This window comes from Pinus tabuliformis, chromosome X, assembly GCF_031772625.1.
Source record: "Pinus tabuliformis cultivar Carrire ecotype Pingquan chromosome X, CPIR1, whole genome shotgun sequence".
Classification (NCBI taxonomy): Eukaryota; Viridiplantae; Streptophyta; class Pinopsida; order Pinales; family Pinaceae; genus Pinus; species Pinus tabuliformis.
Genome location: NC_142308.1, coordinates 1,685,783,734 through 1,685,855,822, shown reverse-complemented (window position 1 = coordinate 1,685,855,822; position 72,089 = coordinate 1,685,783,734). Strand labels below are relative to the sequence as shown.

Genomic DNA, 72,089 nt, shown 5'->3' with positions numbered 1-72,089 from the left:
GTTAGGTAGATTGTAGAAAGTAGTTATGAGCATAGTTCCTTGTCTTGTGTCAAGCTCACTAAAAAATGAAACAACTCCCACGAGTCTTTCCAAGATTTTGAAAGTAAAGCTTCATTCCATCCACCTCATTGAATGCAATGAAGCTTGGGGGGCATGTACCTTGATTTGCATCATTATGCCGGGGGCATGTGAACTTGTAACAAGCATAGTTTTTCGTTTCAAGCTTGTGTAAACATGAAACCGAATCCGAGCATAGTTATTTTCCTGTGTCAAGCTCGTTTAAAAAATGAGACAAATCCTCCTCTACTTGAGTCGAGAGATTGACTAGATCTCGTAAATGTTAAGTTGTATATTTAGGTTAGTTATTTCAGTGTTTTGCATAATTTTCTTACAGTTTAGGTCGAGTCTTTCAAATGATCTCGTAACTCAACCTTCATTTCATCCAACTGGTTGAATGAAATGAAGCTGGGGGGGCATGCGCTCTAGCAGTTATGCTTAGGGGGCATCAAGCACAGTTTTCTTTCTGTTTCAAGCTTGTGTAAAAATGAAACTACTTTGAAGCATAGTTTTTATCTGTTTCAAGCTTTTGTAAAAATGAAACCTATCTTGAGTCAATTTCAGTTATTTTCAAGACTCGTTAAACTCATGAAAATCTCGAGATTATTTTGCTATTTTTCATTCTCGTAAAACAAATGAAAATGCCGAGTTCTTTCCGTCTTTTCCTGCTCGTAAATTAAATTGAAAGTCGGCCATATGAGTACATTTTTATCCCTTTTTCGAACTCATTAAAACTTATGAAAAAGTGAAAACCATGAGTATATTTTTGTCATTTTTTCGAACTCTTTAAAACTTACGAAAAAGTGAAACATTAGAGTCATCTTTTAAGCCCTTTTCTGACTCCTAAAATATGAAAAGATTGTCGAGCGTTTCTTTTACACTCGTTAAAACGGAATTAAAAGACGGTCCCCTTATAGCTCTTTTCTGACCGTAAAATCAGGAAAAGATTGCCGGGTTTTTGTCGTTTCAAACTCGATACGGAAATAAAACGACGTGTCCTTGATCGCTTTTTACTTTTCAGGTCAGTGGCACTAATTATGAAAGTACTCCTTGGTCGCAAGGTCAAGCGGTTCCCCCAGGTATTATTTTATACTTTTTCGGACTTGAGGGACACAAATCTACGAAAAAGTTCAACTTGGAGTCTTCTTAAGTTTTTCAGACTCTCTAAAATTGAAAAACACCGAGTTTCTCCTATACTGGGCTCGTTAAACATTTCACAGTAAAGGACCTGTTCAATTACAAACAGGAACGAACCACTCCTTCCTAGGGTTCAAATCAAAACTAGGTTGGACTCATCCGAAGGATGAGCTTATAATCAAGCATATGTTATCCTCCTCAAGCTTGTTAAAAATAAAGAGGTACTTGCCAGAAATGGTGGGGGAAAAGAGAGAAGAATGAACCTGTTTGTTACCTTTTGTCTCAGAAGAAACTTTATTACCACTCTTGAACACGACACTTTTCATTCACCTGGGTTGGGAAATCTTTTACCTCACAGTTGATCAAACCACTTTGAAAGTCTTTAACCGGGTTCCGGGGATTAACTTTGAGTTATTCGTCACCAAGCCATCTGTCGTGTCGTTATGTGTTCAAGAGGTCTACAAGCAAAACTTTCATCTGCAAAATACTTGTCATCCATTTGACCATCCCTGAGTCAGTCCTTACAGCAACATTTCTTCAACTTGAACAATGATTTCGTGTTGCGGGCTTGCCTGCAACGGGTCGCTTTCTATCGACATCAGCACATTATCTAGAAAGATGACTTAGGAATCGACAGTACCTTGAAGTCTGCATGCATCAATGGCAGGTTTCTCGCCTTTGACGTCAGTTTACATCATTGACTTTCGATCAAAGGATTCCGTGAAGTGTTCGACATCAAAACATCTATTCACATTTCACGGGTTGTGCTTGGTACTTTGAGAACCATTGACATTACTGGTGGTCTCTCTCACGCTTGTTAACAGTTTACATCATCGACTGGTAATCAAGTGGTTTCTAACATGTTCGACATCAAATCATTTAATCACATGGCTAGAATCGTACCAATTCGGGAAGTAGAAGTGAAGACCCTGGATCTAGTTTCTACCATCCAGGCTGCGAGGAGTTTTGTATTCATTATCTATGTAGACTAATCATAAACAGATGGCTGCGTCCATACTGTGTCTACAAAAGTCTATAAAAATGATGTACTGCAAGATCATTCCTGTATCAGAGTAGTTAGTCCATTAGTTAAAGTTTTGAATCTGAGTATGGGAATGCCTACCTCAGTGATGATATAATCTTATACATGTATTTTGTGTTGAAAATTGCAGGTTCCAACCAGGTCATCCACAAGACAATCCTTGAAATGATAAAGCGCTTCACCCTTCCTAGAATTACAAAACCCTAATCTATTCCAGGCTTCGCACTTTAGGGGGCAATCTGTTACACTAAAAAATGTCACCATGACTATTTACAGTTAGTATGGCTCAATCAACAGTCATGCTACCCTCTTAGGCAAGTCTTATGCCTCTGCTATCCATCTCAAACTCAAAGAAGAGAGAAAGTCTTGTAAAAAATGTGTTTATCTCTGGGGACGCAGGTTCTCTCAAGCCTTACCTGCGGGGACGCTCACAATGTTCACAAAGGCTGCGTCCTTGGACGCTCTGTATGTTAAGGGACAGGTGCGTCCTTCTGTAAAAGGCAAAATGCGCAAGTTTCATCTTAAAAAAGTTACTTGTGGTTACTTCTAGAACTTTCTAGAGGTCGGTTTGATGAAATGGATGCACCTCCAGTTGGTTCATGTATCCCTATTAAGGAGGAACTTATCCCATCAATAAGGGAGCTATCCCACCCAAAGAGGGGGATTATCCCATTGATGGTAAGATGAATGTTTTGCGTTGTTTTGTTCCTAATCTTACAGAGCACCCTAGAGAAATTACAAACATGCTTAAGAAGGATAGCCAAGTGTCATGGACGGAAGAAGCGGTGAAATCATTCAATTTAGTTAAATTGATTCTTTCTTCAGTATCGGTTCTAATCAGCCTAGATTATACTCAGGATTTTATATTGTTTTCTTTTGCTTCGGAGCATACTATGGCAGCTGTGTTAATGCAGAAAAAAGAAGAGCATGAAATACCCATTGCTTTCTTCAGCCGAACCATAAGAGATGCTGCTTTGAAATACAACATTATCGAGAAACAAGCCCTTGCACTTGTAAAAGCACTAAAAGATTTCCGTGTGTATATTCTGCATTCTCATATTTTAGCTTATGTTCCTAATGCTGCTGTCAAAGATGTTTTGGTTCAGACCGACCCGGAAGGAAGACGTGGCAAATGGATAGCGGCCTTGTTGGAGTATGATGTGGAGGTAAGGCCTACCAAGCTGGTTAAAGGTCATCGATTGGAAAAATTGATGGCTGAATCAAATCTGCGTCTCTTAGACATCAATTTGATGGCTGCCTTGTCCGATGAAAATGATGAAAGCTCTTCACTTCAGGTATCAGAAATGTTTGTTCTTTCTCCATGGTATTTGGATATCATATATGTTCTTCAAAATTTGTCTGCACCACCAGGGATGCCTAGAAACAAAGCAAGAACTCTTAAGTTGAAGGCTACTAAGTTTTTTGTTTTAGATTCTGCACTTTATCGGAAGGATCCCGGTGGCGTTTTGTTAAATTGTTTGGTGGAAGAAGAAGCAAAACAGGGCATAGAAGATTTCCATAAAGGCAATTGTGGCGGTCACCTTTTCTGGAAAACAGCGGCAAATAAAATTTTGAGGGCTGGATATTATTGACCGACATTATTTGCTGATGTGTTTAAGGCTGTCAAGAGCTGCCACAATTACTATATTTTTGAAGGGAAACAAAAGATTACAGCCGTTGCCGCTTAAGCCCATTGAGGTGAGTGCCCCTTTTCAGCAGTGGGGGCTGAATTTTATTGGTGAAATTCATCCTTCTTCCTCAGGTCAACATAGATGGATCCTCACAGGTACTGATTACTTCACAAAATGGATTGAAGCAATTCCCACCAGGCAAGCTACGGATGCGGTAATAGTTTCATTTCTTGAGAATAATATTTTGTCTCGTTTTGGTTGCCCGAGTAAGTTAATCACTGATAATGCAGAAGCTTTTAAGTAAAAAAAAATGTTTGAGTTTTGTAATAAATATCATATTACTTTGGGACACTCAACTGCCTATCATCCGCAAGGAAATGGATTGGTTGAGTCTTCAAATAAATCTTTCGTTAATATCATTAAGAAAGTGCTGGAAATGAACAAGAAAATTTGGCATAAGAAGTTGGTCCTTGCACTCTGGGCGGATCGAGTGAGTCAAAAGAAATCCATTGGCATGTCCCCTTTGAATTAGTTTATGGAGTCGATACATTGTTCCCTACTTCTCTTGCAGCTCCAGTAGTGAAACTTCTTCAAGAGGCTGGTAGTGAAGAGGATCCAATGCAGCGAAGGCTAAATCAAATGATCCACTTGCAACAAACATGGGAAGATGTTTTTCAGAACACCTGTAAGTTGCAAGAGCGTATTGAAAGGATGTTTGATAGAAAAGTAAAGGCGGATACATTTCAGTTGGATGATAAGGTGCTAAAGTGGGATGCAAGAAATGAAGAAAAGGGCAAACACGGCAAGTTTGAAAATCTATGGAAAGGTCCTTTTAAGATTGCAGCATTTCGAGGTCAGAACGCTTTTCTTCTTAAGGAAATGAACGGGGATGATTGTCTAGGAGGGCTGGTCAATGGTCGGCTGCTCAAGCGGTACATTTTCTGACTTTTTCTGCTGTCCTATTAGCATTGTAAATACCATTTCATTTCAGTTTCAATGCAAGTGTGTGCTATGATCATTTCTTCAATCTGGGGCCCGAAGTGAAGGCTATAATTCTGAGGAAATATTTCAGTTTGAGTTCAGTTTGTCGAGTCGGTTAGTTAGTCATATTCTTGAGTCATTTGCAAGTTAATTTTTAGTCAAATAAATTGGGTCAACATATTGAATTGTTTGTCGAAGTCATGACTCCATAGCCCAATGGATGAAGGCACTGTCTGGCTCTTTCAGAGATCTGCTGTTCTTGGCACCTCTAAGGAGCTACCATCCCCATTGGAGCCAATGTTAGAGTTGGTCTGGTTATCCCTCCGTCTGAGATCAAAACTCTTTTTTTCTATTTAATGTTTAGGTGTCTCATTAGTTTCAATCAGTTTCATTTCTTTAGAAGCATGCCATAAATCTGACGGAGAGGTTTGTGTCACTCATTCCCCTCGTGCTTGGCACTGCTGGCTCAGGTCTATTCTTAAAAATCAAGTCTTGAACAGTCATTTGCAGTCCTGTTTCAGTCTCTGGGTCATAATAGTTTTTTAAGTCATTAGGTCTAGGGTTCAGTCGATAGGTCTTTGACAAAGTTTAAATAAAGCCAGCAGGCCAGAGGGAGGTCCTTGTTAGATTGGTATCTCAGAGTTTTTTATCATTATACGGATAGATTATGACTTCTCTTCAAAACTCTGTTTTGAAGATAAGTCAATATTTCATTTTTGTAATAGATTTTCAAAAATTTCAGTTCTTGAAATGTCCCGTCACAGCCCTGGTCTCCTTTGCCAGATCATATCATAGCTATCCCTACAAAAATTTGTCAAAGAAAATCATTATTTCAACCAAATTTAAGGAGGAAACAAAAAGGTCAAAATTCTATTAATCCTGAAAAAGTGTCAATTGCAAAACATAACAAAGTGGGTTATGAAAGAGGAAAAAATCAAATTGGTGTCTATATAAGGGGTTTTTAATGAAGTTTCAAGTCATTGTGCATGCCAAAGGAGGCAAAAACCATTGCAATTCGTGTTTGAGCATTTTGGAGCGGATTGGTCCTCATTTCACCTGCACGGCGCATATAACAGTCTGCGCGGCGCACATAACTTGCGCGGCGCACACAGACATTCAGGCCAGTGCAAATTATAACTAGCACGACGCATATAACTTGTGCGTCGCACTAGGTAAGGAGCACGGCGCTTACAGTTTGGAGCCCGTAACTTGTTTTCAACCTCATCAAATCGCCTCCTCTTCAGATCGATTTGTCAGGTAAGCTCGCATCCATTGCCTTGGCTTTGTTTTTAGTGGTGAATGTGATGGGTTCATGGATGATTTCCGTGGGGATTTGATTTTGAAAGCCTCCCTTTGTCAATATAAAAGTGTTGTAGGGTTTGAAAACAGTTTTGTTACCAAGGTTGTGTTTTTTCCCCATTTCCCTTTGTTCCTCATTCCCAAATCCACTCATCATACTTCCTCATTAATTCCCTCCATTAATTCCCTCATTAATCCTACACTACAATCCCTAAAATCCTAATCCCCCACCTCTATAAAAAACTCCTTAATCCTATTTAATATCCCAAACCCTAAAACCCTAATCTCATATTTACATTTCCCCTCCTATCCCTAAATACATTTCATTTCAAAATTCCCTAATTCCCTGATGTTTTCCCTTTCCTAATATCCCTTGTATATTGTTTTCCCTTGGTCATAGCATTGTTTAAATCAAAGGAACAATGCATATTCAGTTGCACACAGTAGTTTCACTTATCAGCATTCATTTGATGCAGTTTGTATATCAACAGTGATGTCATCTGGTCACTCATCGGAATATGAGGTAGAAACCCAAAGTGATTCTCCCGTAGGTGAACAAGAACCCCGGAGGCCTCGTAAAAATGGCAAACATGTCACGGAAGAACCAATCACCCTTACAGAACTGCATGCCTGTCCTCTTGCTATGCAGTGCTTTGAGCATCAGTCATGCTATGAGTTTTGTCAAAAGGTAGCTGAGGTCCAATTTCATTATGAGTTGGCTCATCTTTTTGTCTTGCATTTGCATGGAGACCAAGCTACCTTGGTTGTTCTCACCTTTACACTTACACCAGAAACTGTTTCGCTAGCAACAGGTATACCAAATATTGGTGAACTATGGCATAAAAAACAGTAGATTGATAAGCAACATTATGAGCCATATATCAAACCCAATTGCTTGAGGCAGCTCAAAAGAGTGTTCCCGTTCAGGTACCTGAAAGATGAGTATGCTCCTCTCATGAGATTGATCATGAAATACTTCAGCTATGAGGGACGATTCTCTCGTCTTTATGCTTATCACATCAGGTTACTTATGCATTTCACCAGGGTGCAGATGATGAACATTCCATATTTCGTCTACCGGAATATGGAGATGATGACAACATTTATACAGCATAGAACCCCTCAACAGCAACTCAACAGCGTATATCATTTTGCGCTTATAAATATTTTGGTGGTTCATCAGCTTGGTTCGCAGGGCATCACTTGGGATGACTTTATCTCACATGATTTCTTCAGAGCTTCACAAGAAGTATCAGAGGTGAAACATGAGGGTGAACCTTCTCAGCAGTATGAGCGTCATGAGACCAGGCCTATTTTCATTACATATCAGAGAGGCTATCCGAAAGGTACCAGACCTTTGTTTGCGGCAACAAAGCGAGTGTTATCTCCACCTGGAGTGGAAGGGGCCTCACTTCTGACATCAGCACCACAGGCATAGGTACAGGACAAGGGCAAGAAGCCCATGCTTGAGAAAGGGCTTTCAAGTGAGCCATCAGGTTTCGTTCTCATTCCTGATGTTGAGACAGCTACAGATTTAGAAAAGTCTAGATATATAATGATGATTAAGGGGCAGGAAACAGACATTCAAGCCTTGGAAATCTAGTTGGAGATGGCCAAATGGAACATCAGGTATCTAGAATAGAGAAATAAGCAGCTTGAAGATCAGCATGCGATCATGGAGCTACAGAACATTCGTGAGAATCACCAAGCTACCCGACATAGGAGGATTCAGTTCACTTCTCTAGAGCGACAAGTCAATGAGGATCGAGAGTCTAATATCGAAAGGGTCAACATTTACTTGGAGAAGCGGCTGAGCAAGGCTAATAGAGATAATGCATTGTTGAGACATATGGTTGTTCATTACAGGGCACGAAACCAAGTTTGCAAGGCTCGGATAAGAAATCTAAAGGCAAAATTGAAGAAGGCAATCCGCAAGCAAAAGAAACAAAGGGAGGTCGATTATCTTCAGATTTTGGTTGAGGCCTCTTTAGCTCAACATCACACTTGATCAAGGAACTCCAGCCCAAATTTCAAGAGATTTGGGGTATTTTTGGTCATTTTGAAATTTTTGCATTTAAAAAACAGGTTTTTTTCCTATATGCGCTGCGCACCTTGCGCGACCCATAGGATTGGGAGCTCCAAATCACAAATGGCTTGCAGTTTTGGATTTTTCATGGAGAATCATGAATTTTGGTACTTGGAAAATAAGTTTGGGAAAGTTTTGGGTCCCTAAAAGGTCAAAAAACATGCAAACAATGACCTGACTACCCCTATTTTGACACACAGGAAGCAGTCTTCGTATAATGCACTTTTGGAGGGGAAAATGGACACCAATTTTGAAAATTCCACTTGGGTTGGATAGCAGACAGGCAGGGATTTCCAACAAGCCAACCTGAGCTCAATTTGGACTCCTGCAGGTACCTCAAAATCAGCAGCAAAGTAGCACGGTGCATATAGAAATCAGCGCGGTGCATATAGATTTTTTGCCCTATTTTTCATCTTTCAGCTCAAAAACTCGGCTAGTTTGACCAGTTTTGATTTGTGATGTAATTTGTGACTTTTCTTGATGTAATTGATTGAAACATGATGTAATTTGACACTTAGTTACTTGATCTAGAAGATTCATTCACCAAAGAGTGAAAATTTAATGAATGAATCAGTTTCCTACCTTATAGAGGCAAGTTGTTTTGACTGCCTAGATTGTAGTGCTTTGTTTAGAATTGGTTGAAACAGCTCCTAGAATGATGAGATCGACCCCTAGAGGCAAGGGAAGAGGTTGGCTTGCCTATATTATGTAATTTCCAAGTCATTTTCAGGGTTGGACTCTTGGGAAAAGCTTGACACCCTATTGTACATTCACTTCTGCATTTTTCGCAAAGGAAAGACCAGTGTTTTGCAGCACTGTTTGGGATCCTTATGGCCTTGTATGTTGATGGTGTGATTCTTTCAGTAATTGTAAGTTGTTAATATGTATCATTTTCCTTCTTTCATCTTCTGCAATTGAACAAATGAAGTGTTAAGGTAGAATCCATAGATTGTTATGCTCTACCTTTAAGTTTGTTTGATTTTCCATGTTTTCGTCTGTTTAAGGAGAATCCTTGAAAGCTTCTTGCTCTCCTTAGCTTCTCATCAGTCAGATCTAGCCATTCATTATCTTTAAAGCATCAATACAATCGCCTACCTTGCTCCAAGTAGGCCTCTGCAAAAACTGTGTCTCATCCCCACACCCAAAATTGCCTTTCCCTTTGATTCAACAAAAACCCCAAAAATCAACCTCAAACTCCTTGTATTTCATACCTAGCCTAAGATCAACTACAAATTTAGTCATCTCGAGCATCATCGTTTACCTTTTTCTGAGATTGACCTAGAGGGAGCCCTCTCCTATCCTCGTAGGGTTAGCTACAAGGCTGAGCGTGGTTTGATGTGGACCTAGAACCTTGTTTTTCAGCCTGAGACAAATCTAGGCTCTAACACAACCCTCTTGGAAACTAGTCTCTCATGGTCTGAAAGGGCTTGCGATTTCTACTCTGAGGTATTTGACCTCGTTTGAGGCCTTTTTGAAGTTAGATTTATTGTTTTCTGTTTGATACAGCCAAATATTTTCTCCTCACTGAAAAACCAAAGGAAACTATTAAAAATCCAGGGAAAAATGTTCTCAATTTCGGTCCCCGGCAATGGCGCCAATTAATGTTGTCCCTTAAGAAACCAATTTCTTGGCTGTGTAGAAATTGTGCTTAAGACATTAATCTTTCTTATGCATGTCACTTATTCGTATAATGTATCCTCATATAAAAGGCCTAAAGGACCTGAATTTTAACCCTTAATAATTAGCTGATATGAAAATCTCAGAATGCCATGTGATGCTGGATATAGACATTGTGTGAAGAATGCCTTGAGAAGTTAGATATAATATTTTGTTTTTCACAGAAACTATTATCTGTAACTTAGAAGAATAAAAGTAGAAACTTTAAATATAGGAGTGCTCTTTTAAGGAATTTTAACTTCATTCACATAAGTAAACAAAGACTTGTAGCTTCATTACCATACTTAAAGAAAAGAAAAAACATTATGATACATAACAGAGAAATTACAAAATCATACCCAACATTGTGTGGAAAACTCCTGATTATTTCATTAATCATCAATCTATCAGAAATACAATAGCATAGTCCCCCTGCTTCTTTAAAATTCGGACCCATTTTCTATAATTTTGCCTCTTTTTATACATCATGGGACATGTGGTAACTAACAAAACTGTTAAATGGCTTAACTACCTTCTAACTGTCTAAAGTAAAAGTCATTATAGAATATTACATTACAGGGTAAAAGACACCTCATTCTTCTCAAGAAAATAAGATAACAAGAAGTAACATAAACTAGAGTATGATTGGTGATTGCTGCTCGCTGTTTGAATCTATGGCTTGAGTAGGTGGTCTTGCTAATGCATCTTTGGTCTACTCTATCATCCATTCCTTGCACATTTTCCATAATGGTACATTTGACATTGGTGCTTCCTCTAACTTGTCAAGTGCTATTCTGCAAGTTGTAATCCTACCATAAGTAGGCTTGTGTGTAAAGAGAGTCTTCCCCATCCAAAGAAGCTTAAAATTTTTGTTCAGGTAGTTCACAATGGTAGCTCCTTTTAATACTACTGTCTTTTCATGAGGGTTATCAACTTTTCTTTTTGCCTCAACTAGCAAGGTCTCATATGTTTTCCATGGTAGAAAGTTTCCCTGTAGATCCCAGCAAGAAGGAAGTCCAACCCTAACCCTTTTATCAAATAGGATGTTAAACTTTGAAACTACTTCCTTCATCTCATTTATCTTCTTCTTAGCAACATTCCTATAGATGCTTCTAACAATCATTTTGTTAAAATCTATTTCACATGATGTTCTATCTGGCTTGTCATGTTCCTTCAATTCTACAGTAGCTTTAGAGATAATGAAATCTATCATCTTCTTTGCAAACTTTGATCTATCTAGATCTTTTTGATTATTTTTTATGACCATCTCTTCCATATCCTGAACCAGTGTTTTCTCGTTAGATATAATCATAAGAAACTCCGAAATGCCCTTGATAACCTCAATGACTTCATCCCAAACTATCTCTCTGGATTGAATTAAGGACATATTTCCCTTCATTTTTTCCTTCAGTTTTTTGATTTTATCTTCAGCCCTTAGGAGATCTTCCCTGTACTTCTTTGCATTATCTTTCTCCCTTCTTGCTTCTTCTTCACTCAAATTCAGTATCTTGCAAGTTGTTTCCAATTCTCTTTGGGCTTTCTTTACATCATGCTCAACCATTTTAATCTCTGTTCCCAACTACAAAACATGTGTTGCTGGATCATCTGTGTTGGCTGGCATTACTAGTGTACAAACATGAGTGTCCACCTATCGTTGTAGCTTGTCCAATGATTCTTTAAGTAATGAAACTTCTTTAGTCTTCTGCAACACATCCTTAAGGAGCTTTTCCTTTTCATTTTCTACTGCAAATATCCCTGCAGCCATGGGATGCTCACCTGCAGGTAGATTCAACTTCCTTTTCAAAACCCCAATCTCTCATTTGGCAGATTGCAATAATTTCTAAACAGCATGTTGTTCATCAGGATTGACACCTATTTTAATGATAATTTTGTTTAGCTCATCCACCTGAGCATTCAAAGCTCTGGAGTTGGCTTTCTCCAACTTTAAATATTGAATTACCTTATTTAGAATTTTTCTGCCTTGACAGTTGTTGCATTTGTCTTATGTAGATCATTTACGATCAATTGCCCAATTTGCATATGAAAATTGATCTTGTCAAGCATTGGAATCTTGTGAGTGTCAACAATTAAATTCAAAGTATTGAAATTGCTAGTAGACCCCACTGATATTTTAGTAGGATGAGAAAAGGAAAGTTTAAGTTGGCTCTACTCCAAATCCATGGCAAATAGAAATCTAGTTTGTTTAGGAGTTACCTAAGACTTAGCTTGAGCCTCCATATTTAACTTCACCTTCTAATTCCTCTCCGCTATCTGAGCAAACATACTTTGAATTAAAGGAACTTGATCATGAACAGGTTCTCTGGAAGATGGGGAAGTTGGGGCACCTTCTGTTTCTCCTAACTGAATCACCAAACCAAGTTGTGCTGAAGACATTGCATCTTGAAGTTGGTCCTTTTTGTTGTTTCAGATTCTTCCTCATCCAGATCAATAACTTCCTCCCTAACCCTCTTGACACCTTTTTCTCTAATGCTAGGGGTTTCAATCTCTTTCCCCTGAGTGTTTTGCAAACCTCTATTTGCCAATTTCTCTATTTCAAGTCTACTTTCATGTACAAAGGCTGAATAGCCATTCTCCAGTCTTCTCTTTGAAATAATTTGATGAGGGTCATAAGCCCACTCAACCACCTATAAAAGGCATATATCATTCAACAATCTTTCAACCTCCTGGGTAGCCTGTATCGTGTTTACAATGAAGGGTCCCACTGCTTTAGGCAACTTGAAGAAGAAGCCTTTCTTCATAGGAACAAAATGAGCTTGATCTACATTTAAGCTTTGCCCGATAAATTCAAGGGAAAAATACCTCATTGGCACAAATTTAGGTAACCTATAAGGCTTGACAGAGGATCCATAAAGCCTAATCTCTGCATTCTCTTCAAATATGAACCAAACCCCACATCTCACATCCTTACTCAATTGAAGATACTCTTGAGCTTTAGGAAGAAAAGTTGGGGGTAGGCTTCCATTCAGAATTTTATAAGCCACTGGAAGGAATAAAGAAGTAAACTCAAATAAACCACTATCTCCTAGATCACCCCTTATCAAGTCTGTCCAAAATACCACTAACTACTTCTTTTTATCGATATCAACAACATTTATCTCCAAATTAGAAAAATGTTCAGCATTTTGGTACATAAATAAATAAGTAATGACTGAAGGAAATTTGAAGGAACCAATGAGAGGCAAAGTCATAAATTGGGTATTGATAGCATCTACCTAAAATGATGGAATGTCTAGGACTATCTCTAGCTTCATCATTGAGGAGAAAAATCCCATCACAACTTTATCCACTTGCTTGGAGTCTTCTTTTCCTAGAATCTTGGCAATTACTTGAAAACAAGGTCTTATGTCAACTGCAAATGTTTCTAAAGAGAAGAGATTGCCATCTAGGGATAATTGACCAGATTTAGGGGCCAGGAAAGAGGTGACATGAGAAAGCTCCTGAGGAGACATGTTATCATAATAAGAAATCAGAGATTCTTCAGTAAAGGTGGTGTAAGTTCCAGAGACAGGGTAATTCAAAGCTTGGTGTATTAATTGTGAGGTTACTTGAAAGGCACTCTCCCCTGACTGATTCATTACAAAAGATTTGTTGGGGTACATTGTTGAGGCTAGCCATTGAATAAATTCGGGGAATAAATGAGTTCCCTGACCTAACCATTGCCATGAATATGGGAGACTTTTTATGGTTCAGAATAACCTCTTGATATAGTGAAAGATGTTTAATTGTACATAGGGTATCTGAAATATCCCGTTCGACATCCATTAATGGCATATGAATAACTGATGAGGAACTTACTTGTTTGGCCATGGTGACTATAGTTGACAGTTGCTGGTAACAGTTGCTGATGACAGTTGCTGGGACGATTGCTGACTCAGAATGCTGAACACGATGTAAGGCTGCTTAGTACTAAAACAAAAAGCTAATGAAAGAGGGTTTTGCTTGTCTTTTATACATATGATAATCAAACAAAGGGAAACAACTGTAATTAATGTAACTAATTAATGGAGTGGGAGATGAAGTGACAGGGTGCAGTGGATGAGGTGGATGGTAATGAATGAGGGTGGTGGACGATGTGGAGGAGATGAGATGGAGTGAAGCGATGGGGGTGGCCCGCTGCGGGGGTAGGGAGTGTACGGGAGGTTCATCGGGCTTGAAAGCCCGCAATAATCTTAGGCCGTAGATCTCAGTCAAACACCTCGACGTCATGGTCAACTGCGGGAGCTGAGCCTGAGTTATAACTTGTGCTCGTTTTCCCCCTACAAAGCACTTCAGGGAAAATTTTAAGAACCCCCCCTAAATTTATAAATATAATAAATAGGCGAATCTCCATGGTATATAGGAAAAATGGAAGGCGATTTTATCAATAATATAATATGTATATATAATTTTTTGGCGAATCTCTCACCAAGCATGGCAAATATTTTACTCAATTATAAAATCTTGTAAGATCTTGGCGAGTCTTTCACTAAATAATAAAACTTTGTAAAGTCCTAGTGAATCTTAGCATAAGCTACATGCTGGTTTAATTCCCCCATTTAAATAGGCTACATTCCAGGTGAATACCATGGGTCAATACCATGTGCCATTTTGGTGAATACCATGGGTCAATACCATGTGCCATTTTTATTTTTATTAATTCTAATATTAGGGTTAATAATGGATTTTTTGCATGGTATTAATAACAATCTAGTCCATGGTATTTGTCCCATAGTATTTTGGCCATAGGTTTCACCTAAATATAACTCATTTTTTGAGTGTTCGTAAATATGAGGTGACTTATGGAGTAAATATAAAAAAAATGTTTTATTTGTTTACCATACCTCTAGTTTATTTATATTTTTATTAATTTACCATACCTCTTTTACAAATATGGTATTTGGCCCATAGGATTCACTTAAATAAAACCTCTTTCTTGAGCCTTCATAAATAGAACGAGGGTTATGGACTAAATATAAAAAGAGGTTTTATTTATTTACGATACGTCTAGTTTATTTATATTTTTATTTATTTACCATACCGTTTGAGTAAGTATAAAAAGACGTTTTATTTATTTACCATACCTCCACTTTACTTATATTTTTATTTGTTTACACCATTACATGTATATAAGGTGACTTATGGAGTAAATATAAAAAATGTTTTATTTATTTACCATACCTCTCATTTATTTATATTTTTATTAATTTACCATACCTCTTTTATAAATATGGTATTTGGCCCATAGGATTCACTTAAATAAAACCTATTCTTTAAAATGGGCGAATGGATTCACTTAAATAAAACCTATTCTTGAAAATGGGCGAATGGAAGGTTGTAAGTCCTAATTTCAAGGGCTAAATTTACCTTTTTTACCCTCTCCCTTAAAATAAGGTGGGCTATTTGAGGTGATTTGTAAAAATGTACTATGATACAAAATATTCGCCCACTAAAAATTTAAAACCCCTTAATTTCGCCAAAGGGCGAACATTCGCCCCTAAAATTATCCTTGAAGCACTTTATCCACTTCTCGAGCCCATACTTGCTTACATCTTGTGATACCACTCGAAATTTAATATATGTGTCAGGACCACACCTTACATCAGATTTGAATGCCATCAATAATATAAAATAAATGACTGCTTTTGGACTTTCACATTCTCTTTTGATTTTTTTTAAACAAAATATTTGATTGTTTTTATTTTTATTCTTTTGTGATAATATTTAAAAATGAAATTTAAATGAAAATGGATGCTACAACACGTTGCATGATCCCTCATCATTCTTAGGGAAGGCTTGTACACTCATATGTGTATTGTGTTAGTTCTAGTCTTCGCAGTCTGTCACCAGGGATCAACATGAGCTCTTATTATGTCTGGTTTTGTTAGATGTTTTGCACATTATGTTCAGCACAAAACATGTCACATGTGTGTCCATCAGAAGAAGCCCAAAAAAATATTTCCAATGGTATATCACACTCCCATAACCAGCTCCTGGATTAGAAGAGATGATCGAAATGAATGAATGATTCTTGGTTATGCATGTTTTGAGGTCAGTTGTTGGACACAATGACAATTTTAGAACAAAATCAGTTTTTGAAATAATGGTAATGATTTTTTCAAAAGTGGAAGACGTTTTTGTTCATCACATACCAAATAAAGAAAACCTCCTTCAGTTTATGCACAGGTGCTGCTATGTGGGAGATATACAGTGATATTTGGAGATTACATTAAAACAAAACAAATTTCTCATATTTTTACTGTTTTAGTCATTTTAGTGCAGGACCATTTTACAACATATGGAAAGTAATTTTGCAAATCCCAAGGAGTTTCTTGTTAAACACAAGCCATATAAAAAAAACATCTTTCATTTTATTCACAGGTGTCACGAATTGGAATACGTGACTAGATCTTTACAGCTCATTTTCACAGATTTAAATTTTTAATGATTTTCTGTTTTAGAGATGATTTGGTGGAACAGATTGCTAGCAACTGGAAACGAATTTCCCAAATTTGAGAAAGTTTTTGCTCCAACATGACCTTTTCTACGAAATTTTCTTTCAGTTTTGTAACAGGAACTATGTTTTAGGAGATACGAGTTCATCTTCAACACCTATTTTCAGAAATTCGACCCAATTTTAATGTAACTGATTCTATTTTGAAGAAAATGGTTGAGCTCAATGCCTTAGTACAAGGATGAGAAAATGTATATATTTTATGAATTTCATAGTGTATGGGTTGGATTTGGGCATAAGGTTGGACTTTTGAGAAAGCAAGGAGCTTCATTGTATACTCATATCAGCATTTTGGCTAAGGAATTGAGACCAGGGTTTGCAGCACTCTTTGGGATTCATTTGGAATTTTGTCTTGGTATAGTGCTTTCTTCTGTAATTGTGAATTTACTTATGTTTTATGTATGCCATTATCTATGTTGTTTCTTCTTAACTAAAACAAACGAGGGAAAAGGTAGAATCCATTGAAAATGCAGTGCTCTACCTAGGGTTTGCTTTATCTTTTGATGTTTTCAGCTGTTTGAAGAGGATCCCTGAGTTTTCTTGCCCTCTTCAACTCCTCACCTGTCTAATATCTCCATCTCATTCAATTTGAAGTACCAAATCAGTTGCCTACCTTGCCCCATTAAGATCTCTGCAAAACTAAGACTCATTCCCCACACCCAAAATCTGCCTTTCCATTTGAGCCAACAAAAACATCATTTTATTCAATCAAACTCTTTTTCACACATACCTAGCCTAAGATCAGTATTTATATCCGTCATCTCAAGCCCTCATTGATCATATTTTTGCTGATATTGACCAGGAGAGAGCCCTCTCCTGACCTAGTATGGCTAGCTACGAGGTTAAGCGTGGTTTGATGTTGTCCTAGATCCTACCTTTCTCAGCCTGAGGTAGATTTAGGCACTAACATAGTGGTGACCATACTGGGGAAGAAAAGTTTATTTGTTTGTTAGTGTTCTTTGTTTTATAGACTACAGACAGAGCCTGAAGTTAGCCAGGTAGCCTTCGAAACACTCTTGCTTTGCATTAGTGAATGTAGATAAAAGCTGCTTCAGTCAATCTCTAGTCTAGTCTTATGAACTAAACATCTGACTTGCAAATTGCCCCAGTACATGTATCAAGCTAGATTTGATTGTTGATGGTGGAAAGCAGTGAGACACATATGAAGGCTGAAACATTCACCTGGCGACTGCAACTCAATCCAGAGATTCCAGCGTTCACTGATCCGTTCATGCACTAAAATAAAATGGTAGGGTATGTGGGAGACCCTATGTTTTGTGAAGCTTTAAAAGAAGTTAGAGATCAGTTAGTGGATATTGAAATTGATGAAGTATTTTTCATTGTCGTGCTTCAATTTTTGAGATCTCTGAAGTTTCCTCCTAAAGCTAGAACTGGTTTCTTTGAGGTAGTTGTTGAAAAATTGGAGAAGAAGATTTAGTATTTAAATGATCAGATCCAATCATATGAATTCCGAGATCCCAAAAAGTTTTTGGAAACTCCCCCTCCTCCAAAACAAGAAACAATAGAGCTGCCCATGGATGTTTGCATTGACAGTTTGCAGTTGGCGGCCTGTGTTGAGGAGTTAGGGAAGCAAATAGAGTCTGGTTTCTTTGATCCTATTGTCACATATATGGAGTATTTTTTCAGTTTGAATGATAAATCAGATTGTCTTTTACATAACCAGACTCGTTATGTGCATGTATGGCTGTCAGTATTTAGATCTGTGTCCTGGTTGAAGCACTTTCAAGTAGCATCCTTGTCACAATTACTTGATTGGTTGATGTGGCATTACAACATTACTTGATCTATCAATTTTACAGCAAAGTGGGTTAGATTTTTACATAAATAAGCTACCTAAGGCAACATTTTAGTTTTTGGTATTTGTTTATGTATAGGTTGCAGTATGTATATGTTTTTGGATTCATATGAGTTTTTTTGGGTTTGCAGTTGTTTGACTCCATGCCCAATGGATGAGGCACTTGGTCTACAATGTTCTTGACACCTTCAAGGAGCTGCCATCCCCAATGGAGCTGATGTTAGTTCCAGTCTTCGCAGCCTATCACCAGGGATCAACATGAGCTCTTACTATGTCTGGTTTTGTTAGATGTTTTGCACATGATGTTCAGCACAAAACATGTCACAAGTGTGTCCATCAGAACAAACTCGGAAAAATATTTCCAACGGTATATCACACTCCCATAACCGGCTCCCAGGTTAGAAGATATGATTGAAATGAATGAGTGATTCTTGGTTATGCATGTTTTGAGGTCAGTTGCTGCACACCATGACAAGTTTAGTACAAAATCAGTTTGTGAAATAATGGTAAGGAATTTTTTAAAAGTGAAAGAGGTTTTTTTTCACCACATACCAAATAACAAAAACCTCCTTTAGTTTATGCACAGGTGCTACTATGTGGTAGATATACAGTGATATTTGGAGCTTACATTAAAACAAAGCAAATTTTTCATATTTTTACTGTTTTAGTCATTTTAGTGCAGGGCCATTTTACAACAGATGGAAAGTAATTTCGCAAAACCCAAGGAGGTCTTTGTTAACCACGAGCCATATAACAAAAAAATCTTTCAGTTTATTCACAGGTGTCATGAATTGGGATATGTGACTAGATCTTTACAGCTCATTTTCATAGATTTAAATTTTTAATGATTTTCTGTTTTAGAGATGATTTTGTGGGACATATTGTGAGCAACTAGAAACGAATTTCCCAAATTTGAGAGAGTTTTTTCTCCAACATGACCTTATGTACAAAAACCTCTTTCAATATTGTAACAGATGCTATGTTTTAGGAGATACGAGTTCATCTTCAACACCTATTTTTAGAAATTCGGCCCAAGTTTAATGTAACTGATTCTATTTTGAAAAAAATGGTTGAGCTCAATCCCTTAGTAAAAGGATGAAAAAATGTATATATTTTATGAATTTCATAGTTTAGGGGTTTGATTTTGGCAGAAGGTTGGACTTTTGAGAAAGCAAGGAGCTTCATTGTATACTCATATCAGCATTTTGGTTAAGGAATTGAGACCAGGGTTTGTAGCACTCTTTGGGATTCATGTGGCATTTTGTCTTGGTATAGTGCTTTCTTCTGTAATTTTTAATTTACTTATGTGTTATGTATGCCATTATCTATCTTGTTTCTTCTTAACTAAAACAAACAAGGGAAAAGGTAGAATCCATTGAAAATGCAGTGCTCTACCTAGGGTTTGCTTTAGCTTTTGATGTTTTCAACTGTTTGAAGAGGATCCCTGAGTTTTCTTTCCCTCTTCAACTCCTCACCAGTCTAATATCTTCATCTCAATCAATTTGAAGTGCCAAATCAGTTGTCTAACTTGCCCCATTGAGATCTCTGCAAAACTGAGACTCATTCCCTGCACCCAAAATCTGCCTTTCCATTTGAGCCAACAAAAACATCATTTTATTCAATCAAACTCTTTTGCACACATACCTAGCCTAAGATCAGTATTTATATCAGTCATCTCAAGCCCTCATTGATCATATTTTTGCTGAGATTGACCAGGAGAAATCCCTCTCCCAGCCTGGTAGGGCTAGCTACCAGGTTAAGCATGGTTTGATGTTGTCCTAAATCCTACCTTTCTCAGCTTAGGTAGATTTAGGCATTGACATATTGATCATCTAACTCATGCCATCTGCGCTCAGAAACTCCTGTCAAGAGTAGCGCACTATCCTCTCGACCCTAACATGATGATGATGTTCCCTAATCTGCAGTCCCTGGCACTACGGCTTGTCCTGCATATCTGGTCAGTTTTACTAGTGTTGTGTCTACATACCACATATTTTACACTAAGTACCATATAAATGTGATAAAAATATGAAATTCACCATAAAAAGAACAACTTAACACTTACCGTCTGGTCCCCATGCTCGCCCAGGTGGAATTTGTAGGTCAGGGTCACCCTGATAGTTCATCCCGCTATAAGGATAATTGTCAATGTAGAGGGGCATTTGATCCTAGTGTGTGAAAAATTCGGGTCGGAACACCTGCCCGACTCCCCCTCCTCCTCTCCATAGTAGTTGCCCCTAGTAGTGCATCCTGGGCTCCTAAGGGCCCCCATCTCGGATATGTACATGAGGACAGATGGTGGGTATCTTCTCAAAGAAGAATGCACACAACAGTGTACCAAATGCATGGTCGCGGTTCACTTGCCTCCTACAAAGACTTAGCTGTCATTTCACTAATGATAGTATCATCTAGGCCCACCCATACTAGGTCCTAGCCAAAACATTCTCAACCAGCATCATGTTCCCACTGGTGATGTGGTGGAATGCCTGACTGCCCAAAACCCATAGCACTGCTATGGTGACAGCCTGTGTCTCTAGTCTTTCTAGATCACTAATCGGGATGGTCGTTCCCTTCACATGCACACCCCGTGGAAAATGGAGCTCCACAAACTCTGTAATATTCCTCCCACGAGGCAACGCCAGATGTATATCCCCCACCACCCCTAAGGGAGGGAGTTTGGTCAAGAAATAGATATCCTGTAATGTGAGCTCAATCTTGTGCTCCTGCATTACAAAGACCTCTTATTCTGGATTCCAATAGCTCACAATCCTTGATAGCAAGGGCTTGTCTGCCCTCATCAATGGTTTAACTACCAATTTGAGGACCCCGTAGTGAGCTAATGCACATCAAACCCCCTAATCCCTCTGAATCTCATATCGAAGGGTATCTAAATATCGCTCACGCCAATTGCTTCTCAACTCTTCCATACCTACAACACACCACATGTCTTTATAGTTCAGAGAAGAACACACTCGCCTTGACTGATCAATGTACATCCCCCAACACGCCAACAAACCACCATTCTTTTCAGCTCCAAATCACATTTTTCTGCCCAGAAAGTGTTAGCTCACAAGTTTTCACCTATTTCCTGTGAGCCAGATTGCATTTCTGGGGCCAAAAAGTGTGATCCGTTTGAGAATAGGAGGAGGGGTCTCCCAGGGAGCTGCAGGGTGCCAAAAATCAGGAAATAAACCACTAGAATTGAAGAGATGAGTAAGGCCACCTCCTTGAAAGTCGTAGATCCTAATTCCGACGCTTTGTTTTTCCGCTACGATCTCCAAAATATTTACAGCCTCTTCCTCCTCTCTAAATTCATGATATATCACTTAGCAAATAAATGCAAATTGGAGGGAAAACATCCTTTATAGAAAAACCCACAATTTTTCTCTCGCCCATTGTGAAAAAACTGTAGCTCATTTTGATGAACCGTCAACACCGTTCGAATGCCCTCATCGAGTATTATAATGGGTCTTTCTCAGTGTTTGATGATTTGACACTTCACTCGGAAGCCATTTTTCCAAGAAGGGTCACTTCGTCACCTCTCATAATCAAATTTATTCATATGCGACTCTTGTACTATGTGGACCACCTTCCCTTGGTGCTTTTCATCTCACGTGTCGATTTTCATCATGAGTAACCATCATTCGCTCATGTCTTCATGGTCCCCACTGGGCCTATTTATGTGGCAGCACCATCAAGTCACCCTTGTTCCGAGCATCCACGATGAGTCACCTTTGCATCCATGGATTTTGTTTCACGTCCCATTGTATTATGTCATAGTATTCCATCCATCTTTGCATATTGTTCATCCTATGTTGTCCATTTTGGCCTCCAGACAAACTATCCCCCATCCCCTCCAGAGTCGAGTCAGTCACTACTACTTCAACCATGCACTTTATGCTCTAACAAGGGAATTCATTTGTTCATCCCTCAATCCCATTTTCTCTATTGTCCCTAGTGTCAGTCCATCTGTCACATTACTATTTCCCCTCATTCCTTAGTTGAGGATCCTCACTGCCTCACCTATGGTGGTCCCTATTCTGTCGACATCAGCACATCTATTCCAGAGGAATGGCCTAGAGGACAGTGTATCTTGGTTCCATATTCCACCCTTTTTCGGTGCCTAGGATCGAGTAGAGGGACTCGTTATTTCCCTTTGACTTGGTTGTTTCATGTTTTTGTTTCATACACTTGATGGTCTAGTGATGCAACAAATTGTACCCATGATTTCCTGGTGTGTGTGAGATGTTTCAGACCTCATGAGGGGGTGGCCCTTCAAGTAGCCACCTTGTTAGGCCCCTATATGTGAGCTAGTTTAATAACACACCCACATGCCCGGATGACTTCATATTATGCTACAGCCTCACATGAAATTCTGTAGAGGTGATGGGTTTGGTTCCTACCAATTGCAGTGTTCATAGCATGCACGTCTCTTTCAAATGATCCATTCAGTTTTGCAAAACCCTTCCCTGTTCAACAGGGCTCATGTTCTTCGAGGCGTAGTATGTATATGGGACACATTGTATTATTTTCTAGTTGATTTATGTGAGCGTGTCATGTACCATTTAGCGTGTACTTCATTGCTCAGCTTCATGTTTCTGGGCATATTATTATATTTATACTAAGCTATCTCAACGGGTATAGATACGCCTCCTTTGCCTCACTGAGATCCGGTACCACAACATAAAAGGAGACTTACATTGGTCTCGCCCCCTCTCTCCCTATCTTCTTTCGCTTCAGCTCCATTAGTCTATATCTGTCTCTCTTTGAATACACTTCATTGTCTACTGATTGTGTCCTTACAACATACTTCGGTCATACGTTTTGCTCCTAACACTCGTACATTGGGGGTCACTCTCTTATCGCAAAAAACTGATCATATAGCCTTAATTTACTAAACGGGTCGAAGTACACCATGTAAGTCCAATTTTACCATAGTAAAATTGCTTTCACTGTGAGAAATTACTTAATAAACCACATTTTTTAAGCAATGTATAATTAAATCCATGAAGAATAATTAAATAAATCATTATTTATTTAATTATCTTCTAGGAATAATTAGTTAAACCATTGTTTAATTAATATTCTTTATCACATTTGACCGAGTTTTGAAATATAAAGAGCTAAATGATTAATTATCTTATTTTTCTCTAGGAATAATTAATTAATCACTAATTAATTATTATTCCTTCTCAAGTTTGACTAAATCCCTTAGGAATAATTAAATAAATCATTATTTGTTTATTATTCCTTAACCATATTTCTTGAAATAATAAATAAATCATTTGTTTATTTATTATTTCTAAATAAAATTTTAAATACTTTTTCCCTCCCAGCAAAATATAACAAAATATGCCAAGTGGTTATTCTATAATGGGGTTAATAATATTTTAGTATTTCTCATTATTCATGGATAACCTAATATTTTGTTATAAATAAGAGGGTTTTCCATTCATTATTCACTTTCGATTATTTTCATTGTGAAGCTTTGATTATTATGAGTGTCGCTCATCATTTTCTTTTCCATTTGAGTTTCCATTGAGCTCAAACATTTTATTTGTTGGGTTTTATACAATATTATCATTGTTCCTCACCATTTTCTTTTCCATTTGAGTTCCTATTTAGCTCAAACATTTTATTTCTTGGGTTTTATACATTATAGAGGAGAAAGGCCCTATGGAAACCGCTGAAGACATTTGAGGATAGCCAAGAACCCTTCCCATAGAGGGGGACTCGTAACATTTATTTGTTCCCTTCACATGTGTTGTTTAATAAAATATATTTTTTTATATATTTGGTTTCCATTGGATTATTGGAGTTACCCAGATTTATTACTATTTCATTTTGTTTTTTAACCATGATCATAACATGGATCAAGGCTTTGGCAGGTTTTGTTTCTATCATTTGTTGTAGATCTACAATATTTAACAACAATTTATATTGCTAAGACTATTTTTCAACCAGAGACTTAAGTGACTTATTTTTGCACATAAGAGAAAAAAACACTATAACAGTATTAGAAGTACTTTGCGATCTTCTCTAATTCACAAAGAATAAAGGTGATGCAGCCCAGGCCGCAAATACCAGGATCCTCCGACACCCATGCATAGAAAACTCATTCACTGATGTTGAATTTCATGATTTATAAAAACCCTGCTTGGTTAACACATAATGCATTAAAACCCATACTTGTTTAACATACGGTGCTCTTCATGAAATCCTTTAAAAAAAACATATAATTTGTGAACTTACGCACACAATCTATATGTACATTCATGTTATATAAGCCACAACACATTCTCCCTTCCTCTTTGATATCGACGTCAGTTACATAGGCTGGACTTTTATTCTAACAAAATATGTAGCATCGATATATATATGCATCGGCTTACCATTGATAAGGAATATACATGCCTCTGCTCCCTCCAATCGACGCAGATATAACTCGGCGATGGCTCAAACCATGGGCTTCCTAACAGACCCGATACAATTAGATGCCGCCTTCTAATACGTGACCAGTTCCGCTGTTCAACGATGGCTCAAACAATGACTTTCGTTCCTCCTCAGTTTTTATTCTCATATGCAGTCGTTAATACTTCCACGGGTTCGCTATTCGACGATCCACCTCCGCATGACGGGTCTGGCGATACATACAGGTTGTAATTTCTATTAAATCGCTCCCCAAATTCTGGAACTTTGTTATGCTGTGGCTCGCCTATCACACAATCTTTGGCGCTGATATGATCCCCAACCGGAATGGTTAAAACTTTAAACTTCGATGCGTTCAAACCTGTTATCAAAGGTTACTCTGCAACCGATGGATGTTTGTCACACGAAGGATTCAACTCTCGGTGGCACATCTTCAGAAAAAACCCACCTGCATAAAGCTATACTGTCCCAAATATACTACAACAACTTAACGAAAGCAATCAACACGTGAATTAACCAGCATACATGTGCGCCACTGTAGAATAAGAGTCAAAGCAATCAACACGTGAATTAAAGGAAAGGAGCCTTCGATGACTAGCACACACACAATGGCGCATTAAAATTAAGAACCATTATCGCTTCATGCAAATTCAATGTTATATAACATCAGTTTCAGCCACCATGTGCAGAGCCATATCTTAGAATCGGTTAAACACAAGCATATCCATACAAAGTCAAATTCAGCATACTCATATGTATATAAAAACAAACATTCACAAGAGCTTTATATTCATGGCCACATATACAAATCTATGGCCCTTTTACAAACTGCCCGAGGGCTCCCAAGGAGAATCCTTGCTCACTCCCCACACACACTCCTTACACCCATCCCTTCTCAATCCCTTTGAGCTCCATAATTTATTAAACTTAGCATGATCTAAAAATCATAAAATCACTCAACTAAAGCTCTAAGACTCTACATGCAATGCATACATATGGCAAAAGCATCTTTTCAGCTTTATTCCTTCTTTTTCCCTGTTCTAAAATAGAAAAGCTTCCTTATGATCCACATCCATTCCTTTATGCCTAAAAGCTCTCCTTAATTCCTATTTCCTCATTTATTTTGAAAATATCTAATAAAATCCTAAATATTAAAGTAACTTGGAATTTAGGAAACTAATTCCACGATTTCATGACCCCTATGTCTATTATTTACAATAATTTCCCTTTGGGCTCAATGCTCCCGCATCATACTCCCAAGGTAGAAAAATTTCATGATCTCCTGATCATGTGTTCAGATTTATGTTTGCCTGGATCCCATATCTTGTACTGTAACTTTGCATTTGCCGCTGCTTTTGTCTATTGTTCTTCTCTAGGTCTCCACACTTTATGCTGCTTTGCTCCATTAGCTGTACTCTTGCAATCTTCTGTTTTCTTCCTCTTGCTGCTTCTCTTTTGTTTCACTGCTGCTGGTCTCTTCCGGAATTCCTTCATCATCATTCGCCTCATCATTTCAATTTCTTGTCCAGCAGATTTTCTCCAGCTTCTTCAGTAAGACCTGTACTCACAAAACAATTGTTAGAATAAAAAATATAAGGCATCAGTGCCTCTTTTGTTGATAGTGTTGTCTCAACTGCCATCATAAGTGTCACTCCACATGTTGCTCTAGCTGTCACTATGAATGTTGCTGCCTCCCAAACTTCCTGTCCCCCTGCAACATTCGTTTGCTTGTCACCTGCAATTTCATCTGCAACTTTTTCCTCTGGTTCAGATGTCTCTCGCAAACTTTTCAGCCACTTCTTCTTAAGTATTTCATTAACATGTTGTAAATTATAATCTTTGTCTTCTTCCCTCAAGACAATTCCAAATGATGGACTTTCTTCTTTATTACCTATAAACACAATCAAATTGTCAGCATTAAAATCACAGGGCTCACTGGTCTCACTTGCTGATTCAGTTACCAAGTTTTCTCTCTGTAGTTCCAAGTCTTTTTCAGGACTCAAGAAATCTTCATTAGCTTTCTCCTCAATACGCTGCTCTGAGTTCTTTTCCCACTTCTCTATCATCACATTAGTATGCTGATTTACCCTCACCATGAGACTGTTAGCTATTCCTTCCTTCTTACCATCTCCTACTTTATGACTGTCATTCATAAAGACTCTCTTCCCTTGTTTCTTCATCCAATAAGTTCTCTGTCTCTCCAACTCTCTTCTCTGGAGATCTAGTTTCCTATACAATTCAACAACTTCATTAGGAGTAGACCTTGGAAATTTCACATGATTTTCCATACCTCCACTAGTGGTTGACCAATCATCAGTTGCTTCTTCTCTTTCTGCATCAACATCCTGATTAGACTCCTTCCCCATCTGCTTTTCAGATCTTGCTAACTCATTATCGATCTGAACAGCCTTCAGGTTCAATTCTTCTTGCACAAACTCTAAAGCTTGTTTATCTTCCTGTTCTATACCTGCAAACATGCGCAACTCATTAGTTTTTAAATCATGAGACTTTTCAATCTTGACTGCTTCTTCCATTGCTTCTTTTCGAACAAATCTGCATTTGGAATCTTTAATTCCCATCTCTGGCATAAGAACTCTAAGCTCCTTCTTTAGTAAGGCAATCTCAATTTTCCCCAACTTCCTCTGCAATTGTTGCCAAATCACTCTCTTTCCCTTCAGTGGAAAGATCCATTTTCTATTTTGATTTTTCTGCTCTTGTAGCCATTCTTCCAGTACCTGCAATTGTACCTTCATTACTGCAATCTCTCTTTCTCGAACTCCTGCAGTCATCTCATTTCTGTGCCATTTCTCCAGACCTCTTCTCTGATTCTCCATGATCAACTTCTCCAGCTGTATATAAGACCCATCTACCTTCTGCTTTTCTAGAACAGAATTTTGATTCTGCTGGTCTTTTTCCTGCTTCATGACAATATCAGCCAATTGTCTTTGACCTACAAACATCCACAAATTATCAGATTTAAAGATATATGACCCTTTGGTCTTACTTGAAGTTTCAGTCTTCAAGCCTTCATCTTCACTATCTCCTAGAAATTCTCCTTGTTCTGGTTCACAGATGTATTCTTCCATTTCAACTTCCTCTGGACTTATATTCTTGCCATTTACCTTGGCATCCTCTTTCTTATGTCCTCTACCGTGGCTTTTTCCTGAACCTCTGCTATGACTATCAGTAGTCATCTTCTCCGCCATGAGTTTCTCACCCATGAGTTGCATCCAGCCTCTACAACAGCAAATTCTTTTGCTGCCACTTACCTCACCAATCCTTTCCTCCGGATCTGGTCTTTTGGTAATCACCAGTCCTCTGTTGGAACCTTTCGAGCATTCTCCACTGCTCTTTCAGGCTTCTCTTATCTGCAACTTTCTTCAACCTCTGTTGATTCTCCTTTGCAACAAGCCTCTGCAATAGCTAGTCCTCCTGGCTGCAATCTTACCTCACTAAGCTCTCCTTACTTAGTCTTTTGGTAAGCACGGTCCTTTGTCTGGAACCTTCTCCTGAGCAACACCTTTGCTCCCTCTAGGCTTCTGCAATCTCCTTCTCTCTCCTGAGAACACTTCAGTTGTCTTCTTTATCCAATTCCTTATTGGATTCTTCAAGTTCACTGCCACTTCTCTGCAACCATAAACTTCAATTCACAAATTTCAAATCAGGAAAACATCTTACATTTAAGATCTTGCATGATCTCGTCCTCCCTTTGTTTCTGCAATCCTGTTCACTCGTGTAGTTTGCATATCAAAAAAAAAAAAAAAATCATTCATCACACATTCAAAGAAACACACTTCAGTTCTCGACTGTACTCATTCAATAAAACAAACTTCTTCAACAAGGTATTCCCGCTCTGATACCACCTGATGCAGCCCAGGCCGCAAATACCAGGATCCTCCAACACCCATGCATATAAAACTCATTCACTGATGTTGAATTTCATGATTTATAAAAACCCTGCTTGGTTAACACATAATGCATTAAAACCCATACTTGTTTAACATACAGTGCTCTTCATGAAATCCTTTAAAAAGAACATATAATTTGTGAACTTATGCACACAATCTATATGTACATTCATGTTATATACGCCACAGCACATTCTCCCTTCCTCTTTGATATCGGCGTCAGTTACATAGGCTGGACTTTTATTCTAACAAAATATGTAGCATTGGTATATATATGCATCGGCTTACCATTGATAAATAATATACATGCCTCTGCTCCCTCCAATCGACGCAGATATAACTCGGCAGTGGCTCAAACCATGGCTTCCTAACAGACCCGATACAATTAGATGTTGCCTTCTAATACATGACCAGTTCAGCTGTTCACGATGGCTCAAACAATGACTTTCGTTCCTCCTCAGTTTTTAGTCTCATATGCAGTCGTTAATACTTCCACGGGTTCGCTATTTGACGATCCACCTCTGCATGACGGGTCTGGTGACACATACAGGTTGTAATTTCTATTAAATCGCTCCTTAGATTCTGGAACTTTGTTACGCTGTGGCTCGCCTATCAGACAATCTTTGGCGCTGACATGATCCCCAACCGAAATGGTTAAAACTTTAAACTTCGATGCGTTCAAACCTGTTATCAAAGGTTACTCTGCAACCGATGAATGTTTGTCACACGAAGGATTCAACTCTCGATGGCACATCTTCAGAAAAACCCACCTGCATAAAGCTATACTGTCCCCAAATATACAACAGCAACTTAACGAAAGCAATCAACACGTGAATTAACCAACATACATGTGCGCCACAATAGAATAAGAGTCAAAGCAATCAACATGTGAATTAAAGGAAAGGAGCCTTCGATGACTAGCACACACACAATGGCGCATTAAAATTAAGAACCATTATCACTTCATGCAAATTCAATGTTATATAACATCAGTTTCAGCCACCATGTGCAGAGCCATATCTTAGAATTGGTTAAACACAAGCATATCCATACAAAGTCAAATTCGGCATAATCATATGTATATAAAAACAAACATTCACAAGAGCTTTACATTCATGGCCAGATATACAAATCTATGGCCCTTTTACAAACTGCCCGAAGGCTTCCAAGGAGAATCCTTGCTCACTCCTCACACACACTCCTTACTCCCATCCCTTCTCAATGCCTTTGAGCTCCATAATTTATTAAACTTAGCATGATCTAAAAATCCTAAAATCACTCAACTAAAGCTCTAAGACTCTACATGCAATGCATACATATGGCAAAAGCATCTTTTCAGCTTTATTTCGTCTTTTTCACTGTTATAAAATAGAAAAGCTTCCTTATGATCCACATCCATTCCTTTTTCACTGTTCTAAAATAGAAAAGCTTCCTTATGATCCACATCCATTCCTTTATGCCTAAAAGCTCTCCTTAATTCCTATTTCCTCATTTATTTTGAAAATATCTAATAAAAGCCTAAATATTAAAGTAACTTGGAATTTAGGAAACTAATTCCATGATTTCATGACCCCTATGTCTATTATGTACAATAATTTCCCTTTTGGACTGAATGCTCCCGCATCAAAAGGCTCTTGAAATAGTCACTATAGAGTCATTGTAGATTGATTTAATGGGATGGTGGTGTTGGAATATTTTTTCTTCAATTATAAAAATGCTAAATATATGAACTATAGGGGTGTTTTGATGAGGTTTCTATTTCATATATTCAGTGAGAATTTAATCATGTGGCTAATCTTCTTCCAAAGGAATTGTTAACTTGTTGCATACCATGTATCCTTCCATATGTAATGTGACTATTAAAATATAAAAATTTGGCATAATTGGTTGGTATGGTATTTTTTTTAATTATTCTTTTATAATTTGAAAAAACAATATATATTTTAATTTATTCTTTAAAAAAATACAGTTTTTTAAAATATAAGTTTTTATTCAATTTAATAATCAGAATTTTTTAATAATATTTATTGTATTACTAAATAATTAAATAATATTAGTAATATTCACTCTATTTAATTATCTAATACAAAATTTCTAAGTCATATAATTCTACATCAATTTTATTATCTTCCACAATAAATGGTTATCCAAAGATATAAAATTTTATATGAATATTTAAACTTATGAATCATGATGTATAATTAGTAAAATTAAGAGAATAGTAATATAATTTGTATTCTATTTGTTATAGTTTTTGGAAATTAGTTTGAGAAGTTTTATGGTTTATATTCTATAATTAGAATTTTGCAAAGATTTATTGAAATCACATTTAAGTTATGAAATTCTCATAATCCTAGAGCCCATAGATTTTTCAATTCTTAAATGTATATATAAACTCAATATCCCATTTTAAACAACAAAAATCATATTTCTCAAAACAAATTCACCCAAAAAAAAAACATATAATATTTAGAGAACACCTTAATAATATTCAAAAGATTGAATAATATGCTATCTTGACATCCCATGTTTATATTTATGTGATTTGCAATAAAATTGACTTAAAAAATATATATAAAAAAATAAAATATAAAAAAATAAAACTGAACTATTATATATTCTTTTCAAATATTTTTTAAAAATCAATTATTAAAACTGTAATAAAACGGAGGAAACGTACTGCTTAGGGTGTGCTTTCATATTCACTATTATTAAAACTAAAAATAATCTTCTTAAAACTATTTATTGACTTACGTCTTAAATAAAATTAAACAATTTTACAATCATGAATTAAAAAAATTGTTTTTAATAAAACTATAAAAAAAAAACGCGTTATGTATCTATATTTATTATATTTTGATACATTTTTCATTACATTAGTATATTTATTCCTCGGCGTTTCTCTCGAGGCAATTTAGTTCATCATGCTAAACCATAAAATAATAAAACCTTTAAACCACAAATAAACAGAATCTCCAAAATCAGGTCACTCAAATATGGAACAGACTCACTTTGAAGAATACATCCGAATTAAATATTTTCATGCAACTCTAGAGATTCTATGTACAGAACTGAACAACATTATTTAACAAAATTGGGTAAAGTCTGTTGGTCCACCAAACCATCGTGGTGACAGTAAAGTGGCCCAGGAATTACTGGAGGAGGATTAGAATAACAGAGCAGTGCCCAATTTGTACCATGAAAAAATGGATGCTGTTTAATTTCAGATGCCCCTCCATTATATGCCAGCCGTAGCTTTGGATCTTTTACCAGCAAACGTTTGATCAAATCCTTTGCAGCTGAGCTTACCTGTATTGATTCAGGAAACTTAATAGGTTTCTCAAAATCACCAGGTCCCCTGAAGGGCGTCCTTCCAAATAGAAGTTCGTATATAAATATTCCGAAAGCCCACCAGTCCACACTACTTCCATACCTTTTGCCTTCGATCATCTCAGGAGCCAGATACTCATAAGTTCCCACAATTGACATGGAACGGTCACCGGTAGGTTCGGAATGAATTAGCTCTGGAATTGATGTGTTCAGATATTGAGCTGACTTAACATTCCGCAGCTTCTTTTTCTTGGAGAATTTTGATCGACGCAGATATGAAAACATAGTTTCTAGTTTGCTACTCATTTCGATACCAGACAAACCACTGCTTGTAGACTTGAGTTTCTGTGCTGCCTTATCTTGCTTTACTGCGTTGAGTTCTGTGGAACCCGCATCTGCTATAAATGATGAATAGAAATCTGTGAGCATGATATGGCCGTCCTCTTTTATCAAAATATTTTCTGGCTTCAGGTCTCTGTACACAATTCTCATCAAGTGGAGATACTCCAATGCTGAAAGAACCTCTGAAGCATAAAATCTGTTGTGCACAAAGAAATCTGATTTCAATTCCAAGAAAATAGATTTCAGATATTCTAAAATTTTTAAACCTTACCATACATGAAATCTCTAATCGTTACAATTTTATATATCTCAAATATCTTCCCTAACCAGAAACATTTTAAATATCATGACTGATGGAAGCTAGGTCAAATCTATTTCTTAACCATAAATATTCCAAATTTGATAGACAAAAGTAACCTCAAAATTGAGATCGTCTTTGTACATCACATTTCAGAATATTTAACCAAACTATAATTTAGTTAAATTCAACTAAACATAAAACCCTAATGAAGCCGAAAATATTTAACCAATCTGCAATGGAATTAGCCAGACATAAAACCCTAATGAGCAGAAGGATATTTAACCAATCTGCAATATACTTAAATTCAGCTAAACCTAAAACCCCCTAATGAGCAGGAGTAAACCAAACCGTGTGTCTCTTTCTGAGAAACGATTGCCAGGTTTCTTTTGCCGAAGGCTAAAGAGATCACCCCCGGGGCAATACTCCATAACCAAAGCTGATAAATTTTCATCCTCGAAGTAGTGGTATAACGTAGGCAGAAACGGATGATCCAACATTCGCAGTATTTCTAATTCGTTGAGAAGGCATTGCAGTTTGTTCAGGCTTTCCAGATGATTTCTGTTCATCACCTTCATTGCAAAATAAGTAGATGTATCTGCTAAACGAGTTAGGAATACGTCGCCTAAGTTCGCTTCTCCTATGGCCCTCACCACTAAAAAGTGTCTGGGCGCCAACTCTTTGTCTCTGCTGATTATTTCTTTCAATGCTTCCCATTTTCCAGAACTCGAGTTGTGGGGCTTCGACTCTGCGGTGATATCGCTACAAAGAGAGTTACCATCGTTGGGGGGACTGTTATTGTTTTTGCTGTTACTACCTCTCCGTCTTGGCGAGCTCTTTGTTTCTAGAATAGTGCTAGATACGTTGGACAGCAGTTCCAGAGAATATTTAGGTGATGTGTCTGCACTGTTGGATGCTTCATCCGCATCATAAACATGAACTGGGTTTATCCCCTCTTCCTTCTCTAAATCGTTGGTTTCTTCATCAGGGATCTTGGAATTGTCGGCTTCTTCGGTTCTCTCAGATATCTCCATTGCAATCAATCTATGTTCGCGTCAGATTCCACACATCTTACCATTTATATCTGTAATACCTCCGGAGCCTGCCAACCCTAACGATATCTATGAAATTTTAGACGAGGAGTACATCATATTAATATGATATCTCACATATTAATATCAAACCGAGAGGTATATATTAATTTGAGTTGGTTTGAATAGGGTTTAGTAATAGTTAGGTTTAAGGGTTGACCATGCGGACCGAGAGGTATATATTAATCTGAGTTGGTTTGAATAGGGTTTAGTATTAGTTAGGTTTAAGGGTTGACCATGCATTCCGCTCTTGGGGGACTAAATTATGGTAAGGGGCATTCTAGTGATAGCATGTTTTTAGTTTGAATTTTTTTTGGAAGGAAGAGGTGGAAGATAAAGGCTATTTTTAGAGGAATTAAATTATAACAAAGGGTATACAAATTATAACAAGGGTATACAAGTAATCCTTGTGATAATAGTATTTTATTAATGATAAATGAATTTTTTATCAAAATAAATTAAATAATCTAAATTCACTTTATTTAACAAACAATAACAATAATATTAATTATTTAAATTAATACAAACCATCCTAAAACAATGTCCCATCATCATTAATTTTAATTTATATCTCATTGTTGTGCAAATAAATGCGCCCTCCACTTAAGTGGTTTGATATTTTTTTATAAAAACAGTTATTTATATATATTTATATTTATATATAATTTATTGATTAAATAAATCACTTTAGGATGAATCTTTTTTCAATTTAAAATATTTATTACCACCTGCACACAATAAATCTTACATTTCACTCAATATTTCCCCTTATCTTTTTAGTTTTATAGTTGAGTTTATTTACTTTTCGAGTTGAAGGGAAATATTGGGTAAAATGTAATATTATAATATTATATTTTACCCAATATAACCTAGCGAAAAGTGGATGGAAATAGGAAAAAATATTAGATAAATTTTAACAACATAATTATGTATCTAAATATAACATCAAACTAAGCTCGATCTAGGCTAGTTTAATTTACCGTGAAATAGGTTATATTCCACATGAATACCATGGGTTGATACCATGAATTCTTAAAACAATGGGTCATTCTTTTTTAGTTTTTTTTCACCAAGTTGAAATGTTTACATTACATTACACATTTCTAGCGTAATAGAGGCATTAAATCTCGGCTCAATGAAGGAATTACATATATCCCTCATACTAAAATAAAGGTGAAAATTGAAGTATTTTATTTATGGTCAACATTGATTTTTAAAGTAAAGTTATTATTTTTTTAAGAGTAACTTTACCCACAACATCTCTAACATATACATATATTAGCCCACATACATACACACACATATATTTTAATTTTTTAATGTAACATTATGTGACAACATCTCCCTCATGTACTCGGTTGTAGAACACCTCATGTACTCGGTTGTGTAGCACCTCTTGGGGCAATAATATTTTATTTTATTTATTGTTAAATTAACCATAATTATATTAATATTGATGATGATTATTATTGTCCACTATGACCAATGTGATCTATCAAACCTTAAGAAGAGGAAAAATCTAATTGTAATTCTAGAATCTTATTTCTATCCTCAAAAGAAAGGAAAAAAAGTGCAGCAAGATCACTATAGTTGGGTTGACTTAACAAGTCAAGAAGATTGGGAGTGCGACACATGTTCGGGAAGTGAGAGCGGATGTGAGTAAGCAATTGACAATCCAAAAGAAAGTGTTTTTCATCCTCCACCCTCTTATTATCACAAAGCTGACAAATTCTATTGTCCTAGGGCGTCTTGGGAGTAGACCATCACACGGTTTCACTTCGAAGCTCATAATAATTAGTTCTAATCTTAGTGATGTTCAACTTTTTCTTCAAGGGTGGTTCTCAAGGGTGGGGTTGATCACCTCCTTATAATATCTTACCTTCCTTTTACCCTCCATCTCCTTATCATCCCATTGTTTATCCTTAAATTTGGGGGTCATAGTAGCTTTGACACTATCCTTGCTTCCCACGATGATATCCTCATTTATCCCCTAATGGTTGAGCCAAGAGTGGACATCCTTATGTCACCCATGCTTGAGGCGAAGGTGGGGATTTTGACTAAAGTTAGAAACAATTTTAGGAAGCCTCTTGGGTTCTATATTGTAGAGCTTTTAATTATACATTAAATACTTAAACATAAACCTACTTTCAATATGGGAGAGGCTAGATTAGATCAGGAGGGTAGGATAGTTGGTATTTCCCTTGATCTTGAAATTGTAGGTTATGAATTTCTTTTAAATCATCTCAATCTTTCTCCATGACTCTCTAGATATACTGCAACTCCAAACTTCACAACCATATAGGATAGTGGTGATGAGGGTCTCAGAGAGGAACCTTTTTTACGACAACTACAAATATTGACAACCTTACAATTGTTTTCAAGTTCATAGTAAGCTTTCCATTCTTTAGTAATCCTTTTCTTAGTGTTCTAATTCTAGTTGAGCTAATATGGAATATCAACATCCAAATATTTATAAGAAGAAACTGTACCAAGCAATTTTTATCATAGATGAAATCTCCATGGGTGATCCTTTTGGATTTAATTATCATGATTTTAGTATTCTCAGTATTAACTGTCATACCCATCTTAGAGCAATATTCATGAAGAGTCTTAAGTTGCTTGTCCAAGTCCTCATGACTTCTAGCAAGAAGAATGATATCATCAACGTAGAGGAGAAGAGTAATGATAATACAATCAAGCTTGCCCCCCTTGCACCCTGCGATATTCAAACACTCCTCTAGCTTATCGATGTAAAAACAAAAAAGGGTAGGGGAAAGGTGACACCCTTGCTTAACCTCGATATTACATTTAATATCTTTAGATCACTCCTCATTGGTCTTAAGCTTGGAAAAACCATCTCATAGAGGCAAATCAAAAAAATATTCAACTAAGGAGGAATCATTTTTTTTCTCTGCAAATACTAAATTCTATTAACTGTAAGGAAAAATATTTTTACATAGTGTCGAGGCCTTAGGAGACATAGTTTGAGAGCGCTCAACAGAACAGAACTGCCCCCTTACAAACAGAAGCTGGGGAGACCAGTTACAAAGATCAAGAAACTAGATAAAAGACATAGAGAGTGACATGTTTAGCCGAGAAAGAGAACTGAGCCACAGAAAAAGAAAATCAATGCAAACCAGCACAAAATGTATCACCAAATCCCCAGCTGGAAGCCTAAACCAGTAGGTTATGAGTGCTGAACCCTGACTGTGAGCCTGAAATAGTAGCCAAAACAAAAAATAAAGAGGCAGTCCCAGGTGGCGCTACCCCTCCTTTACCGTGCCATGATTCTTCTCCTCAGCCATACTTGCATCTCTGGTTCTCCGACCTTCATTGCTGCCCAAATCGCTGCCAGGGATAGCTATGGAATGGCTTGCTTCACCTTGAGTCCCTTCCTCAGTAGCAGGTCCTGTATCTTCAAGGGGAGGAATATTTTTGAGAAATTCCTCCTGTGCAGACTTCTCATTTTTCCAATTCTCCAGGCTGTCTTTGTCCGTGGAATGTTCACTGCTTTGGGAAGGATCAGGAGCAATGCAGGCCAGAGGGGAAACCTGATTTTCCTCTTTCGAAAGAATAATGGTGATGTTAGCAGTAATAAGGGGCCTGTTCAAATTACTTTGAAATTTAAAGTACGTGGTTTGAAAGGCACTGTTCGGAATAGGCTTACGACCAGAGCTTAAAGATGGCACAACTTCGTGGACGAGGGGGGATTGAAGGGTTCCGGCGCAGTTTCATAGCGTGACGGGCCGGGGGATGTAAGCGGCTGCCACGACGCCCCCCTAAACAATGCCTCTTTCCCGAATGAACCATAATGACAGAGAGATGGTAGGGCGCAGAGAAATTATAAACAGGAGAGACGACAGAACAGAGTCGATTGAGGTGAGAGGGATGCCCAACAGAACTTACAGACGACAACACAATACAACCAATGCATAAATCCAGAATAGGGGAGAACTTACCCTTGATAATGTTGGCCTGGAGCTCACGGCGGTGAACCAAAATCAGTCCATCACCAACAGCCTCCGCTAACTAGATTCCCTTGCCAAGCGACTTAGCATAATGCATGATAAAACCACTAAGGAGCAGCATGATTATAACTGAGAGAATGTTGCGATGATCAACGCAATCCATTAATACAGATCTGCTAACCGATCATGCATTAATACCTTCCCCCTGCTCGCATAAGATTAAGTCTCGGGAAGCCACGCTGCTTTGCAGCTGGCAGTACCGGGCTTTAATTCTCTGCATGTGAGGCATTAAGGGTGATGGTGCCACCCGCATCTGGGAAAATAAGGAGGAATCATTATCTCATCAAGTCTTTTACAAATATTATCCCAAGGAACAATGTCAAATGATTTTCTAAAGTCCACAAAGCAACAAAAGAGATCAACTTTACTATTGTGACATTCTTCGACAATGATCGTGAGGGTGACAAGATGGTCGATAGTCGAGTGGTATATCATAAAATCAGCTTTCCCTTTAGCTCTTTTGTCATGGCTTTCAATCCAATGGCTAATATTCTTATCTAATATGAGACCATAAAGCTTGGCTAAGATGTGGCTAATCATAATGGTCTTGTAGTTAGAGGGAACAATTTTGTCCCCATTTTGAAAGATAGGCACAATAAGGCTTTGCATCCAAGGCTTGGGGAGTGATGCTTTATAGCCAAATTGAGAAGCATATGGATATGAGGAATGTGGATATATCTTCCCAACTTTAAGATCTTATCTTGGTATCCTTCAATATCTTTAACTTTCGCACTAGCGATCTAATTAATCCTAGACTCAACATCCTCAAGACAAAATATATCTTCCTTAATAGGAGTGATAATGATGTTGTCATTGGTGTCTGGGGAGTCATAAAAATTCTTAAGATAGATGTCCCACTTTTCTAAGGGGATTGAATGATTATATTTATATTTACAAATAAGTACATTTCGCCAAAACTTTCTAGGCACAACTTTAGAAAGGTGAAGAAGATGCTCTTATCTCTTACTAATATATAACACTTCTTCTCTTTAATGAGGAATTTGTATATACTAATATTTTGGAGCTTTCCAATTTCATTAAGTTTGTCTTGAATAGTTTTCCTGGCACTTTTATAGTCTCTTTCATACCAAGGGTTGGAAGTTCTATTAGTCTTCTTATATGAAACCTCAGTAGAGAACTTGTTATTGGTAGTGAAAGGGTAGTAGTAAAATTGTGTTAAATTTGATCAATATTGTTATTATAAGCCATGGAACCTAAATCCATTTTTAACTCCTTTAGGAAAAGGTCTATATTACTTTGATTGAAACAAGTGTGGCTTTGGATTTCACTAGTATCCTGTATGTGGCTAGTATGCATAACAAGATTTAAAGTTAAATAAAATGTTTTGTGGTCAAAGTGAGGCTCGAAATATTTAAGAAGCTCAAATTTGGTAATATGGTTAAGGACATGGGAGACCGAAATCGCATAGTCCAAAACATTACTGCCCAACCCATGCAAACGGGTCATCTAGCCAGAGAAAGGCCACTTGCTGATACCATTACAGATAATCAGGTATTGGGAACTACAAAGCTTCAGGAGCTCTGTGCCAAATAAGTTCTCGATTTTGTCTTTAGATGTCCTCTTTAATCTATTATTTAACTCATCATCTTCGTCAAGCAACAAGGAGTTAGGGTTACAGTGGTTACTTAACATAAGAGGTTGGTTGGTAGCAGTTTTAGCATTGAAGTCCCCAAGAAAAAAGATATTACCTTCATTCCTCACGTTGTGAATTTCTTTTTCTAAGGTAGTGAAAGGAAAATTATTATCTAAGTTGTTTTTCTTATAGGAGGTAGAGTTAATAGGATTGAAATGGAAGATTCCAAGAAAAATCCTATTAGAGGAAGAATCAAAGATATCGATCCAAATGTACTGATTGAAGGGGTAGATAGTATGAAGCTAGATGTGAGAAGAAAAAATGTTCTTAATATAATAGGCTACACCACCAAGACCCCTTCAAGAGGATTTCTTGTTCCAAGTATGCCAAAGAATGAATCTGTTAAGGTGAGGAACCCTAGATTTGACATGCTCCCAAGTTTCAAGTAGAAAAATATGGTCAAAATCACTCGGGATCCAAGTTAACATAGGACCTTTATGCCATGGTAAATCATGACAGTTCCAAAAGAGGATCTTGAGTGATCCTAATCCATATTTATCAATCATATTCTGGACTCTGTTAGCTCAGTGGGGCCTGACCCAGGTGTTACACAAAAATATCGTCATCATGATTATTTGCAGTCAGTATGGGTCTATCATTACTTGTACTGTCCTCCTAAGCAAGTCTCAGACCTCAGCTCTTCAAATCAAGCTTTGGAAATGAGAGAAAGAAATTAAAAACCAATGTAACTCTGGTTCTGCACTTTCTCTCATGGTCACCTGCGGTCCTGCACCTTCTGTGTATAAAACTTGTGTACCTACCCGCTCTGTCCCTAACAGGGTAGGTGCGAACCCCTGTGAAAGTCAAAAGGCGCAAGTTTTATCTTAAAAAACTCTCTTTTGGTTAATTCTAGAGGTTTCTAGAAGGAATTTTGACGTGGATTGTTCGCTCTGAGGTGGTTCATGCATCCCAAAAGAGAAGGAGCTAATCCCTTGATGAGAGGAGCTATCCCTTTGAAGGAGGGCTTTATCCCTTTGAAGGAGGACCTAGTAACCTCCCTCCATTGCACTATAAATACAGGCATTGGGCTGGTTGCTAAGGAGGTTAGAAGCTGAACATTTTTTAGGGTAAATGCTGGTGAAATCAAGACTTCCTAGTTAAGCCTAAAGAGGAGAGATCACATACCTTTTTGGTTTCATTGGGGAGTGAGTGAAACTTGTCAAAGTAGAGGAGACTTCTTGCTCGACCCTGGGAGGAGCTTGTACAGCGTCAAGGCAAAGGTTGTAAGGTTCTTCTTCTTCTGAATTAATACAATCAAACTCATTTTTCTCAATAAGTATCTTATGTTATTTGTTTCATGGACTCCTTGAATTTCATGTTAAATATGTTTTATGCAATTGGCTTTTCAGGTGCTATTTAATTTGTTTGCCTTGTTTGTGTTTGCAGATCCGCGAAAAGGAGCTCATTTGGATCGAAGGAGTGAGGGCATCCACAAGCTAGTGTTGGACCTAAGGTAGATCCTAAAAACACTTGTTTTCTATTGTTTATTAAAGCATATTTAGAGAAAGGTAGTGTCTGGTTGGTTTGCTTGTCATTAGTTCTTCTTTAGATTCTAGGAAGGTCTATCTTGTCCGCAAGATCGACTTATTCCGTGTGACAAAATGGCGACTCCACTGGGGACTTGATTGTTTTCCTTCTTTATACTTTGACCTGAGAAACTGTATTTTTTGTTTCTGTTTTTGGCTTGATGATTGTGGGATTGGGTGATTTAGTTGATTTTGAGTTAGTTTTTATTTTTCATAGTTTTGGGAGAAGTACACACCCTCTGAGTTAAGCACAGTGCGTACCTGTACGCGCTTTTGCTTTGTGCACAGAGCGTGATCGCACCTGTGTAAACAGGCTGCCTACGTACCCTGTCAAAATTTTGAGAAATTTTAAATTTTCCTCTTTTTTATCAGTTTAGAATTTGTTTATAGGTTTTAGCCATTGCCCAGACCTACGTGTACTCTGTCAAAAACTTTCCTTGGATTGATTTCGTTAGTGTTAGGGTTTTAGGTGAATTTCCTAGGAGTTTTTCTTGTTGGGTTTGTTTTTCATTTTGGTTGTGTAGTGGCTCTGAGCTTAGAGGCTGTAGGGACTTTAGATCACCTTAGTGTCTACCAGCTTTCTTATGAGTCTGACCATGTATGAAATCTCCCCTTGTTGAGGAATTCGCTTTGTATTTTCTCATTTCAAAACTTCGAAAAGCTTGTGTTTGAGAGTTTGGATTTTCATTTTCAAAAAGAAAACGAAATTAGTTGTTCTTGACTGATTTGTAATTCTGCATAAATTAGTCCTTAGCTTGCATCTAGCTGAGTAAAACATCCTTAAAAAAGACTTTTAGTAGGCTTTGACTTCAAATAGGTTTTTATAATTTGTAGCTCTCAAAGTTAGTCATTTTCATTAGTTTTGAGTGTTTTATTTACAAAATATAAGAAATCTCTTTTGAGAAAGAGTTAGTTTTTTGTAGTGATTGAGTGCTTTGAAACGAAAAAGGGAATTTTTTGTGAAATAATTAGTTGTCTCGTTTTGAGTGCTTTGGAAAGGAAAAGCTCTTCTTTTAATTTGTTAAATTGAGAAAGATTTGTGTTTACAAAGTATTTGCATTCTCAAACTCTTTCTTAGTTTTAGAAGTTCATCGAAGAGAAAAAGATTGTTTATATCATCTTAGGTGCATTTTTAGTGATTTTGAGTCGAGTCTTCATACCACGAGTTTCATCTCCGCACCTTTGGACTTAAACAAAAAACCACTAAAATTAATGCTTAAAGTAAAATTCACCTAGTAACATTTTTATTTCTAGGGCTCTGATACACCAACTCAGCTTAGGCTAGTGTCTTGGAGTAGGAGAGTAATTAACTCTCCAAGACAGTAAAAACAAACAAGTAGCTGTATCTTGTGGTAGGGAAGAAATCCAATTGTTGCATTTATGCTCTGGGAAAGCTCCTCTTAAAGGAGAAGCACGAGATTGTGTCCGAACCAGTGTGGGAATCAATCCTTCCTCATTGGGAACGACGCTAGACATTCACGTATTAAAAATGGTAAACCTTGGATTAACCATTGTCGAGGAGCCTGGGGTCACTTGTTGGTAAACCTTGGATTATTTCAAGGAACCTTCAAGGGGATTGAGCTTGCTGCTCTGCCCTTGCGTGCGTATCGGATCGTAGACTATTCCCCCAGGTGTATTTGTCTTAGTTGGTAACCTTAGTGGCCATATTCTTTAGGACTCTTCCTGATGTGACAGTGGTGGGAAGATCCCACTGTACCTGGAGCAGATGTCGGCTAGACTTACTTGGATTTTCTGGGGGGTTCACTTCACTCGAGACAATTAAGTGGAGGAACTTGTGCCAGTCTATTCATTAAGCAGGTTGCCAGGGTAACTGTTCCAACCACCATTTCTGTACTGAACTCTGCGACGTTGGATTTCATCACCAACTAGTGTTTTCAGTCCGGAAAGTTACTGTTTGTGTGTGTTTGATCTCCTAGATTCTTTAGGCGTGTGATTCAAATTTGTTTGGTTCTTTAGAGACTTTAGGTGTTTTCCATTGAGATTTTACTTTGTTTGCGTGTGAAGTAGTTAAAAGTCTTTAACTGTGGCTGAATTGCCAAGACAGTCCCATAGACTTTGGGGCCAGTCTCCTGAGATTATAAACGTGGCTGAGTTACTTAGGAAGTCCCGTAGACTTCGGGGCCAACCTCCTGAGGAAGTACCGAGCCAACTTGAAGGCTTAAAAGTCCTTGTAACTCCTAGAGACAGTAGAGTTGGATCACCGGAAGAAGGAGAATCGTCTTTGATAGTACATCCTGATTTTCAAATGCCAGTAGCAGAATATAATCCACAGTCAGTGTCTGTCTCCGAAATCGCTGGTAGCTTTTCATCTACTAGTGATATAGGTGAAGAACCCGAAATATCCGAGCCTGAAAATGAATTTGCTGCTACTCCGACATCGGGGTTTGTTTCTCCAACTTTTAGTGGTCCTGGTTCACCTAGGGTAGAAAGAGTAATCACTCAAGATCTTCCTTCTGGACTTATTTCTATTGAAGAACTTGCTCCGGAAGAAGAAGTAGGCATCCCTATCCCTGAAAATCAACCTGTCGTTGAACTAAGGGAGCATGAATCAATTTTTTACAGTCCACCTAGGAGTAGTTCTTGGTATCTTTCTTTGACTAATTATTTAGAAAACTCAGGGTTAAGTTTTTCACCACCTCGTGCTCCTTATCACTCAACACCTAGAGGTTTTTATACCGTAAATATGTCAGGACAGTCGTCCATGTTTACTCAATCACCTGAATCCTTTTTGTACGGTGGTCCATCTATTCCCTCTCGGTATCAGTCTCTTTCTGGTACTTTTTTGGGAGCATCTCCTCAACCCATTGAGCAAGGGTTATTAACTGGAAGCAATGGTAATAAACCGTTGAGCGTAGAAGACATTCTTATGATGTCAGGTTCTATTCCCAATCCTCAACCTCAAGGTGGCCAGTTACTGCCTGGGGGGCAGCCTCAATTAACGCCTGGGGGGCAACCTCAAGGAAAGTACATACCTACGGGACAGTACGTTCCTCAAGGTCAACCCCAGACTCAATATGTACCCCAAGGTCAACCCCAATATCAATTTATACCTCAAGGTCAACCCCAGTATCAGTATGTGCCTCAAGGGTATCAACCCCAAGGTCAATACTCGAACCAAGGTTTCCAACCACCCCAAGCTCAAAAATTTGTTCAAGGAATGGGAAATGTGCCTTTCAATTATCAATCCTACCCTCAACCCAGTTATGGTCCTCAATATTCTCAACCAGCTACGGGTCAATACCCCGGAATGAATATAGTGTGGGATCCATCACAAACCCAACAGGTGTTGCAGCCAAGTGTACAGTTGTCATCTCAAACTGGACAACCCTTAGTTTCTGGTACATCCCAGCAACCGGTCCAGTCTAACATTCAAGCTTCTGTACCTTCGGTAGTTTCTTAGCCTGGGCCTAGTACACCTCGTACTCCGCCTCAAACGACTGCTACAACTACCGCTACATCTGTTCAGTCTACCCCACCTACTTCTGGAGTATCGACAGCTCCGGTTTCTACTGTTCCTGTATCTACTCCTCAAACATCTTTACCACCATCTGGATCTACGATTCAGACTTCGGTTCAGATGCCTGTAGGACAACCTGGTTTAAGTACGATTGTCACAAGTCAACCACAATTTACCTATCAACCGTACCAGGGACAGTACCAATTCGGTCCTGCTGTCCAGCAGCCAGTTTATCAGTATCAATCGTATCCTGGGTACACTTATCAACAACCTCAACAACCCGAGTACGGTCTGGTTAATCCTGGTTTTCCAGGAGGATACAATATCCCGAACGTGATTCTTATTCCCAGTTATCCTGGATATCCTCCTCCAGGGGCTGGTCTCATGACCCAGAGTTTTAGGGATTCTAATCGGCAGTTACCATTTATCGCAACTTTGGACTTACCTGACTTGTCGCGCCTAACGAACGATCCCATTAATTATCTTCTATTTTGGCCGCCAATGCCGAATAAGTTTCCTAGTGACATTCCCAAGTTCGAAGGTAAATCAGGAGAGGACCCATCGAACCATGTGATGACTTACCACCTTTGGTGTGCGTCTAACTCCATCACAGATGATTCGATCCGTCTTAGACTTTTCCAGCGCACTCTAATTGGTCTCGTGGCCAAGTGGTACATTGAGTTACCACGAGGCACTTTTTATAATTTTAGTCAGTTAGCTACCTCATTTTTAACTCATTTTCAGTTGCCAGTCTGATATGACAATGGCACGGAATTGTTAACTTCGCTAAAACAATCGACATCCACGTACATTTCAGATCATATTCATGAGTGGAGACGTCAACATCGTTTAGTGAAGGTATTTATTCTAGATCAAATCTTGGCCGAGTGGTTTGTAAAATCTTTGTTGCCAAAGATCACTGAAGATGTTGCTAAAGCCGGAGTGGTTACTGAGGAGCAAGTCATTGCTCAAGCACAGTACCTTGACTTGGTCTATACTCAGTCAGGTACATTACACGAAAAAATACCCGATCTTCCCAAGTCAAATCAAATCGCTGCAGCTCCTTCGCGATCTCATGCGCTGATGGTATGATTGGCACGATTAACACTAAAAGTAAGAAGAAATCTTCCAAGAATTATTCTCCTATCATAACCTTGTCTGATTCCCCAACAGGAGATTCTTCTACAGAGATTTCCGCCGATATTCACGTTGTAGAGTCATCTACAGCCAAATCAAAATCCAGTGGGAAGAAGAAAGGAAAGAAGAAGAATAAAACTGACAAAAGTTAAAAGGAGAAACCTGAAAAGGCGAAATCCAATGATAAAAAATGCAAACCTCGTTATCCTTGTCTCATTTGTGACGATGAACATTTTACAAGAGACTGCCCTCATCGTGCAGAGGTTGCGAAGATTGTCAAGGGTTCCCAAACTCCTGCTGTTTTGAAGGATCCTTTTCCGGCTCAAGACAGCAAGATGATAGGTTCATCCTCGAGTGCCAATGAAGAACCCATACTGATGATGTCCCATGTTAGGATTGCGACTCAATCGCAAGATTATGGTAGTAAGAGTCCTGTTGATGGTAAAGAAGCAGAATCTTCTCATTCTAATCCATCAACCTCAGCTCCCGATTTCGATCCACTACAGATCGAGAAACCTAATCCAGACTTGGTAATCAAACCGCCCGCCAAGGGTATACTTTGAAAGTCAGCTTTCAATCCACATGCGAGAGCGGCTCAGAATTATAACATTGTTGAGGATTTCGATGTTTCACCCTCAACAATGTCGGCTTTGGAAGTGCTGCAATCATGCCCAGCACAACGTAAATTACTTTTGTCGGATATAGGAGCTGTTCAGGACCCGAACCTAATAATTTTCGATCTAGAAAATAGTACGTCGCGTTTTCCTCATCAAATGGCTTTCCAGATTCCAGCGATAGTCAAAAACAGGCCTATTCATCAGACTGTAATTGATGAGGGAGCCTCAACGTGTATTATGTCGATACAGTGTTGGAGATCACTTGGTTCTCCTTCACTAAATCAATCCCCGACGATTCTAAAGGCCTTTGATGGCCGTGGGTTTCATCCTTTCGGCATTCTACAGGATTTGCCTATAGGGGTTGAAGGAAAAACCGTTAGTCTAGATGTGGAGGTGGTTGATGCCCCTTTAGACTACAACCTTCTCTTGGGTCAAAGTTGGTCTTACACTATGACAGCGGTCGTTTCATCGGTCTTTCGAGTAATAAAGTTTCCACATAATGGAAAGATCATAACAATAGACTAGCTGGCTTACTTTTCATCCGACCCAGCCTCTTCAGAGAGTATTCAGCATGTTGGTAAAACGACTATCCCATATAAGGATGTTGGAGTAGGATTAGTTAAAGATGCCGGTTTACTGGGAACTTTTCCTTTTCCTACAATCAACGCATCATCTTCATTTGCAACCATTCATATGATTACATCAGACACCATTATGTATGATGATCCTTGGACCATCTCTTCTGAATCTGAGATAGACTCATTTGGTAATTCCATGCCTTTAATTCCATATGAAATTGCCTATGAAGCCGTGCAGTCTTTTGCCGACTCGTGTTCAACCAAGAATGACTTAATGAATGTGGTCCATGAGGAATCACTTTTCACATCAACCTCGGATTTAACTACGTTTTCTGAACTTGTTCACTCTGATGAGCAAATTCGTGAAATCCTATGTGTAGATGATTTACCATGGGAAGATCTCCATCACAGATCTTCGTTTTTACCTCAGGGTGATCGTTTTGAAAATGATTTCTCATCAATTTTTACAACTGAATATGTCAAGGAACCTCAGAATCCAATGAAACATCCCGATTCAGAGTTAAATTTGGGAAACATCTCTCGAACTATTCCTATTGACATTTCGGTTAAGCCCGGAATTGTTGAGAATATTCATATAGGTGCCTCGTGTACAGATAACGAAATTCAATTATATAAGGCCCTATTTCAAGAATTCTGCGACGTGTTTGCCTGGTCCTATGAGGAAATGCCAGGAATTGATCCCGCGATTGTTGTTCATGAGATCAAGACTTACCTGGACGCTAAACCCATCCGGCAACGTTTGCGTTAGATTCACCCACGAAAAGCTGCTGCAATTAAAGCAGAAGTTGAAAAACTATTGAAAGCAAGTTTCATTTATCCGATCCCGTTAACGGATTGGGTATCGAATATTGTTTCGGTTAACAAAAAGCAGGGAACAATAAGAATATGCATCGATTATAGGGACATTAATCGAGCCTGTCCAAAGGACAATTACCCAATTCCCTATATCGATCAAATCATTGATGATTGTGCCAGCAGCGAAATATTTTCCTTTATGGACGGTTTTTCCGGATACAATCAAATCAACATTCTACCTGCCGATCAACCAAAAACGGCTTTCATTTGTCCATGGGGGACATTTTCTTATTGCAAATTACCTTTTGGGCTTAAGAATGCCAGAGCAACTTTTCAAAGGGCGATGTCTTATGCATTTCATGACATCAAGCACATTGTGCAACCGTATCTCGATGATTTTCCTGCTCATTCATTACATCGAGCTGATCACCTCGTCCATTTACGAGCAATCTTTATGAGGTGTAGGCATTATCGTATTCGGTTGAACCCACACAAATGTGTCTTATGTATAGAAACGGGTCGATTGCTGGGATTTGTAGTTTCGAAAGCCGGCATTCGCATTGATCCCTCGAAGGTCGAAGCTATCATCAAATTGCCTCCTCCTTCGAGTCTTCGCCAACTCCAAAGTTTGTAGGGGAAAGCAAAATTTTTACGACGATTCATTCCTAACTACGTCGAGGTTACAAAGGGTTTTACCCGGTTGTTGAAGCAAAACACTCAATTCCATTGGGATGAAATAGCTCAGAAATCTTTTGATGCACTCAAACACATATTGACCCATGCACCGTTGTTGCATCCTCCCAACTACAACCAGTATTACTTCTTGTATCTCGCCGCTTCTCATTCCACCATTGAAATGGTCTTAGTTTAGGAAGACGAATTCGGAATAGAACATGTGATATATTACCTTAGTCGAACGTTAAATCCAACTGAGCTAAAATACTCACATGTGGAGAAATTGGCATTGGCAGCCGTTAAAGCTGTCCAATGTTTTCGTCACTACATTCTACTACGTAAAACTACAGTCATTTCGGATTGCAACCCTATGATATACATTTTGACCAAGCAATTGCTAGGGGGAAAGTACTCTAAATGGATCGTTATCCTGCAAGAGTTCGACTTGGAATTTGAGAAATCTAAGTCTAAGAAATCTTTAGTTTTCGCAGAGTTAATTTGTGACTTCCCGCGTGCTGACATGGAAACTGTGGCAGAGGAGCCCATTGCAGACGAATACTTGTTTCTAATTAGCACTTTAGATCCATGGTATGGGGATATCATCGTTTATCTCCAGAACCAATCCTTTCGGCTAGAAATTTCAAGGCCAGAACGTCGGAAAATTCGATTCCAGTCCCAACAATTCAGAATTATTGGAGATACTCTTTATCGCCATGGGGCGGACTCTGTTTTTCGACGTTGCTTAACTCACGAGGAAGCTGAAATGGTTCTAAATGACTGCCACTCTGGAGCGTGTGGTGGTCATATGTCTGGGTATGCCACAACCCAAAAGATATTGTGCGCTGGCTACTTCTGGCCGTCCTTATTTAAAGATTGTATTACGGCGGTCCGAAAATGCCACAACTGCCAGATTTTTGATCGTAAGATGCGCGCTCCACCTGCTCCTCTCCACCCTATAATTGCAGTTGGTCCTTTTGCCAAATGGGGTATCGATTTTATTACATGTAACCCTCACTCAGCCGGGGGGCATGCGTATATCATCCTTGCAGTGGATTATTTTACTAAGTGGGCCGAGGCGATGCCTACATTCGAGGCAGACGGAAAAACAACTGCAATTTTCATGTTCAATCATATAATTGCTAGGTTTGGTGTCCCGCAAGCGATAATCACTGATCATGGGCGTCATTTTCGAAACATTATGATGACTGAACTTACAGGCCAGCTTGGTTTACGTCACGATAGTTCAACCCCTTATTATCCACAAGCGAATGGTCTGGTTGATTCCATCAACAAAGTTTATTTATCATGATCCGACGAATCATTGGGATTCATCGGTCAAAAGGGCACAACATGCTATTTTCAGCGCTTTGGGCATACTGAAATTCAGTAAAAACATCAATAGGGTTCACTCCTTTCCAACTAGTCTATGGTTTAGAAGCCGTGTTACCCATTGAATGCGAAATCCCGTCACTACAAATGGCCATCGAGTTACTTCCAGCCACTTCCGAAGAGGAAAAGCGTTTGTTATACTTGGCTCAATTAGATGAGAATCGACGTGATGCTGCATTGGCGATCGAGACTCACGCAAAACGGATAAAAGCTCAGTATGATCGAAATGTGACCCCTCGAAATTTTTCGGAAGGAGATCTAGTCTTAGTTTATGATCAAGCTAATGATAAATTAGGCGCTGGAAAATTCGTTCCTATGTGGCATGGTCCATATGTTGTCAAGCGAAAGCTAGCCAAAGGGGCTTATGAATTGGTAGACTTTGATGGGGACTCTTTGGGTAAACCCAGAAATGGCCTTTACTTGAAGAGGTATTATGCTTAAAAGAATGGGTATGGAGATTTTTTAGTTAGGATAGTTTTTTCTTTCTAGCTGGTGTGTTTTAGTTTAAATAATGTGCTTAGCTTAGAGAGTGTTTTTCGTCATTATTCCTTCTTATCTTGGTTTTACTCTTGATATTGCAGATGTCGATGCCTCTCCAGACATACATTGGTTTCGTTGATGGTGCTTGTCGTAATACATGGAACATCTCTTCCACAGCTTGGGTTATCTATTCACCCTCTGACAAGTTGGTATCTATGCATGGGGTAAGCCTCAATCAAACAACAAACAACATTGTCGAGTACAATGCAGTGATTGAGTTATTGTCTGAATCTACTTCATTTGGGATTCGGCGTTTGATAGTGAGGTTAGATTCTAAACTCGTTGTATTACAGCTTAATCGAGTGTATGCCATTAGAAATCCAGTGTTATTAAGATTATTTTTGAGAGTGCGTCTCTTGGAATGTGAATTTGATTATATTGAATATCAGCATATTCCAAGGTCTTTAAATACATTAGCAGATGTAATTGCTTCTCGAATGTTAAATAGACATTTGCAATAATCATACATGTGAATTTAAAATCATTCCATAACATGATTTACAGGATAAGCCGGTAATAGTGATATATATCTATATATATATATAGATATATATAGGAGTGTGTCAAAAAATACATCGTCCTCGATCATAGGTTGAAAAACACCTTATGATCGGCAAAAATGATAAATACAAAAAACAAAATGTCACATGTACCCACAATAGGCGATCATCCAATCACTGGTGATGATCTCTATAAGAAACCACTGCACGGGCCACCTTGCAAAGGAACCTCCTAAAAGGTCCCAGGAATCCAATCACATAGCACTGAAGTCAACGAGGAATGTCGTCTATAGTGGTCTCAGGAATATCTCCTGTCAAGCGCTCGAGATGACCCTCCAACTCGGCCAAAACCTCTGCTGATTCATCCTGTGGGGTTGGCACGGGCGCAACTGGTTGCCTCCTCTCGAAAGGCCGGAGAGCAACTGGTCGTTGTGGACCCACATCTACATTTGAAATTTTTACTATCAGTTTTGAGACGATGGAAAAATAACAAAAAAATTAAAATAGGAAAAAGTTGAAAAGGATTTTACCTGACTCATCCCACTGCTCTCCTGGTGGAAGAGCCATGTCTGGGTCACCACGAAAATCTATCCCAGCGTAAGGGAAGTCCTGAATGGAAAAGACCTGGTTTTCCAACCATTGGAAATACTCAGGTTTGAACCGAGCAACCTCTGTCCTCTCGTCCGGGTGACGGGCCATGACTGAGACCCATCGCATCAGTTTGGGCTCTCGAGGAAGCCCAGCTCCAACAGTAAGGTGTTGTGGGATCAGCATAGGAACCCTCTCCAGGCCAAAACTCACGACCAAAGCCCCATAACCAAAGGTCTTTAGTCGTCCGTTCTTGTCCCTGGTCAGTTGGCCTTTCACATTGGCCAACACGGCATCACACCAGTTGAAGATGGTGCCTCGAAAGCAATTAACTGCCATACGCATCTGGGATCCGGTGGCAATATGTAATGCGGCAGCTCCGCAAAGTCTGGTGACAGTAAATGCAATCACCATGAGTTCAGGATAGGATATGGTCTTTATGTCTATCCCTTTGTCTCTAGCCTAGCTGTTGCAGTACTCTAGCCAGAGGCTATCGACAGACTGGCCACCTGGCCTAGTCCCGTGCAGAGTCAAGTCTTTGCCTCTCTTAGGCAAACCAATCAAGAAATATATGTTTGCCGGCTCGATTTCGAGCTGGTGGCCGCCAATGAAGAAGCACTGGTCCTATATGCTCCATCTGTCAACCAGCCACTGTAAGAAATCCACCTGAACCCTCATGCCACGAATGGCCCAGAATTTGTATAGTCCGCATGCCCTCAAAGCATCAAGTGAAGGCTGATGATTCCATGCGGCAGCATCCACGTCCTCATGCTCTCGTTCACGCCAATCTAGCATGATGTACTCTTTGCATCAAGTATAAAGATTAATTAAATTTCTAGAAAATATTTTGATTGGTCCATTTTTTAGAATATTTGGGTTCAAAACCCTTGCGGCGGGGTATGCACCCTCCGGGTTAGACACAGTGCGTGGGACCGCACTTTGTCTACACGAAAGGTGCGGACCCCGAGCTTTTTCCCAATGGAGAAAAAGTCGGGGTCCGCGGGTCCACAATGGTAAACCTGCAGGCCCCCGCGCGCGGGTTTTGCGCCTAAAAACCCTCCCAAAAAAATAAATTAAAGGACTAAAACAAAAGATTAAACTGTAAAAAATGAAGAGTAGGATGATGTGGATTACCTGGAGAAGACGGCGCTCGATTCCGACGGTTGGATTTTCCGTAATCTTCACGGGAAGTTTTCTAAGCAAAAGTACTATTTTCTCACCCAAACTCAAACGGTAAAAATGAATCGACAAAGGCCCTTTTTATAAGTTTTTTGAGTAAATAAATCGCAAATTTGTTTATGTTTCACTTTGAAAGGTATTTTGTGACGTTTTTATCCATTTCAAACAAGTATGGGTAATGTTTGTGTTTTTGTGCAGAATAAAGGATTATTCAGGCGAAATCTACCATTTTCGAAAGAAAAACATGTAGAGTCATCTTTAAGCTCTTTTCTGACTCCTAGAATATGAAAAGATTGCCAAGTGTTTCTTTTAAACTTGTTAAAACGGAATTAAAAGACGGTCCCCTTACAACTCTTTTCCGACCGTAAAAATATGAAAAGATTGCCGGATTTTTGTCGTTTCAAATTCGATACTGGTTATAAAACGACGTGTCATTGATCACTTTTTTACTTTTTCGGGTCAAGGGCACTAATGACGAAAAGTACTCCTTGGTTGTAAAAGATCAAGCGGTTCTCTCAAGTATTATTTTATACTTTTTCGGGCTTGAGAGACACAAATTTACGAAAAAGGTCAACCCTGGAGTCTTCTTAAGTTTTTTCAGACTCTCTAAAATTGAAAAATGCCGAGTTTCTCCTATACTGGACTCATTAAAATATCACAGTAAAGGACCTGTTCAATTACAAACAGGAACGAACCACTCCTTCTTAGGGTTCGAATTTAAACTAAGTTGGACTCATCCGAAGGATGAGCTTATAATTAAGCAAATGTTATCCTCCTCAAGCTTGTCAAAAATAAAGAGGTACTTGCCAGAAATGGTGGGGGAAAAGAGAGAAAAATGAGCCTATTTGTTATACTTTGTAACCACTCTTGAACATGACACTTTTATTCACCTGGGTTGGGAAATCCTTTGCCTAACAGTTGATCAAACCACATTGAAAGTCTTTAGCTGGTTTCTGGGTATTAACTTTGGGTCAATTGTCACCAAACCATCTGTTGTGTCGTTATGTGTTCAAGAGGTCACTGCCAATAAGCCATTCATCTGCAAAATATCTGTCATCCATCTTGACCATCCCTGAGTCAGTTCATGCAACTAAATTTCTTCAACTTGATATATGATTTCATGTTGTAGGCTTTCCTACGATGGATCTCTTTCTATCGACATCATCTCATTATCTAGAAAGATGATATAGGAATCGTCAGTACCTTGAGATCTGCATGCATCAATGGCAGGTTTCTCGCCTGTGACGATAGTTTACATTATTGACTTTCGATCAAAGGATTCCGTGACATGCTCGACATCGACACATTTATTCGCATCTCATGGATTATACTGGGTACTTTGAGAGCCATTGATATCACTGGTGGTTTCTCTCACACTTGTTAACAGTTTACATCATTGACTGGTAATCAAGTGGTTTCTACCATGTTCGACATCAACATATTCATTCGCATGGATAGAATCGTACTGTTTCGGGAAGTAGAAATGGAGACCCTGGATCTAGTTTCCACAATCCAGGCCGCGAGGAATTTTGTATTCATTATATAATGGACTATTCATAAACAAATGGCTGCGTCCATACTATGTCCACATGAGTCTATACTTGTGATGTTTTACAAGATCATTCTTGTATCAGAGCAGTAGTTAGTTTTTCTAGTCAGTTTTGATCTGAGCATGGGAATGCCTACCTCAGCGATGATATGATCTCATCTATATATTTTGCATTGAATGTTTTTACAGGTTCCAACCGGGTTCTCCACAAGATGATTCTCGAAATGATAAAGTACTTCACTCTTCCTAAATGATAAGAAATCCTCATCTATTACAGACTTCACACTTTAGGTGGCAATCTGTTACACAAAAATATTGTCATCATGATTATTTGCAATCAGTATGGGTCTATCATTACTTGTACTATCCTCCTAAGCAAGTCTTAGACCTCATCTCTTCAAATCAATCTTTGGAAATGAGAGAAAGAAATTAAAAATCAATGTAACTTTAGTTCTGCACTTTCTCTCATGGTCACCTGCGGTCCCGCACCTTCTGTGTATAAAAGTTGCGTACCTACCCGCTCTATCCCTAACGGTGTAGGTGCAGACCCCTGTGAAAGTCAAAAGGCACAAGTTTTATCTTAAAAAACTCACTTTGGGTTAATTCTAGAGATTTCTAGAAGGAATTTTGACGTGGATTGTTCGCTCTGAGGTGGTTCATGCATCCCAAAAGAGAAGGAGCTAATCCCTTGATGAGAGGAGCTATCCCTTTGAAGGAGGGCTTTATCCCTTTGAAGGAGGACCTAGTAACCTAAATACAGGCATTCAGCTGGTTGCTAAGGAGGTTAGAAGCTAAACATTTTTTAGGGTAAATGCTGGTGAAATCAAGACTTCCTAGTTAAGCCTAAAGAGGAGAGATCACATACCTTTTTGGTTTCATTGGGGAGTGAGTGAAACTTGTCAAAGTAGAGGAGACTTCTTGCTGGACCCTGGGAGGAGCTTCTATAGCGTCAAGGCAAAGGTTGTAACGTTCTTCTTCTTCTGAATTAATACAATCAAACTCATTTTTCTCAACAAGTATCTTATGTTATTTGTTTCATGGACTCCTTGACTTTCATGTTAAATATGTTTTATGCAACTGGCTTTTCAGGTGCTATTTAATTTATTTGCCTTTTTTGTGTTTGCAGATCCGCGAAAAGGAGCTCATTTGGATCGAAGGAGTGAGGGCATCCACAAGCTAGCGTTGGACCTAAGGTAGGCCCTAAAAACACTTGTTTTCTATTGTTTATTAAAGCATATTTAGAGAAAGATAGTGTCTGGTTGGTTTGCTTGTCATTAGGTCTTCTTTAGATTCTAGGAAGGTCTATCTTGTCCGCAAGATCGACTTATTCCATGTGACACCAGGTTCAGAGGTGATTTAGCCAAGAAAATCTGAGTATTACTGGCCCTTTCAGCAATAGTCCACGGAGCGTGGACTGAGGTCTCACCTGAAGTAATATGGGAGGGTGCTAGAACCATGTTTCTGCACCCTAGCGATGTCTGATGGGCTTCTGGAGGTCTGCAGTCTATCTTGTAGCTACACACACTTGTGATCCCTTTACGACCTATGGTGCAGCTTCCGCACAACCCTACTCGGGGAATGACTCATTTAATACCCAAGTTCCTTGCTAATTAACTGATTACTTAACTCGTGTGTATAAAATTTATGGTTATTACAGCATATTCATCAATTATATCAGTGTGCACAATACATAAACGAATAAAAATATAAAGAGGATAATGCACAACAAATACACACGAATAGAAATCAACTTCTCTTTTATTAATATTCAATATTGCTTACAACCTCGACACCGCTCTACGAACTCAACTGTGGACTCTACTGGGCCTCTACGCACTCAACTGAAGAGCCTTTTCCTATTACTACAACCCAAGACACTTAGAATTCTACTCTAAACTTGAACCATTCATGCGCTACTCATCTATCGACTTCCTCTCCTTACAACTTAGAGCCCAGCTCTTTATACAATCCCATGGTTCGTGGATGTTATAGCTCTGATACCACTTGTTATGCATCTAACCCAGAAATACTATGAGAATAGAATAAACCCAAGAATAACAAGATCAAAATAGATAGAAATGCTTCTTTATTATCAAAACCCTTAAGGTAGGGAAACACCATACATTCACTCCTTAAGGAAGGAGAGCACTCCACAAGCCATATGCCTATTCATACAATAATTCTTGACTATATTCCTTGACATGGAGTCTCTAGCCTCTATATATGCCTCATACATATAATACCATGGGTCATTACCATGGTTCCCTCGTACCCTCAAACTAATACCATGGGCCCATTACATTATTACTAACTACTTGTGGTCCCTTACATAATATGGGTTAACCACCTTATTTATTACTATGGCCCATCCATTATTACATTATTACCTTGGGTACCTCCCTTGGTACCCCATATTATCCCCCCTAGGTATATAACATTCCACCCCCCTTAGCATGTTTCTTCCCCGAAACATGGGAAGAACACAAATAATAAGATCTACTCAAAAGAGTAGTCCACTGGTACCATGCACGTGCATCTAGCCATCCAAGAGAAAGGTGAACCCTCGATTTTGCTGGTGCCTGGCTCGCGTGAGATGGAAGTTGACCGTGGTAGCTCTTCTGTGTTGATGTGTAGTAGGTGGATCTTCGCTTCGCTATATCTGTCCTGTGGGGGCTGTTGTCCTTGTGGCTAATTGGTTGCCAGCTTGATGGTTGTCTTGCGGGGTGATGTGGGTGATGATATGTTGAAGTTTTAACCCACAGTGTCTTTTTCTTAATTCACCCCTTACTAGAGCCTGACTGTTGCGTTGTGGTGCCTGTTGTGGTGTCTTATCTTCCAATATTACTTCAACCATTGAGCCCTCTTTAGATGTATCAACACCTGTAACCTTTTCTGCTTCAGCCTCTATTTGTGTTTGATTGTCGATCATCACTGGCTCATCATCTACCTCTTCTGCTTCAACCTCCTTAGACTCTACCTGTTTATTAATGGAAATATCATGTAATGTAATTTTCTTCTTTTTATACCAGAGCTTCAGGAATTTCTTTTGTACATTAATATTGATAGTACCCACCGATTCCATCCAAGGGTATCCCAAAACAACATCCATGTTATCCATATCTGAAGCATAAAAATCACCATGAAACACATACTTATCCATAGAATGCTTCAAATCCTTATAAATTTGAACATCCTTATCATCAACCTGTGTATTTTCAATGTGTTTTGCTGTAACTTGCAATATTTTTTCCAAATTAACACTTATAGGATTTTGCTTACAACTAGGATTTATAGACACAATGATTTTCTCCTTCTGAATCAATCCATGAACCTGCAATAAAGATATACCAGTAGGAAATAACCCCACATGTTTCTCCTTATCTTGTTTTCTAGTATGAGACCATCGGTCTAAAAGGAATTTTTCAAATTCTTCATCAGCCAAGTTGTAACACTTCTTTTGGTTAAGTAATCCCCACCATGTGGCTACCTCATCTCTAAAATCCTCCATTACCCACCATTTCCAATTGTTTTTCCATAACCACTTCTGTTTTTTTATGTATTCTTCAATATTAGGACCATTGTATTTTCCTGTAAAATAAAGAACCTTGCTAGAAGCCATGAAGAGAGTTTTGAAAAAAAATCACTTACTTGGCGAAAATTTGAAATTGTGACAGTTTAGTCAATATTGCTCAGAATCCCTATTATGACCTATTTTTGGAAATGGAACAACCATTCTGCATCTGCCCATGTGATAGAAATTTTGATCCAGGTAATGAAATGTCAAATCTGTGCTGCAACTCTCCCGCCATCACCAAAATTTCTGCAAAAAGGAGCTGATTTTAAATCAGCGATATCTCCCTCATCCGGACTTCGATTCGATTGATTTCTTTTTTGAAATTGGGTAATTTTTCTCAGACAATTCTGATCTACAATTAGATTTTGTAGATATTTCACCAGGACGTCGAGATTTGCGCCGCAAATTCACTGCCCCGAAAAATTGTCTGCAACCCCACTAATTTTTAAATCAACAATATCTCCTTCATCCAGACTCCAATTCAACCGATTTGTTTTTGAAATCGGGTATTTTTCATATAGAATCTAGATCTAGAATTATATTTTGCATATCTTGCACCAAAACATACATATCTGATCTGCAAACTCGTCGCCTCCAAAATCCTGCAAAAAATAAAAAAAATCTCCACTGTTTTCCCAAGAAAGTGTTTTGATACCACTTGTTATAGATCTGATACCACTTGTTATGCATCTAACCTGGAAATACTATGAGAATAGAAATAAACCCAAGAATAACAAGATCAAAATAGATAGAAATGCTTCTTTATTATCAAAACCCTTAAGGTAGGGCAACACCATACGTTCACTCCTTAAGGAAGGAGAGCACTCCACAAGCCATATGCATGTTCATACAATAATTCTTGACTAAATTCCTTGACATGGAGTCTCTAGCCTCTATGTAGGCCTCATACATATAATACCATGGGTCATTACCATGGTTCCCTCATACCCTCAAACTAATACCATGGGCCCATTACATTATTACTAACTACTTGTGCTCCCTTACATGATATGGGTTAACCACCTTATTTATCAATATGGCCCATCCATTATTACATTATTACCTTGGGTACCTCCCTTGGTACCCCATATTATCCCCCCTAGGTATATAATAGTGGACCATGGTCAGGCCCACTTTACACTAATTTACAATACAATTTTTAGGGCAGACAACCCTATGACTCAATTGTACACTTCACGCTCCACGCCCGCAATTCGCAGAGTTTTACAACATCTTTGACCAAAACTTGGGCTTTGAGCCCCAAAACCTACTGTGGGGGGATTCCATGCCCAATAGACACCCAACACAATCATCATGACTCGTCCTGAGTCACTCTTCTGGTGCGGCGATCTTGGCATGGAGCCCCTTCAATTCTTCCTTCGCTTCTCGGAGGTCCGTAGCGTACTGATCTATAATCTGTTGGACCTGATGTATGCACTCTTTTTTTGCTTCTGTATTATCCGTGTCTGACTCATGTCCTTTCTTTGGTACTGGTTTCTGGTGCTTGTGTTTATAGTCCTGCACCCTTGTTCGGCTCCTCGTGTTGCGAAGACTATGCTTCAGTTGATTAGTCAGATAGTCGGCCCACCCATGTATGGCTTCAGGCGACTGTTGTTTACTTTTCCTGGGAAGGGTTCTCCATTAAGTTTGACTAGCTAGACTGTGCCTCCATCTGTGACCTCTTTTACCACATATGGTCCTAACCAGTGCATTCTGAACTTTCCCGGAAATTTTTTGATCGTGTTGTCATATAGTAGCATTAAATCATTTACCTTGAAGGTGTATAACTTGATATGGTGGTCATGCCAGGCTTTTTCATGCTGCTTTTGTAATTGCTGGTGAAATCCAGCCAAAAATTGTTCTTCCTCGTGTTCTTCTGATTGCGCGATCCTTTCTTCCAGTGCTTTGCGGTTCATCATGCTTATGAGCACTGCTATTCGCAAACTAGGTACGATGTATTCCATCAGCATGACCGCTTCCATACCATAGACCAACTGGAATGGTGTTTGTCTTGTCAATTACTTGCACGTTGTCCTATATGCCCATAACACAGTGGGTACGCATAGGTTCCAGTCATCCCGCTATACGTTATAAACTTTGGTCAATGCAGTCTCCAGTTTTTTATTGAATGCTTCTACTGTTCCATTGGCATGTGGGTGGTATGGTGTAATTTTCTAGTGATAAACCTAAAGCTCTTCTATGAGCGCGCTGATAGTTTCATTCAAGAAATGTGTTTCGCGATTGCTCATTAAGATCTTCGGGCATCCAAATTGTGTCAACACGTTTTCGAACAAAAACTTTGCAGTCGTAGCAGTCGTGCTATCCTTGACCAGTTGTGCTTCCACCCATCATGGCAGGTACTCCATCGTGGTGATGATGTAGCACGCACCCATCTTTCCTTGGGATTTTATTGGGCCCACAAAGTTGACTGCCCATTTCTCAAATGACTGTAGTGTCATTTGGGGATTTAGTGGCATCTCGTCCCTTCGTGATGGTTTTCCCATCCTTTGACATATAACGCAGGCCTTACAATGCGCTTTCGAATCCTGGTGCAGGGTCGGCCACCATAACCCTACATAGAATCTTTTGTGCAGTCGCGTGTCCTGCATAGTGTCCTCCTGCAGTGCCCCCATGTGCTTCCATGAGGATCTGACCTCGTTCAAATTCAGGTACGTGTCTTTGCAATATCTCATCATTTCCCATCTTGTAGAGGTGCCCAGCGATGACAGAAAAGATGGCCACACGCACCACAAATTCCTTCTTCTGTTGGATTGAGTACTCCTTCGGTGCAGTCCTTGTTGTTAGAAAATGGATTATATCTTCAAAGTGTCCATCTGTGACGCATACTACAAAGAGTTCTGCATCAGGTAGTCCCTCCTCCAAATTTGTTGGTTCCTTGCCCATCTCAATTCATGACAAGTGGTCTGGTCCTGCGTTTAAGCATCCCAGCTTGACTATGACTTCAAAATCATATTCTTGAAACAATAAAAGCCATCTGCATATGTGCCCCCCCCCACAACACAGGATTTTTTCACCAAGCATTTGAATGTGGAATGGTCGGTATACATCTTGAGATGTCGACCAAGTAAATAATGTCAGTATTTCTGAAGTGCGTACACCATTGCCAACCCCTTCGCATTCGGTGGTAGAGTAGATATTTTCTCCTTTGGACAATCTTAGACTTAGAAATGTGATCGAGTGATCCACACCCTCTGCACCCTACTATTTGAGTATGGCTCCCACCGCAATACACAATGCATCAACACGTACATGAAATTCCATGTCCCATTTCGGGAAGACCAAGATTGGAGCGGATGCCAGTTTCCCCTTTAGGACATCCAAACTCTTCATGCAATCATCATTCCAGCAATATGTAACGTCTTTTTTCAATATCTTTTCCATCAACGCAGTTATTTGGGCATAATTTTTTATGAACTTTCTACACTACCAAGTGTGTCCCAAGGTAGCGCGCAATTGTTTAACACTTCGCGGTGCTTCCAAATTGACGATAACGACAATGTTCGCAGGGTCCACCATTAGTCTTTGTTTGCAGACCACATGTTCCAATAGGTTTCCAAAGGGAACGAGGAATGTGCACTTCTTTAGGTTTAGCGCAATCTGGTGTCAGCGACAAGTATCCAGCATCAAACGTAAGCTTGCTACATGGTTCTTAACTAATCCAAAAACAGTCCAATCATCAAGATAAACCTCCAAAAATTTGTGGATGTATTCTTTGAACGTGGCTACCATGTTGCGCAAAAAAATAGTTGGCACATTCTTCAATCCAAACAAGATCATGGTGTATTGAAAGCATCCCCATGCAAATGTCTTCTTGCTCCTATCTTCTGGTCGGATCTTGATCTGATGGTACCTTGAGAACCCATCTGTGAACGAGTATGCTTCTAGAACACCAACATTCTCTAGTACCTCATCTGTGAATGGTGTTGGGAATGGATCGTGTACACATGCATCATTCAGCTCCTTGAGGTCTACAAATATTCTTGTTTCTCCCTTCTGTCTTTTCTGATGTACCACCATAGGACTCACCGAGCCGGATTCTTCCACTGGTTCAATAATTCTGGATGCGAGCATTTTGTCTAGTTCGTTGCATACCTTTTCTTTATACTTTGGATTCAAGCGGTAAGGTAGTTACTTAACTGGCTTTGCTTCGGGTTTTAGGGTAATCCTCATCATCCCTAAATCACCCAAGATCCCTTTTAAGTCCATAATTTTGGTCAGGAACAGGTCTTGGTATTCGCAGAGTAACTCAATGACCTTATCGATCGTGGCATCATCCCAATAGTCCCCAACCATTACGTGTTTTGGTTCTGCCTCTGTTCCAATGTTGACCTGCTTTGTCTTTAGCAGTGCGGTGATGTCAGGGTCTTCAAGTGTTGGTCTGTGAATCTCACGAGAGCCTTCTATTTCTAAAATGTTAATGTTTCATGGGTCCTCATCATCCTCCTCAACATTCATGTTATAACAGTTCAGTGCGCTACTTAAATGTACCGCTCATTTTGGCTGAAGTACTTCCATTGGCTCCTATGGTATTTTAAAGATAGCGGCTTTCATTACTTGAAGCGCATCGTCCACAGTATTTGACCAATGATATTCAAATGTGAATGTTAACAAGAATCCCTCACGCAAGAAATCCCATTCACCTGTACCATGGCCTAGCTCTATATCCGTATACCAATTCATGGGTATGACAACCAGGGTATGGTAGAATAGGTGCACCCATTTGGGCTGTGGCTCTTCCCCGTAGACCTTGGTCCATTTCGCAAGGTACGTACATGGATCATATTGTCCATCATATTTGTCTACTAGTCATATTTGGGGTTTTCCAAACCACATGCACATCATTCTTGTACATTCGCACCAGTCTTCAAAAGTTCCTTGATGCATACCCCACCATTGTGCAGGTGTTGCGTGTAGTGCCCACTTCAGCGCATCAAACCACTACTGCTCTAGTACTGCACTTTCGAATTTTCTTAGAAATTCATCCACCTCTAACAATCCATCATATGTTGGTAGCTTCCTTGCCCCTGTTGTTACGTAACGCAATGATCTAATCATCGTGTTGCAGTTCAGTGTTGTTACTTCATGTAGCCAATTCTGCCATTGCTCTATCTCTTCATCTGAATCCAAAGTGCAAGAGCTTTCGCGCTCCCACGAAATCCTTTCATCTTTCATCAGATTCACCCAATCCTTGCCTTATGCAATTATCTTATAGATATAGTTGATATTGTCATCAATATCATCGTCGCACACTAGTTTAGTGTATCACATTCCCTCAACTGGATCCAGTGGTACTACTATGCGTAGTGACTTTTTCTCAAAAATCATTTTATACTTCTTCAGATTTATGACTCCCTTCATATCAGTAGCCCAGTCTATTCCTAGTAGTGCAAGATAGGGATTGATCTCATCGATGATCTCTATCACTTCAAAATTCACCTACTCGCTCGCGCCTTCAATATCGACTATCACCCCTTGCAATCTTCCCATGGGCAAAATATTTTGTTGGTTCGCCATTCGTAACTAAATAGGGGACCACTGTAACATAGGTCTGCCCATGCATTCCCATGTTTTCTTTGGTAGTACGTTCGTGTCCGAACCCAGATCCAAGATTACCTGATCCATTTCATACTTTCCTATTTGCGCAATCAACTTCATCTCCCTTCCTATGCGCAATGAATGCTTTTAGCTTCCAGAATACGCCCGGTTTCCTTGACCATGTGCACCTAGTGGTAAGTTACTGTAGCCCTTTAATTGCCTTGTTGTCGTGAAACAGTTTCCTGCATGTCTCCAGAAAGGTAGTGAGCATTAAAGGATCCATCCCTGGTTCTAGTTGATCCTTACTGCCTGAAGTGGAGGCCTCCATGAAGCTCTTCTTAGCTTCCATGAATGTCTCCTTCACACATTCTAAATCAAACTCGAGTTCCTTTGTAGGAGCCTTGCGAACCCACGTGCTTTCTTCTAGCTACTTCCCTTTATCATCTCCCATTGTGATACCGCGCCTGAGCATCATGTTTACATTTGGGTCTTCTTCACGCAGTTCAAACCTCATCATTTGTAAATTTTGGGTCGAAGGGGGCTGGAGTACCCCCTTTTTGTGCATCTTCGCTATTAGTGAAGGGAAATCTTCTGCCTTGTTTAGTCAATTTAGTGTCCTAAGTTGCTACATAAATTTTCTATCCGAGTGTCATAAACTAATGAAGTGTAGTGCACTGTATGTGCTAAATAACCCTTTCTTACCTCACTATTTTCAAGTTTATGTTGTTTTGGGGTTTTTTTCTTTTGATTCCTAGAGTTCTGGAATGTAATTGAAATCGTAATCTACTACTGAAGTGAGAGTCTAAAAGTGATTTTTAGGCCAAGTTTGGAAGTGGAGTTTTTAAAACAAGAAAGTGAAGACAAATCTTATCTCCTTGCTATTGTAATGGTTTCTAAAATATGAGCTTAAAAGACTCTTAAAACTGTTGTCTACCTAATTATAAAACCAAAACTTAAGTGAGAGAATGGAAGTGCAGCTATCTATATCAAACTAAGAATGAAATACTAGAAGCAAAACTACTTCTGCTGTCTATTCTACTTGCAAAATTAATGTCTAATGAACTACTGCAATTAAAATAAAGGCAAGAAACAAAACTGAAACTGCAACTATACTATTTGTGAAAGCCAAGCTAGATGAATTATTGTTACCACTCTGTTATATAATTTAGGGAAAAATTAACTCCTTATGATAGCAACATTTGAGAGATTCCATTCTTCACCATTATAAATGAAGTAAGCATTAAAAGTGCAAGGAAAATCTCAGTCATTAGTGAGGCATATAACCACTTAGTATTAGGTTCAACCATCAATGAAGGGCTTTTGGAAATATCTCTAAATCATGAGTTACATAAATTAACAAGAAAATGGCATCAAACTATCTAATTCTAAACTAATGAACAACAAGTAATCTCATTTATAAACATAACATTTCACCATTTAGTTTGAAGATCAATCATCAATGAAAGGCTCTGGAAATATTTGCTTATATCATGAGTGCTTAAATTGACAAGAAAATGACATCAAGCTATCTAACTCTAAACTAATGAACATCAAGTAATCTCATTTATTAACATAACAATTCACCATTTAGTTTGAAGATCAATCATCAACGAAAGGGTCTGGAAATATTTTCTTATAACATGAGTGAATATACTAAGAAGGGAAAAGGTACTGAACAACAAGAAAACTCATCCATAAATTCGATATTTCACCATTTAGTTTGAGGTTAAACCATCAACAAAAGGTTGTGGAAACATTCATTTATGTAATGAGTGACTATTTAATAAGAAAAGGCATGAAACTACTAAAATTCAAAAACTTAACAACTGAAGAACAGCAGAAAAAATGATGCTACTTGACACAGTTTAAAAACTACAGTTAAGAAGCTAGAGCATGAAAGAAACTAAATGTTACCGGGAAATCTAGTGTCTATTCAGAGCTACTAGTCCCACTAAGACTGGTAGCTATCTTAGAAACAAACAAACTAAAACTACTTTCATTTTCCTTTATGAGAAGTAGATAAGAGGGGAACAAACGAGACCAACCTCTGTCTTGCGCTTGGTTCCTTGCTTGATTCCTCTCCCTTCTGAGAGATCTTTGCCAGTGGCTTCCTCGTCTACCCAGCTTCAAATAGCACCTGTGGAATCAAAGCAGCATAACACTATCCAAGAATAGAGATCTACTATCACAAACAATATAGGACCAGATATATATTGACCACACAAATGCATATATCATCAATCATACAAGAATGTAGAGGAAAACTTGGATAGCTTTATTAATATCAAGAATAGCAAAGAGGATTACAACCAATTGTTCTGACCCAGTGCCATCCTCTCAACAAGAAAGCCCTTCTTCACCTCATGAAAAGCTTAGATCACCCAACACTATGATGTTACACCAAGAAACCAGCAACACTTCCTTGCAAGATACAAAATTCCAGCCTCTGGATCTCTGGGATAAGGGATCCATATATAGATGATTGCAGGGAGGTGAGTCAGCTTCTGAGATTTGATTAGTGTCCTCTCTCTGATAGTTCTTAATTCCACTTGGAGATTGATGATCTCTTACTCATCCCTGGGCAAATGCAGAGAGGCAAGTGTCACATGAGAAGTTTCTGGAAGATTCCATGATCCTCCACCTCGCAAATTGAATTTGCCATTTGACCACTCTCACCCATCACACCCCATAGAAGGGCTTTTTAGTATGCATCACACCTCTTGTGTGCATTTAGGTGGGATGCAACGCACTTTGACCATGGAGCAAGTGAGATGGTCGAGCTTTGACCAGTTCTGAGTAGTTTTTCATGGAGAACTTCTGGGAGATGATGTAATCAGTTGACCTTGTTCTTTTAGGGGTTGGAACAACACTTTTAGGGACTTAGGAGCCCTTGGTTTATGGACATATATGATTGGGGTTACAGTGACCAAAAATGTCTATAACAGTTTCCCCCTAAAGTATGAGGTCGTTAATCTTTTCATGTCGGGTGAAATGCTTTATCATGAGGATCCGAAGTTTTTTCGAGCTGGAAGGCGACCTGTAATAAGATACAGTACAATACATTATCTTCATAATATTTTCATGATCTAGCTGAGGTGAGCATTCCCATGCTCAGCTTTATAAATTCATTTTCATGTACATAAGATAGACAATCATCTGAGTGCAGACTGATGATTCTGGTAGAGCCATCATCCCTTAGATTGGATGATTATCTGTGCAACAATGATGTACATTTGATGTCTTTATTTTCCTGAATATATATCACAGCCCGGATGGATGAAACTAGATCCTGGGTCTTCAATCTCATTTGATCTTCACTCAAAGTACAAGTCGATCCATGTGAGAGATGTTCTGGACTCGAACATGGAAAGACATTGCCTGATTACCAGCCAGTGATGTAAGCTATTAACAGGCGTGAGAGGAATCACCGATAATGATGATGACCCTCAAGGTACGAAAGTACCATTCATGTGATGTGAAAAAGGGACTTGGTGTTGAACACCATGCAAAATCTTTCAGTAGAAGGCCATTGAAGTAAACCTATCACCGGAAGTGAGAAACTTGCCATTGAGGCATGCAAGCTTCAAAGTACTGAAAGGGTTGTTCCTAGATCGACTTCCTGGATAATGAGCTAATGTCGACAAGAAGCGATCTGTCATAGGAGGGACTTAATGAATCCCACATTTACGATGAGGAACGGAGCAAATTATTTTAATGGAGGTGAAAACGATATGGTGATATAAGGTTCAGGGTGGCGGTCATGAAAGAATGGAGTGTAAATGTATTGCAGTGGATGAGACACAGGTGAATTCTCTGAGCGACTTCTCTTGAACATATCGGTGACACTAACATGATGCATTGGTAGCCTTAACCCCAAATGTGGATGGTGTGATGAACCAATGGTGATATGACCAGTGAACGAAACAACCCAACCCGACTCGGATGCAGAGCAAAACTGTCATGTTCAAGAGCGACTTGCTACCAATAAAGTTCTTCAAGTTTTCTTCCCAACTTTTCCCCAGTCATTGCTGACCAGTACCTCTTTATTTTTTTCAAGCTTGAGGAGGATAACATATGCTTGTTCTATAATTTTCCCTTCAGGCAAACCCATCGCTATGTTTTAATGAGCCTAGCAATAGTGAAACTCGTTCTTGTCTGTATGGACAAGTTTGTCGCTATTCGGTTTTAACGAGTTTAACGACAAAGATAACTCGGTCCTTTTCAATTTTAGAGAGTCTGAAAGGGACATAAAGAAAACTCCAACAATCCTTTTTCCTCATATAATCCCTTAAGTCAGAAAAAGTATAAAATAATACAAAAGGGATGAATTTTCGGTAATTTTAACGAGCCGAACAAAACAAGCACTCGATCTTTTTGTGTAATAATCCCTCAGGTCCAAAAAGATTAAAATCTATAGGAGGGATAGCACTTCTGATCACTTTAACGAGCTGGAGAGGCCAATTACTCGGCATTCTTTTCATATTTTACGAGTCAGATGAAAAGAGCTTAAAGGAGACTTGTTTTTCGAGGAACGAGTGATAAATTCGGGTAGCAACTAATTCTAGGTAAGGTTTGGAATTTTCCAATCACAGCAGTGTCACAAGGATGGCTAACAGGATCACTCTTCGCAGCTGTTCCTCAAAAAGGGTAAACAATCAAATGGAGGTGAATGATCGGCCAAAATAGAGTTAAGGTGATGATGAGAACACGACCAAGGTTTCAAAGGCTGATGATAATGCATTCACGATGGTTATTGACCGGAAATTGGTTCATTCTTTAATGAATGAGCTTAAACTCTGGGGGAAACATTTGATCATTGCTTATGTTTAATTTTTAACGAGCTTGAACTCCACATAAAAACTGCTCGATCAAGTCGTATAATAAGGATGGCTCATCTAAGATGCCATTTTTTATGGAGCTTGCACCTTACACAGCTTTGCCTCACATCCTTTCTTTATGCATGTTAGGAAACGACCAATCCTACGAGTTTAAAAGGGTTAGAGAACCTACAAATTTAAAAAAATAAATGGTCACTCTTCACTTGCATGCCAAAAGGTTTGCATGCCCTCAGGTATAGTGAACTAGAGTTTCCCAGGTTACCCCTCAATTTGCAAACAAAACATTTGTTTTACCGGGAAAGGCCTACCTTTTCCAGGTTACCCCTCAATCTGCAGACAAAACATTTGTTCTATCGCTACCTTCTAACAGAGGTATCTTATTCCGGTCTAATCCCATATCAAACCAGTCATATATCCTTCATGGGAACCTACCCTATGCCCAAGGTTCTCCTGCCGAAGCATACCAGGGTGCATGCCCCTTGGGTTTCAGTCATGTCCTCCCGAATCACTCGCGCTCATCAGGTGGACGGACTAGGGATTGATGAGACATTCCTTTCGTGAAAAGACCATTTAGGGATGGCATTTGACTATTTGCTATGTGTGAGCCGGGGAATGAAAGCTGGCCTATGAGCTTGACCACTCTTCCTTCATGTGGAAAACACATTACTCTAAAGAGCGAGGAGACAATGGCTCCCATGCAATAAATATAGTCGCGTCCAAGGAGTAGATTATAATCTAGGGGTACTTGGAATGCCATTACGTTCATGTGAACGGTTTCCTTCACAATGCTATCGGCACATTAGGAAGGATCCTTAACAGTCGACTGGTTCCTTTATCAAAGCCTGTTAGATTTCTCATTTCAGGCAAAATTGATGGTGAACCAAGCGCTTTCCAAGCAGTTGAGGAAAGGATACTCACAGAAGCCCCTTCATCTATGATGGTACCGGCCATGCCCATTTTGTATATTTGTGCAATGATTTGAAATGGTACACTAGGTGGTAAACGGGGTCTGCCTAGTAGATTCCAATCAAAGGAAACAACTAGGTTGCTTAGAGGTGGGACCGAATAGACCGCAGGATATGACTATGAGTTTCTTATATCCAGGAGGAAGTCATAATGGTGAAACCGGACGGTCGTCCAAAACTCTTTTAGCCTCGTCTAGGAAGGGACAACAGTGGACGGTGTGATCACCTTCACATAGTTTACAAGGGAATTTACTTTTCCTTTTTTGTCCTGGCATTTCACTTTCACTAGTTGATGGTGTACTTTCAACATGAACATCAGAGGTTGTTGACACCAGGTTGTGCAAACGAGGAGACCAGTCCCTTAATATCTGAGGGATGCAGGGACAATCTCGATGATAGTGATCTGCTTTGCAAATGACAGATGGAGATTTAGGCTTTGACAGTGCAGTGTGTGGACTTTCACTGGATGATGCCTGGTTGCCCCTTTTCGCCTTTGGCTCCTTCTTCTTCTTCTCTTTCTTCTCCTTCCCCTTCTTCTCCTTCTTAGTTACTTGATCTTTGGCTTTACTAGCTTCACCAAGTGAAGAGGAAGGAGGAGAGGGAGAATCAGACGAAGTAGAAGGTTGGGGGGTAGCTTTGGTATTGTCTAGTTGCTTACTTGATTGCTTAGGAATCACGGTGTTCTCAATGACAGAGGTCAAGAAGAGCCATACGGGCAGGCCAATTGTCAATCCTGGAAGCGACAATGTGGCCATATGGGGTGCACCAACATCTCCCCAAGAGGAGAAGGTACTAGGATTTCCTCCAAGGGGAAATCCTTTGCTGGTAGACTCCATTTTTCTCAACCTAAGACCAATGTAGGAAAGGCAATGTTTATTCTGATTAAAATAAATTTTAGACGCTTTGACACAACTTTTTTTTTCAATTTTTAAGAGTCGAGAAAAAACAAAAGATGACTCTAGTCGCCTTCGATTTTTAATGAGCTTGAAGTGACAAGTGCTCAGATGGAACTTTTCCTTTAAGGAGTCTAAAAAGGAATGGAAGAGACTACTCTGGAAATCTAGACAGAGGGATTACCAAACCAATCGCAAAACTGTAGAATACTTTTTATGGTATGGCAGTCAATCTTCCCGAATGTTGTGTTCAGTGCATTGTGATTGATAGGATGGCAGACACGGCTTCCTATGGATAAAGGATATAGCCTATTGTGGTCTCCCAATATATACTCGACGGTACGTGGGAGCACAAGTCCGTACTGGAACTTTTCGTATCAAAGTGGAGGAATCACCCAACCAGCAATGAAAACAACAATTACCAGGCTTTATGGTGCCAGAATACGTCTCTAGCCTAGACTTCTAAATGTTGTGCGTTAGGTTCCAAAGCATTTTTAGATTCATTAAATTTATTTTACAGTTGATCTTGTTTAAGAAATTTGCCTTTCAAGTTCACTGCGTGATGTAGATATACATTCCTAAAATGAAATCTAAGATGATAAACGATTGTTTAATCTTCTTTTTGCAATGAAAATGCTAGCTACTAAAGAAAGAGAGATGATATTCTTTCAACATAGAGCAGAGAGCACACACTATATGCACTGTCCTAAATCAAACCAACAAACAGTCTAAATGCAAATGCACATGCATGTATTTGTTTTCAGCCTTCTTAATGTGTGAATGATAAAAAGAAAGCTAAGTGCAAATCTGAATTATTTTTCAAAGCGACATTACTAACAAGCTTCTTTTCAAGACAAAATGAAGACAATGATGACACTTTGCGATTTGGAATTGAAAACTTGCTTTCGACACTTGAAAAACTACTAATTCAAATCAAATACAAGAGTAACAGTGTAATATACTATCAAAAACAACCAGATTCTCTTCTATGACTGAAAACTACACTTGCGACACTTCAAAATCAAGAAATGATAGTTCAATTATGCTACTTATTTGTAAAGAACTAAAAATGGATCACAATACATAAAAACATTTACAGTTCTTTGCAAAATGGAGGCGGAATAATGGCAAGGAAGGGGGTTTCCACAGAGGTATACTGACTACAGACAACAAAACTCCTGAATGGAGCTGAAAAGAGTGAAGAAAAACCAAAGTCTGGAGGTAAAATTAGCCTTATCTGACCAGCATACCTGTTACACAGGGATTCTAGTATGCATCCCACCTACAGCACACAGGAAGTGTGATGCATACTAATATCCTTGAAGAGAGGGTGCGATGGTACACTGTGAGACTTTTGATCCAATTCTTGATCACAGTTTGCAGCACAGTTGTTATAGACATTTTTGTGCTTTACAGCATTGAGCATGAAATGTCCATAATCTAAGGGATCCAAAGTCCCTAAAAATGTTGTTCCTACCCCTAGAGGAACAAGGCAAACCAACCACAGCAATTCACAGAAGTTCTCCACCTGAAAACACTCAAAAACAAGCCAATTCTGGATCATGTCAACTGCTCCACTGAGCATCTGCGCTGAATGTCAACTGCTCCACTGTCTGCCTGCGTTGAATGTCAACTCCAACAAAGGCCACCTGTGCTGAGCGTAATTGGACAAGTGGCAGGCTCATTCCTTAATGTGTCAATGCCCAGGAAGCTTCCAAAATGACACTTGCATCAAGGAATTCGACTGGTGATGAGTAAGAGGTTCCAAATCTCCAAGTGGAAGCAAGAACGTCCAAGTGGACTCAAGAACTGAGAGAGGGAGAGGACACTAGTCAGATCTCAAGCTGACTCATCCTCTCTCCAAACATCTATATATGGATCTCTCCTCCATGAGATCTAAAAGGCTGGAATTTGGTTATTGCAAAGAATTGTTGTTGGTTTGTGGCTGGAAACATTGGGTGCTTAATGCTTTGAAGGGAGCTGAAGAAGGAATTCCATTCTGCTGGGAAGGAGATGCTGGATTGGAACCCTCCGGGTTGTATCTCTTCCTGAACCTTGTTATCAATCAATAAAGTTATCTTGATTCTTTCCTATATGCTGGTGTATTTTGTATAATTGCATTAGTGTATTTGAATTGTTTCTAATCCTGAATCATTTATGAATATGTATATCTGCCTTTGTGTTGTGTTCTTCTCTTGTCGCAAGTAGCTGTTCTCATGTCACAGGTAGCTGTTCTCTTGTGATCTCGTGGGATTCAAGTAGTTGTTCTCTTGAGCAAGAGAGGAGACAAGTAGCTGTGGACACACAAAGAGAAGAGGATCTAGTTCGAGGGACAACGGTAAGTCTACCGATCTCCCCTCTTTCCCGTTTCATAAAGGAAGAAATCATAATAGCT

The 72,089-nt window shown here is 38.8% G+C and overlaps 1 protein-coding gene across 1 annotated transcript; it reads right to left on the bottom strand.

Annotated features, from left to right (window-relative positions):
- Positions 1-20,639: 20,639 nt before the first annotated feature.
- On the bottom strand, positions 20,640-33,557 carry LOC149146498 (uncharacterized). Its single transcript, XM_089452783.1, has 6 exons — positions 32,875-33,557; positions 31,710-32,421; positions 27,402-27,560; positions 26,936-27,287; positions 26,346-26,536; positions 20,640-20,939 (listed from the first exon to the last, which is right to left on the bottom strand). Exons 1-6 carry the CDS (start codon positions 33,555-33,557, stop codon positions 20,640-20,642), a joined length of 2,397 nt encoding a protein of 798 aa, XP_089308909.1.
- Positions 33,558-72,089: the final 38,532 nt, after the last annotated feature.

What these genes read in the sequence shown, in the direction of transcription:
- LOC149146498 (XM_089452783.1), bottom strand. Translation starts at nt 33,557, where the DNA reads ATGGAGATATCTGAGAGAACCGAAGAAGCCGACAATTCCAAGATCCCT. An exon ending in GTTATTCTAATCCTCCTCCA is followed by an intron (nt 27,561 to 31,709) that starts GTAATTCCTGGG and finishes GTCATGAAGCAG; the next exon opens with GAAAAAGACCAGCAGAATCA. An exon ending in TTGGTCAACCACTAGTGGAG is followed by an intron (nt 26,537 to 26,935) that starts GTATGGAAAATC and finishes TTGTGTTTATAG; the next exon opens with GTAATAAAGAAGAAAGTCCA.